The 72089-nt window shown below is 38.6% G+C and overlaps 2 protein-coding genes and 1 long non-coding RNA gene across 4 annotated transcripts; 2 read left to right on the top strand and 1 right to left on the bottom strand.

Moving 5' to 3' along the window:
- Positions 1–22301: 22301 nt before the first annotated feature.
- LOC126829679 (ammonium transporter Rh type B) lies at positions 22302–47238 on the top strand. The gene is made up of 9 exons (XM_050559763.2): positions 22302–22588; positions 29250–29430; positions 30982–31132; positions 31798–31942; positions 39570–39733; positions 40724–40861; positions 41196–41329; positions 41957–42135; positions 44438–47238. The coding sequence occupies exons 1-9, from the start codon at positions 22405–22407 to the stop codon at positions 44761–44763; spliced, it is 1602 nt and encodes a 533-aa protein (XP_050415720.1). The 5' UTR covers positions 22302–22404; the 3' UTR covers positions 44764–47238.
- Positions 47239–47362: 124 nt separating this feature from the next.
- Positions 47363–58619, bottom strand: LOC126829680 (uncharacterized). 2 transcript variants are annotated; one of them, XM_050559764.2, is made up of 6 exons: positions 58538–58614; positions 54771–55103; positions 54185–54448; positions 53518–53805; positions 53153–53281; positions 47363–53007 (listed from the first exon to the last, which is right to left on the bottom strand). In XM_050559764.2, the coding sequence occupies exons 1-6, from the start codon at positions 58599–58601 to the stop codon at positions 52529–52531; spliced, it is 1557 nt and encodes a 518-aa protein (XP_050415721.1). In that variant the 5' UTR covers positions 58602–58614; the 3' UTR covers positions 47363–52528. The 2 variants fall into 2 exon arrangements, with proteins under 2 accessions (XP_050415721.1, XP_050415722.1); XM_050559765.2 differs by lacking the exon at positions 54771–55103 and having other exon boundaries at positions 58538–58619.
- A 5157-nt stretch (positions 58620–63776) lies between these two features.
- On the top strand, positions 63777–70101 carry LOC126829690 (uncharacterized). Its single transcript, XR_007683494.1, has 3 exons — positions 63777–64127; positions 64491–64629; positions 69028–70101. It is a non-coding gene; the product is annotated as an uncharacterized LOC126829690 (long non-coding RNA).
- The last annotated feature ends 1988 nt before the right edge of the window (positions 70102–72089 follow it).

Here is a 72089-nt window from a genome sequence, read left to right as displayed (position 1 = left end):
TGAATTTGACGAAAAAAAGCAACTGGACATAAATGAAACGTGGTTTAACGTCTGTCTTACTGGGTTCATGACAGTTTGCCATGAAGTAAATTTAGCTACGCCCTACTATCATGGATTCGTTTACATGCACGCCAACGTGTACATGGGGCCCCGGTTTGCGTAACATTCGAAAGGGTAGGCACTATTCATAACCGGACCCTTCGTCTTACACTATTAATAAAAGGATACCCGTATTAAGCGGATGAGGTTGGGAAGAATCCCATTTTCTACCAATCGACTACATTAAAAACACAAATGCCATGATCTGTCTCCAGTCTTGAAATGAAATGAAATGGGGTTTAACGTCCTACTGTTCTGCTCCTATACTGGGCTGTCTTTATTTAAATATTATTGTGACGGTAGACGGAGATGACGAGTGCACTGATACCAAAACATCGTTTTAATTATCTCAAATTCTCATCTCTGAAATTTCCATAAAATCAAGTTTCGTGAAGAGAATTTCAAACCGGAAGCTTGCTTCACAACCACAAAGCTTTCTTTTAAAATCGAGCCCAGATGGACAGGAAAATTGACATTGTCAGATATATTGTAATTACCATCTAAATCTAGAAGATAATTGATTTTCACGTTATTAGGGAAAGGTGATTCATCATAAATTTTAAAAAAAAACCGGAAAGGCGGAAAGGGTTCTCAGGTAATCATACTCGCGTCTCAAACTTCCTTTGTTGAGGAAGTCTGTCTAGAAAATAGGTAAACATCCCAATATCTTGCCTGATTCGAGCCAAAAGTTGGAGTTATTTATAGAGCCACCCACTAATCTAGCGGGATTACCTGGTAAACACGGCACACATCAAAGAAACGGAAATACTATTAGTAGTTTGTAACGGGGTTGCTAAGTTTCGACTCGATCGATAGGTCACACAGGTCAAATCTAGTTTCTTTCAATATTATTACAGCTAGCGGATTAATACACAAATAACATAGTTATTATTCCAGGACTTTGTTTTGGTTATTTTTTGGGTGTATAAATCAATTTCCTGGATTCGGATACTGCTTAATAAAGGAGTAAGGTCGTCTGTCCAACCTCGTGGGTTTTCTCCGGGTCTTCCTGTTTCCTCACGCTAATAAACATCCCTACGCGCCAGCTAATTATTGTAATAAAATTGAATAATGTGTTAGTCCCGAAATGACCTAGTCTGTGTCGAGTGGACGTTAAACCCCATTTCTCTCTCTATCTGCTTAATAATTTCCCTGATTATCGCGAAAAAAATGAAATGGGATATAACGTCCAACTGTTCTGCTCCTATGCTGGGCTAATGAAGACGGGCATACGCCATACAGCGTGCTATGAGGGAAATTTTACCCGGGGAGCGTCACTATGGCCTACTCTTATATCGAATTCCAACTGCCAAGGGATCTTTGACGTGCACGCCAATGTATACACGAGACCTCGTTTTTCGTATTATCCAAATGACTAGACAGCTGTCCTTGCCAGGCCCTCCATCCTGGTAAATGAAATGAAATGGGGTTTTAACGTCCGATTGTTCTACACCGGCTGGGCTAATTAAGACAAACAAAAATCTGGTAGCTGTTGACATTTTTTCTGTGCTACATTTCCAAATATTTGTCCACGTACATATTTTTAATTTGTAAACATCGAAACGTCGCAAATCAGCTGCTACGTTTCACTAAACATTGGGTAAAGGGACGCAACTCTTCACTATTTTAATTATAAATAGATACGTATCTAATTGTATGATTGAAGCGAAACACTTTTTTTTCAACAATAATCTTTTACAATGAAAATGTATTACCTTTAAATTCATTCCCAACCCACCCCTCCCTCGTAAACAAATCTTAATAAATGTCTGATTGTAGAAACTAGAACCTTGGAAAGAAATCTGTTCTGTTTAACTGACAAAAGCTGTTATTAATGAACGCAGAAATTGATATAACTCGGCGCAACTTTAAAGAACTGGGGTACAATGGATGAAATTTAACCAGTAATTCAAGACATATCCCCCTTGGATAAGTCAACCAATCGGATTAAGGAAATTATCACCTTCACCTTGCTATTGTTCCACGTGACCTGAAATGACAAGAGAAATTGACACCCCTAGGCATTTCCTTTGACATTATCTACAGTACACGAAAGGGTGTAGATCACGGGTCGTGGTTATGAATGAAAACTCGAGACAGGCGTACGAGCAGAGAACGTGCCATCACTGAACAGTTACGTTTTCTTTCACTTGTACAGAGTTATTACGTTAAGTCACCCAGGGTTCAAATGCCCTATTTAAGATCCGATGGCGCATAATAGGCTAGATTATGTTACAACCGAGACATTTTTACGTACAAAGACATCACTGTCTGTTTTTCTAATTCTTTTGGGTTTGATCTCCCTAGAAAAAAACGTCAAGAGACAAAAAAGGAAATGAAAGAGAAAGAAATGACAATTGTTATATTGTGAAGAAGTTTAAATGTATAAATTAAATTTCTGTCTACGCCACATCGATTACAAAACGTAATTTATTATTGCTGTTCACTTGTTTTTCCCCCTTTTTGATCAATTATTTTGTTTACATTCTCTTCAGCAAAATCCCGTGTAAACAAAACGTCCCTTCTTTTTGCTCATGTTTTTCGTGTAAGGATTTGTGAAAGTGCTAATATATATGAGAGAGAGAGAGAGAGGGGGAGGGGGAGGAGGGGTAACGTTGACTCAATGACAGACCTTATGACACAGCGCGCACGTACTAACCATTCAGCCATCCAACCCCCCTTCTATAATTACTGAACAAAAATGTACTGTATATTTATTAAAATACTTAGTAAATGTAGCGTTTGATCATTTATCTTTGTGTACCTACTCGACACAAACTAGGTCATTTCGGGCCTTACATGTGGTTCAATGAAGCGGTCGTTAGCTGTGGGAGGAAACCGGAAGACCCGGTGAAAACTACGAGGCTGAATAGATCTTTAGATCATAAGGTCTGTCATTGAGTCAAGTGACGTGGTTCCGATTCTCAGCTTGTACGTAGCAATAAGTAGGTCGCCTGCTCACACTACGTGTTTTTTTTCTAGGCCCTCTGCTTATCCTCCACGTTTAAAGACTCCTACACGCAAGCAAATTATTGAAATAAAATTGAATCGTAATATAATCCCGAAATGACCCAATAGAAATACCGGGTTCCTCCCACTGCTAAAGACCCCTACGTGCAAGCGAATTTTTGAATAAAATTGAACCAATGTTAATCCCGAAATGACCTAGTTTGTGTCGATAGGGCGTTACCCCTCTCTCTCTCCCCTCTCTCCCTCCAAATTCAATATGTGGTTGAGCTAAGTGGGGTTTCTCCCGTTCCCTCCATGTCTGATATATCATATAACACACGTTTGCCTTCATTTTATGGAGGGGGAGGGACAAAGGGAGGAGGATGGGGAGGGGCTAATGGTTAAGACGATCGCGCTGTATCATAAGGTCTGTCATTGAATCAACTGGCGTGGTTTCGATTCCCCGGTTGTACGTGACAAGGAGTAGGATCGCTTTTCCAACCTCGTGGGTTTTCACCGGGACCCCCGGTTTCCTCCCACTGCTAAGGACCCCTACGCGCAAGCGAATTATTGAAAAACAATTGAACCGTGTTAGTCCCAAAATGACCTAGTTTGTGTCAAGTAGACTTTAAACCCCATCTCTCTCCCTCTCTCTCTCTCTCCCTCTCTCTCTCTCTTTACGCAAGGGTCAATACCGCCCCCCTCCCCTCTCTCTGTGGAACCTTGGTATCTCTAATAGAGAGTAGATTTGCGCCCAACATGTGGGCGTATAATGAGGAATATTTACAACACACCCATCCACCCATAAATGTTTTAATGTAAAAATAAAATTCCGCATTCATTTGATTACTGCGCAATTTCATAATTCAGGAAATGTCGAAAACGTAATGGCTTTAGTAGTTTTATGATGATTTTTCCTGGGTTTGTAAAATTTAAATGTACAAGCGACTATGTTTCAGTAAATATGTGACATTATTATATTGCTTAGTAATCATTTGCCAACATTATTGAAAATGTCACAACAGAAAACTTCTTAAAATAACCGAATAACCGTCTACCAATTTCCGTGGTGTGATGCAAGAAAACAAACGTCCAAATGTCGAACGCATTAAGATCTTAACTGCTGCCCTCCATTTGAGAATATTGTTTAAATGTTGTGGAATTATTGTCGCACGACTGAAAATGATAAGGTGAAGGACCTCACACATTGAAGGGATTAGACGTGTTCAAAACGAACTAAGAAAAATGACCACCCACAGTCATTCAAGCTATCTATTAATGCCAGTTTAAAGTCAAATCACACGACATCTACAACGATACCAGCTGATCACGGCTAAATCTATTTCTTAAGGCCGGCTCCATTTTTGTCAAGGTCGTTGAGATGTAAATAAGCTTAGGGCACGCGATTGTTGGTGAGATTGTAGGTTTGGGTTAGGGTAAGGATTGGGGCTTGGTCCGGTATTAGGGTTAGGTTTGGGATTAGCCATGTTTACATCTCGTGACCGATGACGAAAAATTGAGCTGATCTTATCATTTAGCACTAACCAGCTGATCACCCGGCCGACATTAGTGGGGTACTAGATTGTTAGTCCGGAACGTCCCGAATTGACAGAATCGCAATCAAGTGATGCGGAATTCAGTCTTGTCACAGTTCCGCCAGTACCGACAGCTGAGGTGGTGTGAGTAGAAACGTGACGTAATTTAAGTATCAAATATGTTTCAACTGTCATGATTGGTTGAGATATTTTTTTATGTCACTCGATCGATTAACACTATTTTTGGAATTGAGATAATTTAATTCCGGAACGTTCAATCGTGTATCCCCTCGGTGTACATGTGGATATATAGTTTAATGCCGTTAAGAAACATTTTCAACTTTTATTTATGTTTTTGTTAAAACAGATATATATCGCTGTCATTCTAATAATAGATATAAACAGCTTAACCACGTAGTCGTGTTATTACGGTCCGCGGCCAATTGAAATGGAATGGGGTTTAACGTCCTACTGTTCTGCTTCGAACTGGGCTATAATTAAGAAGGGCACACGCCTTACAGTGTCATATGAGGGAAATTTTGCCCGGGTGGCGGCACTATGACCTACTCTTATATCGAATTCCAACTGGACCTCGGTTTTTCGTCTCATCCGAACGACTAGACGGTTGTCCTTGTCAGGCCGTCCGTCCTGCACCACTGACAAGGGGAAACCAGGTCGGAAATCCGGATGAACTTTCTCGGTCAATACAGAGATCGAACAACCGACCTCCAGGCTAGTGAGCCAGCGTCTTACCCACTTAGCTACCGTGTCTCCCTGGTCAATCGAGGCCAGGAGTAAAGAAAATTTACACACTGACCAGTATGTAGTCAAGGACATTTACACACTGACCAGTACGTAGTCAAGGACATTTACACACCTACCAGTAATAAAGGACATTCAAACACCGACCAATAGAAAAGGATAATAAAACACTTACCGATTGAGGTCATAGAACAGTTTTAAAGAATATACAGGTGACAATTCTAAGGAATACAATTACTGCTTATTACTGAGCGACGTTTCGACTGGGCTTCTCTAGTCATTATCAAGCAATGATAAAGTATGAAAATATAACAAGACACTATATACATGTACACAACAATACACATGGATATGCACCCTCCTTCATATAACCGACAATTGACTTCCTTTTAATCGGTCGTAGGCAGGTTGGGTGGTCGAAGGGTTTAAAGTAGGGGTGTTTGATCATAAGTTCGGTCATTAAGTCAACAGGCGTGGTTTCGATTCCCCGCGTGTGTGTGAAAAGTAGTAGGGTCGCCTGTCTAGCCTCGTGGATTTTGTCTGGGTCCTCCGGTTTCCTCCCACAGTTAAAAACCACTTCGGGCAAGCGAATTATTGAAATAAAATTGAACCATGTGTTAGTCCCGAAATGACCTAGTGTGTGTCGAGTAGACGCTAAACCCAATATTTCACTTTGTTTGCCTCTGTCTCTCTCTAACAACATCGTGCACTATTAATTATTGCATGTACGTGAAAATGAATAGGGTCGCCTGTCTAGCCTCGTGGGTTTTCTCTGGGTCCTCCTATTTCCTCCAACAACTAAAAACCTCTTCGCGCAATCCAGTTATTGAAACAAAACTGAACAATATTATGTTATTCACTAAATGACCCATCGTGTGTCGAGTAGACGTTAAACCCAATACTTCTCTCTGTTTGCCTCTCACTAACAATATCTTTAATTAGTGAGTAGGGTTGAAAGAATATAGGGTAAATGTTGACCTCACGACTTTTTATCCCATCTTCTCTTTCAACGTAAAAGACAACCACTGTAAAAAAAAATGTATTTATTGATTCAGTTTAACTTGATCGATAAATCATGTCCTGATAAATTATCGATTATCGATTCTTCTAGGTGTATAATTGTGAGGAATTATGTAATCGATTTGATCCACATCTTATGAACGAAAATATGTAATTAAATTAATTGGTTTTCACTTCGAGAACGCAAATTGATTTGACCTACATATAGATCCACGGTAAACAGTCAACAATACATAGCTATGATCATCATGTGAGAGAGAGAGAGAGAGAGAGGGAGAGGAGGGTTTAACCTCCACTCGACACAAAACTAGGTCATTTCGGGACTAACATATGGTTCAATTTTTTTATTTCAATAATTCGCTTGCGCGTAGGGATCTTTAGCAGTGGGAGGATTGTGAAATAAAATGAAATGGGGTTTAACGTCCTACTGTTCTGCTCCTACTGGGCTAATAAAGACGCCATACAGTGTGCTATTAGGGTATTTTGGTCAGACAGCGGCGCTACGGTCTACACCAATATCGAATTCTAAATACCAAGGGATCTTGTACACTAGACGTCATTGTTTTGTCCCATCCGATCGACTACAGGTTTTCACATACCAAGCTGCATTACTGACAAGAGGAAAACACGCCGGATAATACTTATGAACCTTTTCGGCCCAGGTTAGCGAACCAACGGATTACTCAATGAGTCACCGCTCTGTATCATGCACGTGGGGGGGGGGGGGGGCATGCTCACGCGATCTGAAACAATTATTATTTTTAAAAGAAGTTTACATTGCTGACTGATTTCTGTCTTTAGCCCCAAAACGCAAAACAAAAATCTACAAGATAAACCCGCAGACAGGACAGAATATAGACATTGCAAATAAAGAGAGAGAGAGAAATGGGGTTTAACGTCCACTCGACACAAACTACGTCATTTCGGGACTAACATATGGTTTAATTTTATTTCAATAATTCGCTAGCGCGTAGGGGTCTTTAGCAGTGGGAGGAAACCGGAGGACCCGGAGAAAACCCACGAGGTTGGACAGGCGACCCTAATGCTTGTCACGTACAACCGGGGATTAGAAACCACGCCAGTCGACTCAATGACAGACTTTATGATACAGCGCGCGCACGCTAACCATTCAGCCATCCACCCCCCCCCCACCATCCCCCATAAACAAATAAGGGATGCAGAACAGATTATGTATACTTATTGTTTCTCGAATACCTGTCACCTGATTCGTGCAATCCGCTTGATTATTGCTACATATACAATCAATATTTCCATTGTTATCATAATTTGATGTTTGCAACAATCTGATTCAAATACAGATCTATATTTCGTTTCGTTTTTTTTATCAGATTGATGTTTTAGACAAACCTCGTTAATTACAATTATTAAAGAGAAAATTCTATCTGTTTCAATTTAATATTAAAAATAATCATCAAAATATGTTCTATTTTGAACCCGAATGGAAATACAGCTATAAATTTGATTCGATTTAGCGGAGCTGACGATGAAATTGTTTCTTAATCTTGTGTTCAGGTGCTCCTATCCTATCCGAATTACTAAAAGAAAAGAACTGAAGATGGTGAGGTGGGCGGTGACTGGCGACTTGTCATCACATTGTCTATACACGTGACATCGGTTTTTCGTCCCACCCGAACGAGTAGACATCTGTTCTTGCCTGACCCTCGGTCTTGCACCACTGAAACAAGGGGGAAACAACGTCGAAAAATGTCGATTAACTTTCTCGGCCAATCCAAGGATCGAACACGCGACCTCCAGGCTAGTGGGCCAGTAGCGTCTTACCCACTTAGCCAACGTGGCTCCCCCAAATAGAAATCAGTATATTTCGCGAATTAAAGAGACGTTAGCATCCTTACCAAACAAAATAAACCATCACATTCAAAATAATATTAGAATCATTGTCACTTTAAATTCTCGTATCACACTACATCCATCTCCTCAAATGGCACATGATGGCGCTCATTAAACGATTAACTTATTTACGTGTCGCTCGCTAACTCATTAAATTTACCCTCTATCACTTCCGGTCGTCCAGCCATGAACCGGAAACAGGGACAATCTTATTGTCATTTTGTAGGTAGAGGGGGGATATATAAATATCAATCTGCCGTGGTAAATGTGATATTAATCGGTAGTTGATCTAATTCTTTCGCTGCGTATACGTTGAAGTTAAATTATATTCAGATTGATCAATTGGAAATTAGTTTTTACGGCGCTGTTGTTCTCGTTAAGTTGTCTCCCATGTCAGGTTTTGTCCGATTTCAGATAATGTTGTAAAATGGCGTCTCTTGTCGAGAGGAAACGTGTTTAAATGATGGATTTGCAACTTCTATATCAAAATTAGAATCACATTAAGCGGTGATGGATTTTGGAGAAGAACGCTACGTCGCTATCTCTTTAAGTTTTGTATGGTGCGTTTGAAGTACGCAAATTATGATATAAAAAAACTAGAATTACCTTGGGTTGTAAGTTTTAAATGCTTTATTTTAACATGGTTAGAACATACTCCCGATTTTTGTTTTTATAGTATGCCTTATTCCAAATAGTACATCAGAGTGATCGCATTGGGTTCAGCCATCCAACCCCCCTGATTGTGCAGTGTGTAGGGCTGGAAATAACTTAAAGTAGCTAAATATCTAACTCGATATTATCCAAAGTCTTTCATATTGAACACACGATTTATTTGTTAATTTAAATCAACATTGATATTGGGATCTTACCGGGAAAAGATGGGCTTCTGATATCCAATATTTAAGACAAAATAAACATTTTACGATTGGTACACGAATCGTGTCAGATAATGCGATTCAGCGCCATTTGTAAAACAAGGGACTCGAAGAACGAGGCTAGACATCTTCCACAAGTCATGTCAAACGGCGATACCATATTCTTATCTAGAGAGCATGCGCAATAAATACTATCAGTGTAGACTGGTGTAACCAGGCGCTAGATTGCCATTCGATTGAGACTTCTGGCGTATTTCTCCGAACATAACTGATTTGAAATTAGAGAAAAAACGGAAACGATTGAATGTAAATCAGTTTATATACATTCATATTACATTATTATATGCGTTGCTACCCATTTGTGTCAACTTCTAGGTCCCAAATATTAGCGATTTAGCTTCTTTAAGTGATGTTGTATGGAGATTTAAATCTTTATGATAAAAGAATAAATTGTTTGACTTCTTGGGAAATACGTGTGTTTATCTCAGGACCAAATTTTTTTGATTGGGTTGAGATTTATTGTAATTAATTAAAGTCGGAGGAATGCGGCTCGTAAAACAAAGGAATGATCAATTTAGGGCCAATTGCAAATCTGCAATGGCTTTGAGATAATTATTGAAACGATTCAAGGGAGGCAACACTATTTAGTAAAATACAGGTTACGGATACAGACCACCATTAAATTTCAACTTGTAGTTCTCCCACTCTTCCTTTTGTATGACAAAATTCTTAAACCCAACCCTGTACCTAGCCCTAACGCTTACCATAACCCTAACCTACAATCTCGTCAACAATCACGTGCCCTAGTCATATTTACATCCCAGCGACCTTGACAAAAATTGAGCTGGCCTTAACAAATAGATTTAGTCAAGTGGTAGGACCTATATGACATGAACGGTCATATTTAATTTTGTTTTGTTACCTCTCAACTGCTCAGAAATCCGTGGCGAAGAAAATTTAAAGCAATTACAACAACAAAATAATCGGAATAATAAAAGAAATACACCGAAATCACCTCGAGCAATCTATAACACCAACAAAATACGACTCGTCGTTACCCATTCACACATACGTACAAAACGAAAGAGCGCAGAGGATAGAAGGGAGGTAAACCATGTTAGCAATTCGTCTGGCATCAGACCACTGTTAATTTGCTAAAATACATTCACAGTATATGCTTGCATAAATCGTGTCCATAAAATATTATGGAACATAGAACATTATCATAATCACATCGCCAAAATCTGACTGAGGGACATCCTGTTTCTGAATTTGATTCACATGAATCGAAATGAAATGAAATGGGCTTTATAGTCTACTGTTCTGCTCCGCGATGGGCTAATACAGACGAGTATACTCCATGGTGTATTCCCGCGAAGGCGCAGTTACAGAGCGTAACCAAAATTAATCCTTCCCACGAAGGCGCAGATATCGACTTGTCGGCTTTCGTTTGAAGAGAGGCATATGTTGCTATTAGGACCCAATTAACGGTGTTAAAAATTTTATGAATTTATGTTCACTCTGAATTTTATTCACCAATTGGCAACTTATGATTAAAATCATCAAAGTATCCAAGTATTCAATATGAATTTTATTTGGAGACGAACACAGAATGTAGGTCTACAAGTGCAATATAGAGAAGATGAAAAAATACAGAAGGTGGTACGGAGGTTTGCAGTTCTACCGTTGGTACCAGTAGAAAGGGTAGGTGTATTATATTATGTCTTGCTGTATTGGCCTTCGACTTTTCTTATTGGAGTAGCCGTGGAACGTTTTGACCACTGTGGTCATCACATTCGTATTTGTTATAAAATTTATTTACCAAGCATATTTTACTTGCAGGTTGAAGATGCTTACCTTCACATTATAGCAGAAATGCCAGCCAATCCGACTACATAACAAATCAATGGTTCGAGGGTGAATTTGCAACTCATCAGTGGGAGCACTACGACACAGAGGAGCACAGAACCAACAACACTCTGGAAGGATGGCACGCAAGAATCAAGAAGCAAGTTGGAAAAACCCATCCGAATGTTTTTGAAATGATCACATTTTTACAACAAGAACAAAATATTAATGAGATTAGAATCGTTCAGTATGCTGGGGGGCAGGAACCACCAAGTAAGAGATATAAATATTCCCAAATCCAAAACCGGCTCCAGGAATTAAATGGAAGACACGAGGAAGTGGAATTGACTTTAGTGTCTTATTTGGCGAAATTAAATTAATTTTTGTTATAGTGTAGTTATGTTTTTATTTCCTATGCCAAAAATGATGCTAAAATGTTGGTTAATCAGTTAAATTGGGGATTATGAAAGTGTGAATTCTTATCATAACACCATTGTTACGTTTTTAATCCATTTTAATCCCTAGGAGCTGGATTCCCACGAAGTCGTCGAAAACGACCTCGTTTAATCCGTTACGGTCAATAACTGCGCCTTCGTGGGAATAAACCTACTCCATACAATGTGCTATGGGGGAATTTTGCCCTGACAGTGGTTCTAAGGCTTATTCTTATATAGAATTCCAACTGCCAAGGAATCTTTAACGTGTACGCCAATGTATACACGGGACCCCGGTTTTTCGTCCCATCTGAACGACCTGCACCACTGACAAGGAGAAGCCACGCCGGAAAATCCTGATGAACTTTCTCGGCCAACGCAGGGATCGAACCCACTACCTCCAGGTTAGCGAGCCAACATTTTCCTCACTGAGCCACCGTGGCTCCCAAGTAGTTCATACAATAAAGTAATGTGACAGACAACAAGAAAACACCATGCTAGAGAACCGCGCGGCTGATAGCAATAGACGATAGAAAATTCAAAGAAAAATACAGACACGCGGGCATTGTAAACAATAAAGAATATCGTATCGTGAGATTAGTATACGCTACACCAAACTCCTGACTTAATCGCTTCTAGACAAATAATAATAAAAAAAAACCAGTTGCTGTTTATTATTCTACAGCTCTTAAGCAATAAGTATTATCATTTAGTAATTAGGTTTAGGTTTAGTATTAGCATAAAATAATCATAGATTCATTTGTTTATACATGTATAAGATACCTTCTAGCTGTTAGTGGCATATGGTAGTGTTGTTTCAACACAGAGATCTTTAAAACCCCTTTCAGGGTAGGCCTGACAAGGACAGCTGTCTAGTCCTTCGGATGAGACGAAAAACCAAGGTCCCGTGTATACATTGGAATGCACGTAAAAAATCCCTTGGCAGTTGGAATTCGATATAAGAGTAAGCGATAGTGCCGCTGCCCGGACAAAATTTCCCTCATAGCCCGTCTTCATTAGCCCAGTATAGGAGCAGAACAGTAGGACGTTAAACCCCATTTCATTTCATTTCCTTCTAGGGTATGTTATTTTATATAGGTATTATCTAATAATTAGAGATATTCTAGAAATTATTACTGTAAAGATATGAGCATAGAATTAAATATATAGTATAATAATATAATACAGTTAAAGTGTATTATATGTATTATAAATTAAATGTTATTGATATTAATTCTATGTATGTATATCCTTTACAGCCTCGTCCTTGATTGAATTAGACTCTGTTACAGAGGTACTCCATCAACCTCACCAAGCGGTCATTTTACTTTCTGATATCCCACACCAAACTCCTGACTGAAAATATAGATCAGTTGCTGTTATTCAGGTACACCATCAACTTTACCTCGGTTAGTCATTTAGACCTCACCATGCGGCCATTTTACTTTCTGATATCCCACACCAAACTCCTGACTGAAAATATAGATCAGTTGCTGTTATTCAGGTACACCATCAACTTCACCTCGGTTAGTCATTTAGACCTCACCATGCGGCCATTTTATTAGACCAAGTCGTACTGTATCTGATTTAAATCAGGTTTTACTTTATTTGGTCTCTGAAACCCAGAAAATTCCGCGTTTTAGTCAAAGACATTTGCGAGAAGTTATTCATAAAAATACACAATATTAAGGATTGGATTGGTTCGACTCTACATAGATTTAAATAAAATAGTTTTATAGCTCGTTTCAATTTACTGAGGTGAGGGAGTGAAATAGGGTTTATAGAGATGAATAATTATGATAATTATTTAATTAAATTTATTTTCTTACTGAAGTTGTGTAAAAGTCCAACAAAAGCAACACCATACCTCAATAAATTTGGGGGTTGAATGGCCGCATGGTTAGCGCGTGCGCGCTGTATCATAAAGTCTGTCATTGAGTCAACTGGCCTGTGTTTTCTCCGGGTCCTTTTAAAGCATTCCAAACAAGTTATTAGTGATGTCACATGCTAAGTAATTGCATAGCTGAAAACGTCATTTACGAGTATCTAAGGGAGATAACTAGAGTTGACCACCTCACTCCTTAATTGGAAGCAGACCGCTACATATTTTGCGCTTTATGTTTTTGTTAATTCTTACATATCTGCTTTAACTGTTCCTGAGCCGAACGCCCTCTATCACAGACCGGCCAATATCTCGCAATGTCGTGTTGCAAATTTTGTATAAGGTTGAACATGGACATTTGAAATTAAACAAATTGGACGTTGCATACTAGTAAAAAATGCCACCATCCGCCATACATATCATCGTAACCCAATTATTAACGCTGTTATCTTTCCTCATCTAAATCATGCACATGCCAATTAAAACCCTTTTTTTAATTCTAGACCATTGCCATGCAAAATTTTTAGAGGGGAGGACAATCAAAAACTGGAATTGTATTCGTATGTAGCTCAAATCGTATGGCTTCAATTATAAAATGTGTTCGGAATTACCTTCCGAGATTGTAGGGACCTCATTATAGTTAAGTAGAATTCCTACATTTAACCGCACAAAATCTATCAATATTTCTAAGCATATAAAAGGCAAAACAAATGGACATTGTACCCAAATACCGCATACAATGGAAAAACGACTTTGTTTGAAGCAGGACAAAATGCACAGTGTATACTTTCTTTTGGACATTAGTGTAGTTTCGGGGTTACTATTTTGGCCTTGGTGGTTGTTGATCTTTAGTTAAACATTAAGCAAGAGGTAAATCTGCCTATTGCAGATCTTTCTTTAGGCTTGAAATGCTATCTAAACTATTAATGATTATTATCATTATCAACTCTCGATGTCATCGGATATCTCCGATATTAAGTAGATTAGAACTGTTCAGCCATATTTTGATTTAATCTAAAAATGGCGAAGCGAGGCTAAGCCTCGAACAACTAGTGCGGTGGTTGCAATTAATGCAGACATCTGGTCAAAACTTCAAAAGCTAATATCTTTGCTCGCAATGGCGCAATTTGAATGACATTTTCAATAAATTTATTTTGTATTATCTTTTTTCGAACTATTATAGGAAGAATTGTCAGCTCTTTATCTAAATCTTACATAGTGTAACACACGTTATTGTGACTACTACAGCTGTTATTTTAATATTTCCTGGATATCCAAGACTTCTGGCCGTATCTGCTTTTTTTAGAATTAGCGCTGAAGTCCAGATATGAAAGAATTGATAAAAATTAATTTATATTTGTTGTGCCTGTGTTGAAAATCTTAAGCATAACCGATTCTGATTACTTGCGAAGAGGGAGAGGGCTGTGTGGTCAAATGTTGACATACTTATAAACTGAGAGAGAGAGAGAGAGAGAGAGAGAGAGAGGGAGAGAGAGATTAACGTCCACTCAACACAAACCAGGTCATTTCGGGACTAACACTAGCTTCAATATTATTTCAATAGTTCGCGTGTGCGTAGGGGTCTTTGAGCAGTGGGAGGAAACCGGGGGGCCCTTAGAAGATCCATGAGGTTGGAAAGGCGATCTTACTCCTTTTCACGTTTAACCGGGGAACAAAACCACGCCAGATGACTCAATGACAGACCCTATGATACAACGCAGACACGCTAACCATTCGACCATCCAACCCTTCTATTGTGAGCGTGCCTTTAAAGTCTGACCTTTTCAACTGAATAATCAGTGATCTTTTAAATGTCACTATTTCCTATATCCACTTCATCCTCGATAGTAAATCACAACGTTACATTTGTCATACATATCTAATAACATTAACCCAATTGACTTTTACTCAAACTTTATTATAATTGTTTTTACTGTATCCATGCAAAACTGGACAAAAATGAAATGGGGTTTAACGTCCTACTGTTCTGCTCCTAAACTGAGCTAATGAAGATGGGAAAACGCCATACAGTGTGCTATGAGGGACATTTTGCCCCGGCAGTGGCACTATCGCCTACTCTTATATCGAATTCAAACTGCCAAGGGATGATTTACGTGCACGTCAATGTATACACGGGACCTCGGTTTTTCGTCCCATCCGAACGACTAGACAGCTGTCCTTGTCAGGCCCTCCGTCCTGCATCACTGACAAGGGGAAACCACGTGGGAAAATCCCGATTAACTTTCTCGGCCAATGCAGGGATCGACCACGTGACCTCCAGGCTAGCTGGCCAGCGCCTTACCCACTTAGTCACCGTGGCTCTCTCCATACAAAACATAAAAACGTTGTTAGTTTTATAAATCTATAAGATAAAAATAAGACGAAATGGGGTTTAACGTCCTACTTTTCTGAACCAACTGGGCTAATGAAGATGGGCATACGCCATAAAGTCTACTGTCGAATTTCAACTGTCAATGGAATGTGATAGCTTTTGGATGTGGGAAATTTTTGTTGAACTTTGACATATAAACAATGGTACTGATCTTTTCATAAATCCATAGCAAAAGTTTCAAATCTTAGGGAGTCACGGCGATTCTGATAATTATATTGCTGGCTCATTTTACAGGTGATCTTGGATGTTTGCGGAGAACGTTCCATTTTTTCCCAGCCCGATTTACACTTGTCAGTAGTGCAATTTGTCGTCGTTTTGGAAATCATGTACCTACCTACCTACCTCTTTCAACAATTAAATGTATCCAATACCACCTCGTATGGGTAGACAAGAACCTGGGGTTGCATATAACGGAACCCTGGACAGTACGTGGAATTCGAAGGAGAGTGGTTAGACATTACCCCCATAGCACATTTCACGGCATAATCCTGCTATTAGTAGATCAGTTGGTGCATAATAGTAGGACTTTCATTTATATTTGATTTGGAACTATCAGCCATTTATCTATGAGTATTGACGATTATTACAAGGAATGAAGCAGGAATCAAACCACCAGCGCGGCAGGAAGCAGGAGCTAAGCCACAAATTATTACTCCCAGAAGGAAGGAAGCAGGAGGTTAAACCAGCAGCTACTACTCCCACAAGGACGAGAGCAGGAGGTTAAACCACCAGTTACTATTCCCACAAGGACGAGAGCGGGAGGTTAAACCACCAGTTACTATTCCCACAAGGAAGGAAGCAGGAGGTTAAACCACCAGTTACTATTCCCACAAGGACGAGAGCAGGAGGTTAAGCCACCAGTTACTATTCCCACAAGGACGAGAGCAGGAGGTTAAACAACCAGTTACTATTCCCACAAGGAAGGAAGCAGGAGGTTAAACCACCAGCTACTATTCCCACAAGGACGACAGCAGGAGGTTAAACCACCAGTTACTATTCCCACAAGGAAGGAAGCAGGAGTTAAATCACCCGCTACTTCTACAAGGAAGGAAGTAGGAGCTAAACCACCAGCTACCATTCCCACAAGGAAGGAAGCAGGAGGGAAAACCACCGGCTACTATTCCCACAAGGACGACAGCAGGAGGTTAAACCACCAGTAACTATTCCCACAAGGAAGGAAGCAGGAGTTAAATCACCCGCTACTTCTACAAGGAAGGAAGTAGGAGCTAAACCACCAGCTACTATTCCCACAAGGAAGGAAGCAGGAGGGTAAACCACCGGCTATTACTCCTAAAAGAAAGGAAGCAGGGGGTTAAAGAACCAGCTACTATTTCTACAAGGAACGAAGCAGGAGCTAAACCACCAGCTACTATTCCTACAAGGAAGGGAATAGGAGCTAAACCACCAGCTACTATTCCCACAAGGAAGGAAGCAGGAGGGTAAACCACCAGCTACTACCCCTACAAGGAAGAAAGCAGGAGGTTAAACCACCAGCCGCTACTCCTACATGGCGGAAAGCAGGGGTTAAGCCACCAGCTACTATTCCCACAAGGAATGGAGCAGGAGCTAAACCACCAGCTACTATTCCTACAAGGAAGGGAATAGGAGCTAAACCACCAGCTACTATTCCCACAAGGAAGGAAGCAGGAGGGTAAACCACCAGCTATTACTCCTACAAGGAAGAAAGCAAGAGGTCAAACCACCAGCCGCTACTCCTACATGGAGGAAAGCATGGGTTAAACCACCAGCTACTATTCCCACAAGGAAGGAAGCAGGAGCTAAACCACCAGCTACTATTCCTACAAGGAAGGGAATGGGAGCTAAACCACCAGCTACTATTCCCACAAGGAAGGAAGCAGGAGGGTAAACCACCAGCTATTACTCCTACAAGGAAGAAAGCAGGAGGTTAAACCACCAGCCGCTACTCCTACATGGAGGAAAGCAGGGGTTAAACCACCATCTACTATTCCCACAAGGAAGGAAGCAGGAGGGTAAACCACCTGCTATTACTCCTACAAGGAAGGAAGCAGGAGGTTAAACCACCAGCCGCTACTCCTACATGGAGGAAAGCCGGGGTTAAGCCACCAGCTACTATTCCCACAAGGAAGGAAGCAGGGGATTAAATCACCAGCCGCTACTTCTACAAGGAAGGAAGCAGGAGGTTTAACCACCAGCCGCTACTTCTACAAGGAAGGAAGCAGGAGGTTAAACCACCAGCCGCTACTTCTACAAGGAAGGAAGCAGGGGGTTAAACCACAAGCTACTATTCCCACAAGGAAGGAAGCAGGGGGTTAAATCACCAGCCGCTACTTCTACAAGGAAGGAAGCAGGGGGTTAAACCACAAGCTACTATTCCCACAAGGAAAAGGCAGCGTGATTTCTTATCAACATTTAATAGTGAGTACTATATAACCGCTGTATTATCTTTCTGTGCCAATGGTGCAGAAAAGTAGAAACACGTGTCCTTTCATTGCTATGCCAAAAACAAATTATCTAAACGAGCACGGAGATCCAAGTTGACGACCGGGTAGGTGATGCAACCAGCTGACCTGAAAATGGCATGTTTATATTGAACCCAGTAAAGGCCACTGTTAAGTGTTCACGATATCGAGGACGTGTCTTTGTATTTCAAATTTGGCTGGTGGTCTTCGGTTTAGCGACACACACAAACTAAATAGACCTTCATTTTCAGCGCTTCAGACGTGGAAGCCGAGAACCGGTACCGGGCTTGAAAACTTTCGACCAACGAGTTAGCAAAGAAAGTTCCTCTGGATTTTCGAGTACAGCTCCCCCTTGTTACTGGTGAAGGACGGGGTTTAGCATGGTAACAACGTGCGGTCTTTCGGATGATACGAGTTAACAAAAAAATTCCACGGGATTTTCGACTCCCCCTTGTTAGTGATGAAGTTTAGCATGATAACAACGTCTAGTCGATCGGATGGTACGAGTTAGACAAGAAAGTTCCACTGGATTTTTGACTCCGGCTCCCCCTTGTTAATGGTTAAGGAAGGGATTTAGCATGGTAACAACGCCTAATCGTTCGGATGGCCCGACAAACCGATACCAACCTGTGTACCTGTGCATGTAAAAGACACCTTGGCATTTGGAATTCGTTCGAAGGGTTGGCCTTAGCGTAACTCTCCGGAAAAAAATCACCCTCATTGTACATTGTATTGCGTATACTTACCTTCATTTGCCGGACGTTAAACCCAATTTCATTTTATAACACGTGGTATTGTGCTGAACCAGCTAGTGTCAGATTTTAAATATGATAATTAAAAACATAAAGAATTCAAAATAAGTCTCTGTATTTTATTTTATTATTTGTATATTTATATCCCTTTATACGTTTTACCAAGTTTCAATAGTATAAAAGAGGGGTTGGATGGCCGAATGTTTAGCACGTGCGTGCTGTATCATAAGGCCTGTCATTGAGTCAACTGGCGGGGTTTCGATTCCCCTGTTGGACGTGACAAGGAGTAGGGTCGCCTGTCCAGCCCCGTGGGTTTCTCCGGGTACTCCGGTTTCCTCCCACTGCAAGCGAATTATTGAAATAAAATAAAACCATACGTTAGTCCCGAAATGACCTAGTTTGTGTCGAGTGGACGTTAAACCCTCTCTCTCTCTCTCTCTCTCTCTCTCTCTCTCTCTCTCTCTTTCTCTCTCAATAGTATATAATATCCCACATATACTTTTATTGTTTTCTTTCCCCGCTTCAACGCCACCGGGATTTCAACAGTTTATTGGTCACAGGCTACCAACGTTTATAACACGTTTTAAAAATCCTTATTGATCCGTATCGTGGTCTTATATCAGATAATATATTTAACTACATGTATTATATATAATGGACCTGAATTTATACACCAAATAACACCATTGTCTATTATACCTATTGATCTCTCTCTCTCTCTCTCTCTCTCTCTCTCGTTCAATCATCATAATAATAATTGTTCATATTTGGTCATTTATTTAGAAGTAGCTTAACCCCATGTATGCTCGGGATGTGAACAATATTCCATGACAGGAAAACATTATCGAGAGAGAGAGAGAGAGAGAGAGAGAGGGAGAGGGGGATCCATTCGACACAAACTAGGTCACTTTGGGACTAACATATGGTTCAATTTTATTTCGATATTTCGCTTGTGCGTAGGATGGGTGGAGGGGGAGATTTTGTCGATTAATCCACATTAATCTGAACTATGGAAAGAGAGAGAAATAGGGTTTAACGTCCACTCGACACAGTCTAGGTCATTTCGGAACTAACATATGGTTCAATTTCTTCTCGATATTTCGCCTGTGTGTAGAAGGGTTGCGGGGAAGGTGGTGGAGGCGTTGAAACTCACGACGTTGGACAAGCAATCTTATTCCATGGCACGCGGGGAATCGAAACTACGTCACTTGACTGAATGATAGAATTTACGATCTAACGGCCCACACAATCCCATGTAGCTCCCGCTTTATCTGACCCCTATATTCAATTCAAGAGGAGAGAACTGTATTTCCGGTTCGATAAGAATATTTTCCACCATTCGGTTCAGCGAATTGTAGTTATTTGACCCTATTTACAGTCAGGCTTGTTAAACTTATAACCGGTCCGGGTCGGCTGTCAGATACAATTCAGTGTCCGATCCGTTCTTTACACGATAATCTGTGGAATTCTTCACAGACAACGTAATTTGAGCTGGTTTAAAGGACTATAAGAACTAAATCTACCCGCCACGGGTCTTTGTTTTAGCTTCAAATGTTATACACACTATTATTTAGACATGTATTCACAAGAAAGGCCCATCATCATCTCTCTCGATCGTCGGATGGCCGAGATTCCAATAGATTAGAGATTTAAAGATTTAAATGAATCTTGTCAAACCTTCCAACACTAATGACTTGGCTCAGAATAAAGTACTTTGAATTAAATTTTCAATATATGAATGTTTCATTATCTATTGTTAAATTATTTTAGTGAGAGTTGTCAGATCTTTATCTAAATTAAACAAAATGTAGCTTTATAAAGGTCAAATAAAGTTGACAATACTACGCGTACGCAAACCACAGAACAACTGAAAGATCTAGGCCACAATATCTCGGTACGCTCGGCAAAACTCAGCAGATTCCAGTACCCAACATCTAGCCTCGGCTGTATGACGAAGTCCGCCATTGGAACTAACACACAACACTTACCGTCATACAGCCGAGGCTAGATGTAGAGTAACGGAATTTGCCGAGGTTTGCCGATTGTAGAACGAGGTCGGACAGCCGACCCTACCCCTTGTCACGTACAAACGGGAATCGAAACCACGCCAGTTGACTCAATGACAGACCATATGATTTAATGTGCAAGCCAAATAGCTGGCAACATACGTTCGTGGGGTTAACCCAGCTAGGTGTGAAATGTTCAATATTTGTCATTTAAGTAGCGTTAATGGGTTAATTACATTCAATTACGAATCAGTTATTAACTAATTAATCGTTTTATTCATTGAGGTAGATACATCACCGATGTCATTAGTTCATGCATATCCAGTCTTGCATACATGTATTGCATCCATCCGTGAATTCTAAATGAATTGCTCAATTTTAATTGCATAAGCAAATACTGCTTAAATCACAATAGTACACGATCATTGAGTGCATACATTTTATTTGAAGTCTCAATTGCATTGTCTTTGATAAACTGAACAACCTAACCTGTCCTCTTGTAATTATGTGCACCAGTAAATCACAGAAGTTGACACGATAACTAATTAAGACAATTTATTATGTCTGTCGTATATATTTCTATAAACGGTTTTGTTTGTGAATAATATAACCGAAGCTTGTATCATTGTGCTTCATATCCAGGAATTGTGCTTTTAATGTTATTTATCTGTTGGTACCATCTGGAGGGCCTGATAAGGACAGCTGTCTAGTCGTTCGGATGGGACGAAAAACCGCGGTCCCGTGTACATATTGGCGTGGACGTTAAAGATTCCTTGACAGATGGAATTCGATATAAGAGTAGGCCGTACTGCCGCTGTCCGGGCAAAATTTCCCTCATAGCTTCATTAGCCCAGTTCGGAGCAGAACAGTAGGACGTTAAACCCCATTTCATTTCATTCATTTGTTTTTTTTTATGTTTATTCTTTATCATTATGCTGTTTCTATGTTTAAAAATTCTCCTCGAATTGTTCTCTTAGGTTGTTTAATAGAAATGAATTAGAAAGCTTCTGCTTTAGCTTGACGAGACAATAAAGACAGCTATGTAAGTCTACCGTACATATTTTCTTAGCTTGATGGTATACAAGTTTTTGACAAGTCGATCCGTAGTAACAGGTCAAAACAAAAATGCAAACCACGCATCGTAATATTAATTGTGTCTGTCGTATAAACTTTTCTAAATGAATTAGAAAGCTTCGCCTTAAGCTTGCCGATATACAAGGTTTTTTTTCTAAATGAATTAGGAAGCTTCTTCTTAAGGTTGCCGATATACAAGTTTGTAACACGTAAACCCGTAGTAACAGTTAACAACAATCGGGGAAATCTACACGGGCGTATATTATATATAAGTATATATATATATATACGTATATCTGTTATACACATTAGAAGGTTAAAGTGATTCTGGCAGCTGTTACGCTCCCACTGAGGTCAAGGCCGCAAAAACTTACTTTTTTTAGTTTGGACGACGACGGTCTAAATACATGGTTTACATTGATCTGTTAGGAATCTAATCGTTAACGACCTAAAAAAAGACAGCAACATGGCTTCTATTGCAAAGTTAAAGTTTCCTGTAGTGGTTTTAATACTACAGGCTATATTTATCGTTTTGTTTGCGTTGACAGTGGAGTATGATAGCAGTGCGGATTCTAAATATGGATCTACAACTTTACGGAACATCTCTAAAATTATACCAGGAGACAATATGGTTACTAAATACTATCCAAGTAAGAATATATTTTTTGTTTGTTATTACTTTTTATGCGTTCGAATTTACAACTCCAAAACAAGCACGTTTTAAGTTTTCGTTATAACTTTGTAATGAGTTCGTAGGTTTATACGCTCGTAACACGAAACTCAAAGTCAGTCAGATTTGTCATGAGGACGTAGGTTTAAAACGCAAAACTCAATGTCAGTCAGATTTGTCATGTGTTCGTGGGTTTATAACGAGAAACTCAAAGTCAATCAGATTTGATCAGATTCATACTGCTTTGTCACATCTTCACAGACCTGGATCCATTCACTTGTTTTGATTTTGTTGTTTATTATTTGCAATGTCTGTGTAGTTTGTCTTGTCCGCATGTTTGTCTTACCGGTTTTTGCGTGCACTTTATTAGCGTCCTACAAACACATTTAACATTATGCTTTAAAGATACATTAGTTAAGAGTTTTTTTTGAAGAGATGGCCATTCTTAACAGACCGTAGTTAAAAACTAGATAATATAAAAGGGATATACTGAAAATGTCAGTCCAATTGCTCCACTCTGAACCGAATTACAAGCGATTGAAATTTAGGCGTAGACTCGATCATCGTAACTATAGTCGGTACGATAAAAAAAACCCAACATAGTCTCGGTTATCCATTTTTGGATGTAATAATGAATGAGCGCTGAGTAGCAGAACGGATTCAAATCCAATGAAAATCCGACACATAAGATGCTATCGAGAGTTGATTAAAGTCTTGCCATGTTAATTAATGTCTAATTAATAATTTAGATAACATTTAGGGCCTAAAGAAAGACCTTCACTAGGCAGAATTAGCTCTTGTATAATGTATGTTTGATTCATGTTTTGTGTATGTTTAATTCACGTCTTATCAAGATTAATTTCATTAAATCTGCTGTAAATAATTGCTTTAAGGCCGGATGAGTTACTTAGTACCACCCCAATGCCATCCCAATCTACCGTCTATATATCAATCAATACCAACAAATACCAACAAATACCGCCCAATACTCCTAATATCTACCTAACCAATACCATCCCGATACCATCACATACTACCCAATACCGCCCATCACGACCTAATACCACCCCGATACCATCACATACTACGTAATACGGCCCATCACGACCTAATACACACTTTACAGGACCTATCAAACAAATTATAAATAATATCGCTTAGGATAATATTATGTGTTGCCATTAACAATAGATTCATATACCAGATTTGTTTATGATGTTAAAATAACGAGTATTTTTTTCATATTTTAGTGATGGATTTACCGATATCAATGTGCTACACACATTTAATAACTCCCCGTTCAGATGATTTATACTCGCGTTTTAACAATAATAAATTAAGATTTGTAACACTTAGCGCTGCGTTTTTGTATAATGTACATAGTACACTTGATCGTGTTTGGGATCCACGGCAGCTCAATGAGTAAGACGTTGACTTTGCTAACCTGGAAATCCGCTGGTTCGATCTCGGTATTGGCCGAGAAAGTTTGCCGGGGTAACTCCGACAGCGGCGTTTCTGCTTACTATTTATCAAATTGATCAAAGGTACATGTCAACTGGTGGACCTCGAGTTTACCAACCCACCCGAGCGACTAGATACCTTTACCTCACCAATCGGACCAAAACAGATGGTGGGCCCTAAACACGTACGTTCAAAATTTGATATATGAAAGGAAAAATAATAACAAGCAGCTGTACGAATATACCGATATTAAATCGATATACAATATATTCACATAGTTTATAATTAAATGCCCAGGGCATAAATACATGTTCAAATTTTAAATAAAATCAAATCAAATCAAATCAAAACACAGGATGACACGACTAGCGAATATTTTACATCTAGACATAACCTAGATGAGTTATAACTAGAGTACACATACAACCAATAACTACTTTATACACACGTAAATCAGTTGATTTATAACAGTGATATATTAGTTTAAATAATATTTTATTCAGTTGAAAGGGGTTGTATAGAAAACAGTAAACAATATAAAAATATACACTAGCTTTTAAAGATAAGATCAAACATAATAAATTGTAAAACCGAACGGTGATATATAACTCTGAATTATAACTGTTTGAAAGTTTTAAAATGATTCTTTTCAGATTTTATATAAAATTTTAAGAGATATTTCGGCCATTTTGAGATAGAAAGCGGAAATGCCACTGCCACTGGCTGGGCAACATTTCCCTCATAGCACACAACAATATGTCCGCTTTTATTATCTCGATTGGTGCAGAACAGAAAAAAGGGCGCTAAACCTATTTCGTTTTATTTCTGTTTTTTTTTATATATATATATAACAATGGGTCAACAGTTGAATTATTTGGACTGAAAAGTGTTCCATGTATCAGACTCACCATGCGCAGCTCTAGTTCGTTCACTCGTTCGTTCCTAATTTTTACGTTCACTTTCACCTAAGGTGTCTCTTATACCCCGAATGGCCGAATGGTTAGCACGTGCGCGCGCTGTATCATACGGTCTGTCATTGAGTCGACTGGCGTGGTTTCGATTCCCCGGTTGTACGTGACAAGGAGTAGGGTCGCCTGTCCAACCTCGTGGGTTTTCGGTTTCTCCCACTGCTAAAGACCCCTACGCGCAAGCGAATTATTGACATAAAATTGAACCATTTGTTAGTCCCGAAATGAGTGGACGTTAACCCCCCCTCTCTCTCTCTCTTTCTCTCTCTCTCTTATACTCCCACCAGATCCCCGCAGTAAGGACGCCACCTTGTTATAAAAACGTTGAATGGGCAACTCAAATATCAGAAAAAAACATCCTTTCCCCGGTCGAGAATTGTTATACTTAGCTGCTCTATTTCTGTCTGTTAAATTTTAATGAAACTGTCGGTCTCAGATATCTGAAACGTTTCATTCTGCTTCAACGGTCCATATAAACAAGTATTAGTTTCTATTATATGGAAAGTATGAAGTAATGTTAATAAGAAGAATGGAGTAAGTACTTAAATCACAGGTAAAATTACAGGTAAAAGAAACCTCTTATTAAAGACAACATTCCTAGGTAATATACCTGTCCGCTGTAATACACCTTTACAATATTTGTGAATAGATGTCTTTCGGTTGATGTAATTCTCCACCAGGACCTAGTTAATTAATGGGACGAGTCGTCAACACTCGCACGGGGACATATTTTCAAATATTTAACGACCTACTACATTTTACCCGAGGCCATTTCTAACTTTATGTTTATTATTTGTGTTCAGGTCGGCCATGATGGCTATTTAAAATAGATTTAGATCCTTTAAAGATAATATATGTTAATTTTCTGCCAGGTGAGTTATGAGAACCATGTCAAGGTTTTTACAATAGGAAAGCGCGGTGGCTCAGTGAAATAGACGTTGGCTCACTAACGTTACTCCCTGTGAGCTGGGCAGGATGGAGGGTTTTGCAACGACAGTGTCTATATAGTCGTTCGGAAAGGGACGAAAAACTAAGGTCCCGTGTACACAATGACATGCACGTAAAGGAATCTGTGACAGTTCCAGCCGTTACTAGCCCAGTCGATGCAGAAAAGTAGGACGTTAAAACCCCCGATTTTATGACATGCATTTGATATATTGCCTGCCTAAATTGAAAGATTGGCGTCTAGTGTCAAGTGTTCAAGGTCGGAAGTTAATTCCCGTAAGGGGGGTTGGATGGCCGAATGGTTAGCACGTGCGCTCTGTATCATAAGGTCTGTCATTGAGTCAAATGGCGTGGTTTCTATTCCCCGGTTGTACGTGGCAAGGAATAGGGTCGCCTGTCCAGTCTCGTGGGTTTTCCCCGGGTCCTCCGGTTTCCTCCCACTGCTAAAGACCGCTACGCGTAATCATGTCAAAGGTTAACCAATCAGATCCCTTGCTTGGAAAACAACATTAAGATTTGAAATGAATACACTACGTTTTCAGTAAAACATTATGACACAAAAAAATGTCGTCTATTGCCAAGGGTCAGGGCTATCTTTGAGAGAATGTCAATACGCAAGCTACAACTACATTTAGTTAACACCAAAGACGTTCACTGCGCAAGCATGGATGCAGAGCGGGGGCGCAGGGGGTTTCCCGCCCTTCCTTTTTATTGAAAATTTGTGTTTACTATAATTGGAACCTTCTCTGGAGATTTACACTTGAGCTGCATAAACTCGCCGCGGTGGCTCAGTGGGTGAGGCATTGACTCGCCATCCCAACTGTTGGCCGAGAAGGTTCATCGGTTTCCGACGTGGTCTGCCCTTATCAGGGCGGAGGGACAGTCGTCCGGACGGGCCGAAAACTCGTACAGTTTTGGGAGCACGTATAAGAAATAAGAATAGGCTGTAGCGCCGCTGTCAGGGCAAAATGTTCCTCTTAACACACTGTATGGTATATGACCGTCTTCTTTAGCCCAGATAGAGCAAAAAACATAACACGCTAAACCTATTTTTAATTAAAATTTCATTTCAGAGTCGCTTACCTGTACTGTTCGTTCTCTGTTTCGTATTAAATTCGACAGTTCCTGAATAGACACGGGGGTTGGATGGCCGAAAGGTTAGCACATGCACGCTGTATCATAAGACCTGTCATTGAGTTAACTGGCGTGGTTTTGATTCCCCGGTTGTACGTGACAAGGGGTAGAGTCGCCATTCCAACCCCGTGGGTTTCCCTGGGTCCCCCGGTTTCCTCCCACTGCGCAGGAAGTCCAAAGACCCCTACGCGCAAGCGAATTACTGAAATAAAATTGAAACATATCTTTGTCCCGAAATGCCTATAACCGGAAGCGGTAGGACAAATCACCCAGGCCAATGCTACTCCCCGGTCCGAGCTACCCCTATACATCAAATTTCAGCCTTGGTACAGCCCTTGTATAACCACCAGACCTGAACAGACATACCAACTGACACACGACAGTCACAAATATTAATATAGATGGAGAATATTATCTGTTATTGTTGAAAGGAGATTCATACATCAGCTTTGGTAATAATGTTTAAAGTAGCTAAGTCTCGACATTGAAAACACGAATTATTTGTCAATTTACATCAACATTGATGTTGTGATCTTACCGGGAAAAGATGGGCCTCTGATATCCAAAATTTAAGACAAAATAAACATTTTTCCATTTGTACACGAATCGTGTACTATAATGCGTTTCATCGTCATTTGTAACAAGGGACTCGAAGAACGAGGCTGAACATATTCCACGAGTCATGTCAAACAGGCACGTCAAATTCTGATCTGGAGAGCATGCGCAAAAAATACTATCGGTGTAGACTTGAATAACCGGCGTATTTCGCCGAACATAACTGATTTGAAATTAGAGTAGTAAAAACGGAAACGATTGGATGTAAATCAGTTTATACACATTCATATTACATTAATATATGCGTTGTGACCCATTTGTGTCAATTTCTAGCTCCCAAATATTAGCGATTTAGCTTCTTTAAACACCGAGTATTTTTTTCATATTTTAGTGTATGGTTTATTTATATCCATATGTTACATTAATTCAATAACTTCCTTTCCACGTCTTAGGCATAATAAATTAGGATTTGTAACACTTGGTTATGTTTGAATAATATATCATATATATATAATATATACTAGCAGGATACCCGGCTTTGCTCGGGGGTCATAACTCCGAAACCGGCAGTGGTAGACTAACGCCACCTGGCCTATGTTACTCCCCGGTCCGAGCTACCTCTATACCCTAAATGTCAGACTCGGGGCAGATGTAGCCGCCAACCCCGAACAGACAGACTTCGCACGGGGGTCATAACTCCGAAACCGGAAGTGGTAGACTAACGCCACCTGGCCTATGTTACTCCCCGGTCCAAGCTACCCCTATACCCCAAATTTCAGACACGGGGCAGACCTAGTGTAGCCGCCAACCCCGAACAGACCGGCTTCGCTCGGGGGTCATAACTCCGAAACCGGAAATGGTAGACTAACGCCACCTGGCCTATGTTACTTCCCGGTCCGAGCTACCCCTATACCCCAAATTTCAGACTCGGGGCAGACCTAGTGTAGCCGCCAACCCCGAACAGACAGACAGGCAGACAGACAGACAAACGACAGTCACAAATATATATATATATATATAGATAGATAGATAGATAGATAGATATCTAACCGTCAATCATTTGTGTTATAGTAGGTCGGGTGCCGTCGTGCACATTATATCATAAGGTATGTACGTAGCAAACAGGGAGCCACGATGACTCAGTGTGTAAGACGCTGGCTCGCTAGCTTGGAGGTAGCGGGTTCGCTCCCGGACGGAGGACCTGACAAGAAAAACCGAGATCCCGTGTACACATTAGCGTGCACGTAAAATATCCCTGGCAGTTGGAATTCTATCTAAGAGTAGCGCCGCTCTCCAGGCAAAATTTCTCTCATAGCACACAGTATGGCAGTTTGAATTCGATGTAAGAGAATGCCATAGTGCCACTGCCCGGGAAAAATGTCTCACATAGCACACTGTATGACATAAGCCCGTGTTCATTAGCCCATTCGGAGCAGAACAGTAGGACGTTAAACCCCATTTCATTTCATTTATTTATAAAGCAATTGATAAATAAAGGACTAGTTTAAAGTATATCAGTCATAATATCTTACCCAATATTCTATAACCTATTCATAATATATCTCTTATGTTTTTCAGTGTTTCAAGATGTTCATGTTATGATCTTTGTTGGTTTCGGGTTTCTCATGACCTTTCTTAAGCGATATGGTTTCAGTGCCGTTGGTATTAATATGTTGATAGCAGCTATCGTCCTGCAGTGGGCTACCCTAGTTCAAGGTTATCTACATGCACATGGCAAGGTTCACATCAGTCTTACAAGGTATATATCACGTGTGGGTATGACCCCCCATGCTTGTCACAAATGCTAAAATCTCATATATTATATGCAATGAGATGAAATGTGTTTTTTTGTATCAACCGGGCTAAGGTATATATGACGTAAATGCTTGAACCCCATAGTTGTCACACATGCTAAAATCTCATATTTGCAATGAAATGAAATGAATGAAATAAAATGGGGTTTAACGTCCTACTGTTCTGCTCCAAGTGTATTAATGAAGATCAACTGCCATACAGTGTACTATTAGGGAAATTTTGCCCGGGCAGCGGCACTGTGGCCCACTCTTATATCGAATTCCAACTGCCAAGACATCTTTTAAGTGCACGCCAATGTATACACGGGGCCTCGGTTTTTTTCCCATCCGAACGACTGGACATCTATCCTTGTCAGGCCCTCCGTCCTGCATCACTGATAAGGGGAAACCACGTCGGAAAATCCCGATGACCGGAAAGAAACGTGACTACAATTGGATACCTTATCCCAGTCACAGAGTTAAACTGAGATACATATCCCTTAACAAAAATAAACAATGGATCAATCGAAAAATGGAAAACAAACATGTTTTGTACAGAATATTAAAACACAGGTACAAATATAACGGCAGATCTCAATGCTCCGACAGTATTAAACATGCATTATTTAATTATTCAAGAGCTAAATCTGCCTATTGCAGAACTTTCTTATGGTCTGAAAGGTTCTATAAATTGTTATTGAGATATTTATTCACATGACAAACCCATAATCAACTCTCTAGAACATCGGATGACGGGGATTTAAACTGATTGAAATACAATCGTCATTTAATAATGTTATTTAATGGATAATCGAGACTTTGTTTATTATCGTAAACACGATAACAATGAAAATCGAGACTACGTTATTCTTCCAGTCATAAATTGGCTCAGAATAAAGTAATTTGACTGATATTTTCAATATATTTCTTTTGCATTATCAATTTTCAAACTAATGTAGCGAGACCTGTCATTTCCTTATTTAAAGAGGAGTGAATGCCGGAATGGTTAGCGCGTGCGTGCTGAATCATAAGATATGTCATTGAGTTAACTGGCGTGGGTTCGATTTCCCGGTTGTATGTGACAAGGAGAAGGGTTGCCTGTCCAGTCTCGTGAGTTTTCTCCGGGTCCTCCGGTTTCCTCCCACTGTTAAAGACCCCTCGGCGCAAGCGAATTATTGAAATAAAATTGAAACATATGTTAGTCCTAAAATGACCTAATTTGTGTCGAGTGGACAGTTTGTACGATTAAGTATATATTTATTACCTCCTTTTCTCTAAACATATAAATTATATTTATTTTTTTTTCGATTCCCCAGTTTTACGTGATAAGGAGTAGGGTCGCCTGTCCAACCTCGTGGGTCTTTTTCCGGGTCCTCCGCTTTCCTCGCACTACTAAAGACCAAAGACCCCCTCCCTCCCCCTCTCTCTCTCTCCTTATTTAAATATTACATAATACATCTTTATAACATTCTGTACAATGGATGTTCATAAAACAATTTATTCTGTCTATTTTACAGTATGATCACGGCAGATTTCGGTGCTGCAACAGTATTAATAACATTTGGTGCTGTATTGGGTAAAGTCAGTCCTATTCAGATGGTGTTTGTGGCTATGCTAGAAGTTGTTTTTTCCTCAACTAACGAATGGATAGGTCTTACATATTTTAAGGTTAGTGTTTGACTGGTTTCGGGCGGTGGACATGGTGGTCATGTGGCATTAAAGCGTGCGCATGAATTCATAAGGTCTGTCATTGAGTCTATTGATGTCGTTATTTTACGGCACGACACAAAATACACGACATAATATGATTAACCTCGTTATTTGACTATCTATAAACCCTGGGCGGTATCTAGAAATGTAAATTATTTGGCCTAACGCCACGCTGCCTTCGCTGATATATATCTAAACACATCTTTGAATGATCATACAAATTACAGATGTCCTCTCGCTCTTCTTAGATATGTTAGTTATGTTAACGACTCTAATCAAAAGTGGCATGAGATGTTCTAGAAAGCATATTTGATATTTGTACAATGCCGCGTATACGAAACCTGTCATTGCTCATAGTTAAGTTGGGGTGGGTGGGGGATGTATTTCAACAAATGTCGAATATACATTAATTATCTAATCAAAAACGATTTGAGATGTTCTAGTTTTTACAGGTAAGGCGTACGAAATAGTCACTACTTGTAGCTAAATGAAGTTGTGGGCGGGGCGGGGCGGGGCGGGGTGGGGGTGGGGGGCTTGGTCAGTCTATAAATAACCTAGACAGAGTCAACAGTTCTCTATGATATCTGAAACCACTTAAAAGATATAAATATTGTTTATTGTAGGTTTCTGATGTTGGAGGATCTATTTTTCTTCACGCTTTTGGAGCATTTTTTGGATTAGCCATGGCTAGAGTGTTATACAATGAAGATGTCGAGCACTCAACAAAAGAAGGATCTGTTTATCATTCCGATATATTCTCTATGGTTGGTACGTAGAACTATAATATACCAGAGATAATAGAAAACCCACTTCTCTGCCAATTCCTAATTCTAGTTCTAAATATAGCTAGCAGTCTTCATTATTATAGAAGCTTGTACGTAACAAGGACAGGGGTTGTCGTTTGGGTCTCTCTCTCTCTCTCTCTCTCTCTCTCTCTCTCTCCCCCCCCCCATTGTCCTGGGTGAGACACGATTGTACAGGGTGACGCGATCCTGGGCCGCATGTTTAGTCCACGAAAATAGAGAAAAGATATTTAAAGATAGATTATGGGAAATTAGATAAAGAGCTGGGAGTTCTCACTATAATAGTGGAAAACTAGATAATGTAAAGGGAATTTCCTGGAAATTTCAGTCAAAGTGATCCACTATGAACCGAGATTTTAGCGATTGAATTTTCGGCATAGCTTCTATCATCATTACTAAAGTTGGAAGGATAAAAAAAATAGTTTTAATTATCTAATTCATGATTTAATTATGAATGGAAGTCGAACAGCAAATCGGAACCTAATCCAATAAACATCGCAGCCTAGCGATGCCATCGAGAGTTGATTATGGTCTGGATAAGTTAATTAATGTCTAATTAATAATTTAGATAACATTTCAGGCCTAAAGAAAAAACTGCAATAGGCAGATTTAGCTCTTGCATAATGTATGTTTAATTTTGTGCTTGAAGGAATGCAGGGTGGATAGCTTTCATTTGGTGACTACATTAATGACGATGTCTCTCCACGCCAACCTTGTGTTTCATAGTCTTACATGGATATTCTAGTAACAGTGAGACAAGAGATACAAATAAACCTATTCCAAGGATCCAAAAAGATCCCTTAATATTGTTCATAGAAAAACCTTGAACTTTGTCTTTCTCTCTTGTACTGGTACACAATGGCGTTTCTTTAAGCTTGTTTTGGTAACTCGCAATCATCCCTGCGTCAAATCGCCTGAACATATATCGGCTTAGGTCATCCTTGAGTGGAGAATTTAGAGGCACGGCAAAGGATATGTATTGCGACATTAAAATATGGTCAACAACGGACAACAGACAGTCGTTTCTAGAAATGATGTTGTCTAAAGCACCTACATGGATTAAAGCGAAGTTACCATCTAACACTCTATCCAGAAGATAATCCAAATTGTCGGACAGTACGGAAGGATTGATTTCGTTCTGTTCTACAATCCCTGTCCATATTTTCTTATTCACACCGATTGAAGCCTTCTCAAAAATATCCTGAATACCGGAATCTTTCATCAGGCCATAATTCCAGTTTTCCTTTTCAGCTAGTTCCTCTAATGACCTAAAGGGTATTTTTGTTTTTCTGACCAGAAGAGAAGAAGTCAAATTAGCCGTATAAACAGCGGCAATAGTTACACAAAACATCCACCACGATGCATACAAGATTCGTCCTTTACGTGTTTTAGGTTGGATGTGACTTCCCTCAAGAAATAGGCATCCTAATAGATAAAAAGCTATCTGCCAAGACTTCGGGTATTCACCATTTTGCTCCAAGGCCATGTCGAGGGATATCTCAGACGCTATTAATAGACATGATAACATTGCGTAAAATACGAATATTGCGATGTAAACGTTAGTATTTAATGGTTTCAACAAAGCTGCCCAATTATCTTCTTCTCCAATGTTTCTATAGATGATTACCATAGATGTGGTATCAAGTGCAGGAAGGATAAAATCCATAACCTGACTCCGGTCTTCAGTAACCATGTACCCTGCATACGCAACATCAATCTCACGGCGCTGTGCCTGACCAATCAAACCGGTCCATGTGTCATTTCCAGCTACCCTCACACCCCAAATACCATCGTTTTGTTCCTGTATTTCGTAGGAAAAATTTAAATCCGCCGCCATGTCCTCTAGCAGATCAAACATCCATCCACCAAATACTGATGTGCCGTTGATAACTCTCTTTTGCAATAGATTGTATGGTAAAGCTCTAATACAATTTTCATCCCATTGAAATGAAAACGTACATTTGGAAAAACATCTTCAGCTTTTGATAGTTTCGGAATAGAAGTCCAGCTGCCTCCGTTAACTTTTTTGACAAGAGCATTTAACTCAAAGCATCCATCGCTATACTGGTGGATGACTGTCACGTGGCATAATTCCGTTAAAATGTCTACAAGTGCCCTTGTCACAACCGGATACGTTAGTAGCAGCCATTTTGATTTTACCCTGAAGTCGGTTGTCCTGTTTGAATTAAAATCAAAGTTATTAACAGTTTTCATCACACGAGAAACAATTTGTGGATTATCCGTTGTAACATACACAATTTGAATTTTAGGAAAATGTTCGTTGTGTATTTCATTTAAATAACCATTCAGATAAGAAAATTGCATCTTGTAAACTGTTCTCTTGACGTCATGGTCATCCAACATGGTCAACAGATCATTTATAAACACATAATTTAGTCGACCACCACCACCACCACCACCATCTTCATCATCATCATACACAACTATTATTTCCTTCCATTTTAGAATCTCCAGAATGTTTTTTATAGATACATTCGTATGATTTGTCCCAAGTCTTTTAAAATTGCAAGAGCTGATACCTAAACTGCTAAAAATCAAGAACAGTAACACGGTACACGTTGTCATGTCTTAGGACGAAACGTGTACACATAGAGATCGGAGGTTATTCCTTCATCGGTCTGTGCGACCAGTTGCAGTATATCATTATGTCAGCAGTCATAAAGAGTATATATATTTACATTATTGATGCAAATATCCTGGTACGGCGGAGTGGAGCGAGGCGGGGGGGGGGGGGGGGGGCTGCCTACAAAATCCATACATATTTAGCGTTAGCCCTGTTTACATTTCGTGACCTTGACGAATTCTGCAGGTATCCATAATAGATCCAACCTGGGTATTATATGCTTTTAAGGGAGCCGCCATTTTGTCGGGCAGCTTCGGTACGACTTTCACCATAATTATGGTGAAACTTTGATATATAATTGAACCGTTTTTGCAATCACATAAATACTGTAAATTCAACAGGATCCACGAGCTAAAATGTGATTGTTCGTACAATCAGGGTCCATAATCCAGGAAGTGACGGCCCTATATGCGCCAATATCGCAAGGAACCGAGATCTTTCGGTTATAAACATACATTGTAAGTTTCATCACAATCAGATTAAAATTGTGAGCTCTAAAGTGTCCACAACCTTGGTACTATAATGCATATATTTGGCAAGTTCAGCATCACATGATTAAACCATCATAGATTGTGTTTTCATGATGAAATCGCTCAGAAAGCGTCTCCTACGATCTAGAATCTCGCCTGAAGCCCTAGGATGGTAGCTCCCCCCACTCCCCAATCAAGAGTTGCTTCCGCCGGCCCTGGAAACGTGATGTATAAAGCATATTTAAGCACGCTGAAGGGAATCAGCCATTGTTTGATATACACTTAAAAGTGACTCTAATGTTTATCTGACATTTCCAGATATTTGACAAATATCAGAATAGTGTTTAATTAATGGCCCAAGCGTTTATATTACACGTAAAATGGAATGAAGTGTCGATAAACATTTCTAGCTGGTATTTTATAAATCCGATAATTTCAAATTAAAGGACAATATTGGTGTCACCCATTATTAGCAGGACGTTAAACCCCATTTCATTTCATTTCATTTGTCAGCCATTATCACATATGTGATAGAACCGGTTAAGCACTTTCCAAATATAATTTTAACACAGACATCATTTGCTACGATAGAAGCGTAACGACGATTTGAAGAAGCGAAAGTGACGAAAGCAAAAGGAAAACACGAATTATCCTTCTATATAACTGACTGAAGTGACGAGTGATAACATATACACGGGCGACTTTCTGCTCACTAGCAATCCCGTTAAAGACGAAACGTTGTAATATGAGACTGTGTATCTGTTATCACTAGTTAATTCAGTCATTAACTTCCGATTCTTGAAATCCTCATTACACATCTACCGTAGCCATGATCTGTGTGTTAAAATTATAATTTGAATGTGTACAGTCTTAAGACCAACTAGAAATCAGCCAGATTTCTTCAAGTTTGGGAATGTGACCTCAAAGATTTGTTGAAGAGAATCCTGTCATCATCCTCTCAAAGACAATAAATTGTAGCCCAATTATTATCTATTCAGATGGTGTATTGTATAAGTGTCATATTACACTGCTCTATATTTAGAATGTAAAACTAAAGCTAGATGGGTTTGGAATCAGATTCTATGAAATTTGAATAAGAGAATAAGAAAAACTAATCAAATTAAACACAGAAATAAACAAATTTAATAACAATTTAATAAAATAAAAAAAAAATGATTCAAATATTACATAATGTAATAATAAGCTTATTAATTTGATGTAATATCTACAGCAGCTTGTCTAAGCCAGGGTATAAAATATCTTACATTATTTTACTCATATACTTTGATATTGACCAATTTGATGTTAACCAATTAAATGATTTTGGAACTTTTTCTTGTGGAGATAAATATTCATAAGTAAAACAAGGGTTGTTGAGCACATTACGATTGCCAATTATATATTGATTTCTATAGAAAGGGGTCAATATCGAAATATTAATGACCTATTGATCCATCGTACAATACTATTTACGAACTTATCAATTATCAGTAAAAGAAAATTTGATCCAAAATTATCTATTTTGGTGCAAAAATATGAACATTTACTGATTATTTACATACAGGGAAAAGGTCACCCCAAAACAATCTACATGTATTTGTTATTTAAAGGTGCTAAATCGCTTATATTTAGGACCTAAAAATTGACACAAATGGTTCGCAACACAAATAATAATGTAATATGAATGTACATAAACTGATTTAGTATTTATTGCGCATGCTCTCCAGATAGGAATATGACGTAACCGTTTGAGTTACTTGTGGAATATATCTAGCCCCGTCCTTCGAGTCCCTTGTTATAAATGGCACTTAAAGGCATTCGTGAACCAATGGTAAAATGTTTATTTTGCCTTACAATTTTATGGAAGCCTATAACTACCATTCATAATTTCTACTTTTCGCCCCTTCAAAACACGAAAGTCGAAAAGTGTTGATATATAAGCAGGATCTAATTTAGATAAGAAAGATATGATATCATATCCCTAGCCATAAATAAATATTTCCGTGTAAATTTCCACATCAAGAACTCGTAGTATTATTCTTACAATTTCTCGTACAATAGGGGCCACAAGGCAAGAAGTTAGGCCCGATATAAGCGAACATCAAACCGAGATCTTTGATACATAAACATATAATATTAAGTTTTTTTCAAAACCGGATACAAATCGTTAGAGGGACCACAGCCTTCGATCCGATTATCACGAAATTCAAACCCAGGGTGTAACGGTGTATATTTAAACGGTTTTTAAAATCGGGTATAAACTGTAATTTTTGGTACACCCAGGGTCCATAATCTAGGAGGTTACGGACCGATATGTGCGAATATGGAAAGAAACAAAAATCCGTGGAATATAGACATATATTTTAAGTTTGATCAAAATCTGATAAAATTTTTTTGACTTCTACAGTGTCCACAACCTTGGTATTATATACTTTTACACTATTTGCGAACGAGGAGCGGGCAGTTTCGATCCGATTTTCATGAAATTCGAACTCAACCAAAATTAGGGTGGAATGGTGATATGTTAGAACAGCTTTTAATATTGGATAAAATGCCAATATCGAAAGGAACCGTGTGTCCACAAATAAATTGTGGGCTGACAGAGGCAACTCAATACACGTCCACTTGAAAATATGGGCGTACAAAAATAGCTCAGCATGATAAAACTTGGTTTTTGGAAGACTAAACAACTGATATCAAAGACTTTATATAAAATGAGATTTTTATTTTAGAAATTAAAATGTTAAGTTATTTGTTACTCCCACTGGCCGGTTCATAGTTGTCAACGCTTATGTAATTTATATTAGGGCAATGCTACTCAAGACGGGCCTGTTGTTTAGATCAGCATACCAAGCAATTAAAATCAGTGAACCGGACCAAACCCAAACATCCAAAATTTAGCACTTTTTCCTAGATAGTCCTAGCACTGTGTAAACCAGTTCTATCACATATGTGATACTGGCTGACACCAATATTGTCCTTTAATGGTTGAGTCTGATTGTCTTGTATTAATGTATATAAACAAACTGGTCCATAGTTATCATTGTCTATGGTTACAACAGGCCAATTGCCTACACATGAACATAAACAGTTCATATGGGCGGCTTATCTGACGGTCTCATTTCACTCGCAAAGAGATACACTGTCAATAGTGAAAATGGACGTAATCAACCGTCCAATCACGATTTGGGGCAATCTAACCCACTCCTCTTGCAGTGCCATGGCCAATTCTTGCAGTGTTGTCGGTTGAAATTGACATGCTCTATAGGGAATAAAGGTCAGGACTCATGGCTGGCCAAGGCATATGGACACGAGCGCGGTGGGCACGGACATTATCATCTTGAAAGATGAAACGTCGACATGCACGTTGAGCAAAGGTCAGAACTATCGGTGCCAGGATGTGCTCATGGCAGTACACATCAGTGACCCTTCCCTGAACAATATGCAAGCCAGTCTTGGTGATTCCTCCCCACACCATAACAGACCCACGCCCGAATCTGTTATGCTGTCTGACGTTCACGTTAGCATGACGCTCATTTACACGCCCCCAAACGCGAGCACGCCTATTGGTGAAATCCAGAGTAAATCTTGACTCATCTGAGAACATTACACGCGCCCATCTCGACGAGTACCCCAATTTCTACGCTGCCTAAACCATTGACGCCTGTTTGTCATGTGCTGGCGAGTTAATGGAGGCACAACACGCGGTCGTCGCGCATGCAAATGGACTGCATGTAGCCGATTTCTGGGGTGTAACTCGAATTCCTGTAACTTGGTACAAGTTTACAGACAGCTGATTGGCAGTTTGTCCTCGATTTCGTAGGACCTGTGTACGAATGTATCGATCTTGGGCTTGTGTAGTGGCTCTAGAACGACCTGAACGAGGTCTATCATCAGCATTGTGTGTTTGTTGATACCAGTTCCACAGTCTGCTGATCACAGACTGTGACACATTAAGCATGTTGGCTACTGCTCGTTGTGTAGAACCCATTTGAAGCATGTCAATAGCACGTAGACGTTCATCATGTTGAAGACGTCTCATTGTAAACTAAGCGTAACACACTAAAGCAAAGATACGCTAAACAGTAAATCGTATGCAAGAACCGATAGGAAACCAATCATTAATCCTTCCTTGAAGTGTCAAATTTGACAATGAACCCCTCCCACGTGTATGGCGCTATTGCGTGTCGCACGTCAGCTCAGTGGTTCTGTTCGGGCGATAAGTTCTTCATCTGTAAACATACTCTCAAAGCATGTCAAGTGTCCATGACTATTTATCATATCACAACCTGCATAGGTATTTGCATTTCAATATCCCCTACTTTTTTTGAAGAGTATATATAAACAAACTGGTCCACGCCTATTTTATTTATACAACTAGTGTTATTGCCTGAGGCAGTATTTTAATAGTCTTTAAATTAACTTCTGACATGACTTTCTTATCTTATTCACTTATTAAATATACTTTTTACTTTAAGGTACAATATTTCTATGGTTGTTTTGGCCAAGTTTTAATAGTGCTTTGGCAGTAGGTGATGCTCAACAACGAGCTGTTTTAAATACATACATGGCTCTAGCATCGTGCTGTGTTGTCACTTTCGCCATTTCATCCCTTGTCGATAAAAATAGAAAATTTGACATGGTAAGTTCTGTTTCATCTAACAACATAACTTATTAAATACTAATATTATGTTACTTATGTTAATATGTTACTTATGTTAATATGTTACTTATGTTAATCTTACTTTCAGTTTAATAGGTTAACGTTACATAGGCTTATATGTTACTTAGGTTTATTAGGTTAATATGTTACTTAGGCTTATATGTTACTTGGGTTACAATGTTACTTAGGTGAATATGTTACTTGGGTTACTATGTTACTTAGGTTAATATGTTACATAGGTTTATATGTTACATAGGTTAATATTTTACTTAGGTTAATGAGTTAATGAGTGAGGTTAATGAGTTACTTAGGTTAATAGTTTACCTAGGTTAATAGTTTACCTAGGTTAATGAGTTACTTAGGTTAATGAGTTACTTAGGTTAATAGTTTACCTAGGTTAATAGTTTACCTAGGTTAATGAGTTACTTAGGTTAATATGTTACTTAGGCTAATGAGTTACTTAGGTTAACATGTTACTTAGGTTAATATGTTACTTAGGTTGGTGAGTTGCTAAGGTAAATATGTTACTTAGGTTAATATATTGCTTAGTTAAATATGTTACTTATGTTAATATGTTACTTATGTTAATATGTTACTTAGGTTAAAATATTACTATTAGGTTAATATGTTACTTAGGTTAATTTGTTACTTAGGATAATATGTTGCTTAGTTAAATATGTTACTTATGTTAATATGTTACCAAGGTTAATATGTTACTTAGGTTAATATGTTACTTAGGTTAAAATATTACTATTAGGTTAATATGTTACTTAGGTTGAATGGCTGAATGGCATCAGTTGGTATTAACTTGTCCAGTATAGACACGAGAACGATTTCAAGGTTCACATATAGAATGGGTTGTTATTACGGTCTATCATTAAAAATATTTTTATGTTAAGTAACACCAATAATAGGAGTTCCTTTGGGAATTTGTGTTCCGCCTACTAAAGCTATCATATTTATGTTTAGGTCCACATACAGAATGCTACACTAGCAGGAGGTGTCGCTGTGGGTACCAGTGCTGATATGATGATACAGCCAGCGGGTGCTTTAGCAGTTGGCGCTGTAGCGGCTATATTATCTACGTGTGGTTATAAATACGTTACGGTAAGGCCGTCTATTATCTACGCGTCAAGGTAAGGCATCTGTTATCTACGTGTGGTTAGAAATACGATACGGTAAGGCATCTATTATCTACGTATGGTTATAGATACGTTACGGTAAGTCATCTATTGGCGGGGATCAAAGAGATGAACGATTTTTAGATGGAATTAAATTGGCGATACCCAGTTAACACATGTTTTCGCCGGGTCCTCGGGTTTCACTGCCAAGGACTCCTTGGCGAATTCTTGAAGTAACATTGAACGATATGCTAGTCCCGAAATGACATAGTCTGGGTCGAGTTGACGTTAAATCCCATTTCTTTCTCTTTTTTTTTCAGCCATTTCTCAGCAGCAAATTAAAGCTGCACGATACATGCGGTGTGAATAATCTACATGGGATGCCAGCTGTAATGGCGGCTGTTGTTGGTTCTATAGCTTCAGCATTAGCTACCAAAGACGTTTATGGCTATGGGTATGTAATTGAGTAATTTTACTGTTGGCACGATTAATACTATTAACACTTTAATTACGTTGGTTTCGATTCCCCGGTTGTACGTGGCAAGGCGTAGGGTCGCCTGTCCAACTTTGTGGGTTTTCGCCGGGTCCTCCGGTAAAAAAAAAACCCGCACGCATGCGACTTATTGAAATAAAGTTACCTCCCTTTTCTAAAGATTTAGAAAACGTATAAATTAAATTCCTTATAGAAAACCATGTTGTAATTTTATAATTTCGCCATCGCGATAGATGCATTATATAAGAGCTAAATCTACCTGATGCAAATGCAGATCTGTCGTTTGCCCTCAAATGATAAATAAATAATCAGACATCTACTCACATGCACAGACCATAATCAACGCTCTAGCCCATCGAGTGCTTTTGATTTTCAACGAATTTAAACATTATTGCTAGTTATCGCAACTACGGTAACACTGAAAATCGAGACTACACTGTTCGTCTAACGGCAATAACACCTTTCTGAATTAAGTAATTTGGCTGCAATTTTCACCATTTTCCCTTTTCATTATCTAAATCTTACATAGTGCCTCTTAAATGATGCACCGGCAAGTTTAGCTCTGTTTGATTTTGTACTTTTATATAGTCTATATCAGAAGTTTCCAGCTATGACACCTAAAGAAGGAACCCCAGAGTTAGCAATGATACAGGGTTATGTGGACGTGGAAGCTGGTGATGGTAGAACTGCTGGGGAACAAGCTGGTTACCAGATGTTAGCTTTAGTTGTTACATTAGCCATAGCTATTGTTACTGGTATCGTAACAGGTAAGCATACTCTCTATTGTTACTGGCATTATAACAGGTAACCATGTTCACTATTGTTACGTTTCCTCCCACTGCTAAAGACCCCTACGCGCAAGCGAATTATTGAAATAAAATTAAACCATATGTTAGTCCCGATATGACCTAGTTTGTGTCAGTGGACGTTAAACCCAATTTTTTCTCTCTCTCTCTCTCTCTCTCTCTCTCTCTCTCTCTCTCTCTCTCACTATTGTTACTGGCATCATAACAAGTAAGCAAAGAACACATTAAGATCATTAAAACTGGTGTTGGCCTATTATGTCAAAAATGGCCGCCAACAGCTCCAAATGACCGCAAGTCCATAACTATTGACTCAAATTTGATGATCTTGATGTCTATCCCCAGGTCGTGTTCTTTGCCCCCCAAAACCTAGAAAATAGACCCCGAGATCATCAAATTTGAGTTGATAGTTATGATCATTAAGACGTTTCGCCATCTTGAAAAAAAACCCACTTTTCCGTGGGTTCTAGTTTGGTAAACTTTAAGTATGTCATAAAGTACAATAAACCCTGCCAGAATCAGTTGAGAAACCTTTTGTAACAAATTTTTGGGGGTTAAACTATATTTTGACCTGACTAAAATGAGATAAAGTATGTTGCTGGAAGCCCCTTACTTAACATTTCGTTAACTTGACGTTATATTGTGCAGTCTGTTCACAAAACTTAATTAAAATTAATTTCAAAATTTAAAATTCAGCCAATGAACAAACATTCTCTCGGATTAACTTTAATTATTCCGTTAACTAACAAAAATCAATGTGAAATAAATGTAGGGGATTTTAAGACTCGCTTGTGGTTTATTACCAAGTTAAAGGAGCTAAAACGGTAATACTTGGGACCTAGAAATTGACCCAAATGGGTCGCAACGCATATAATAATGTAATCTGATTGTATATAAACTGATTTACATTCAGTTGTTTCCGTTTTGACTCTAATTTCAAACCAGTTACGTCCAGCGAAATACGGCACGAGTCTCAACCGAATGGCAATTTCTAGCGTCTGGTTATTCCAGTATATTGCGTATGCTTTCCAGATAAGATATGGCATGACACATGAGATGTGAAATATGTCTAGCCTCGTTCTTTTTGGTCACTTGTTACAAATGACGCTGAAACTCACCATGGTACACGATTCGTGTACCAATGGTAGGGTGCCCCGTGGCCGAATCTTTTCCCTTCTAAAAGTTGTACTTGACACGTTGAATGTGCACGCTTCAGTGATGTAACTCTAATTGATTTCAGACGAGTCTCGGGCTCTCTTTGTGTCTATAAATAGCCACAGCACGTGAAATTCTCAACACTTGTAATAACTATTACAGACGTAAAGAATCTATTGTTGACGATTCTGAATAGCAGTAATATTTAGCTTTTTGGTTATTACTGCAGCTTTAGAAATTACGCTCGTTTTATTTTTTAAATTGCTTTATTATTAACTAGACCGTTAGGAGTGGCATCTTTTGGTTTAGTACAAATAATGTCTCTGAATAACGCGGGTTGGGCAGGAAAATGATACTAGCAGTAGTTTCGTTTTACTTTTACAAGGTTCTTAAAACAATTGTTGTGTCGCTCACCGGGCGTTATTTGTAAATTCAATTTCTTGTTCTAGCTTTCTGTCATGTTTCGTAAAAAAGTAGTCTTGATTATCCCGGCCTGTCAATCAGACGAAGAATGGTCGGTTGACTGGTTAATTGAGACTAATTTCAAAACAAGGGCACGTAACCTATTTTTTGCTCAAAAGTGTCTGGATGTCATGGACGACACTCCGAACCATTTTTCAGTATATTATTTATAGATGGTTAAATGGTCATATCTTATTAAGTACAACATGACCGTTTATTTAGTGACTATAATTGTGTGAAACTGATTTAAAGCTTAGTATATATACAAGTAGGGTGGTGTAATTGTCAAGATTTTTGGAGATATTTATTTATGGTGGGGAAGCCTACCAATGGTAAAATGTTTATTTTGTCTAAAATATTGGATATCAGAAGCCTACCTTTTCCCGGTAAGATCACAACATCAATGTTGATTTGAATTGACAAATAATTCGCGTTTTCAACGTGTAAGACTTTGGGTGATATTGAGTTAGAGACTTAGCTACTTTAAATGACGCCCAACAGAAGTCTTTATTATCTTGTCGATTGATGTTGATTGTTTGGAGAATGCTAATTTGAACTAACGATGATGGGCCCGCCTTTGCTTCACATGAATTATCGATGTTTTATTTTGTTTTAAAAATGTTAACCCTAAATTTATTTAAATTTACAGGTGTAATAATTAAGTTCGTCCCCAATCTCTCTAGACCACAAAGGAGCCAGCTGTTTGAGGATGAAATGTTTTGGAGTGTACCAGAAGATCACAGAATCAAACCTAATATTCCCATTATAATTACTCCCGATGACGACAGTACTCGCGGATCCCAGCCCAACTTACACCAGCACACTAAGGCTCCCTTGTTGATTCAAGAAGCTGTAGAGATTGCGCTGGAGAGTCGAAAATCTTCAAGTTCGTCTTCGTCAGATAATGAAAAGGACAAGCATAAGGAGGATACAAATGGCAAAACAAAAAAAATAAACGATGTCGAATCTGTTTAACTATTATCTCATGTCTAGGAACGACATTGTTTCAAATCGAAATCTTCCATTTCTAGGGTACTGGATTTTAAATAAAGGCCTACATTTTGGTAATGTTAAGGTGAAATACAAGAACTAGATTTAAAGTTTTAAACTGACTTCGTCAATGGTCATGGCACAGTTCATGTACCAGTATTGTTTGTTCGTTTGAAAGTCTATTTTAGATAAAACTGCGATTTGATCGTTCAGATCAACGGGCTATAGAATGAGCCGTTCTTTCTACCACAACTTGCTACTGTGCGATAACTTTAGGGAGGCAAAGTATTTCATTATATGTTTAAATGAAGTTGGCATTAGAATTATGTTTTATGTATTTTTTTTTCTATTTTGTTGGAATAAAAAAAATCTTGTTTGAGTGAGAATAATAGATAATGATATGTCACAATGAATCGAATACCTCGTAATCCATTTGATTATGTTCAATCAAAGTCGTCGCAAAAAGTGGTACTAATCCTGTCGGCATGTTTGTGTAACGTTTGTGGATTATCCCCCTTTGTTACACTTGTTATCATTCAGAACACTTCTGGATATCAGTATTATTCCTAGCATGTATCATGGTGCCTTTGTAGTTGTATTAAACCGCGAGTCCCAATAGAACTTGTCTAATGACATGCAATTATCAACTCAAACTATATCTTACATGGAATTCGCTAGGATCTAAAGGCGGTGTATGTAACGATATTAAAACGGAATTCTCAATAGAACTTGTCTAATGACATTCAATTGTCAACTCAAACTGTATCTTACCCAGGTTGAAATTCGGTAGGATCTAAAGGCGGTGTATGTAACGATATTAAAACGGTCAAAATTATCCTGCATGGCAGCTGGTAGGTACTAGGTTCATTATAAATTGGTATTAGTGTGAATGAGATGTTTCCCCCAGTATAGATGCCTTAATGGTTGTTCCATTCTTGTAACCCAGTCATTTTCACGTTGGTAGCTAGTAGCTTCACTAACGTACATTAGGTACGACAATAATAAGATGATTTATACTTGTTTGAATCAACAAAATGTGATAAAACTACACTGAACATGTCTTGTGCGTCCAACCCCAATATTTATAAGCAAATAAAAGGCAAGACAAATGGACATTGTACCAAAATACCGCATACAATGGAAAAACGACTTTGTTTGAAGCAGGACGAAATACACAGTGTATACTTTCTTTTGGACATTAGTATAGTTTCAATCTATATTGAAGCTTGTGTCACAAATGATTAAATGCGCTATCGTGAGACCTTTGGTACTTGCGTATGTTCCCTTTAGGAAGTCCACTTAGTAGTTTGTCACTTTCATTGCCCATCAACATCAATGGTACTACATTTTATTTTAGCCTATGTACAAGAACGTAACAAGCTTAAACAATATAGGTGTTAAATGCCAATAAATTATGCCCTTTATATAAACCCATTTTAGAAGTAATTTTGGGGCCACTTTTCTGTTAGAGCCCCTGTCGACAACCCTGACAGCACCCCTGTTAATCCGAATCTGTGCTAGGTATTCATTAATGTGGTTTTATAATCTCTTCAAATTATATACAGTACCATTATTTGAGCCGTTTTAATAAATTTACGGCAATAGTAGCTTGAAATCCATACCAAAATATTATAATCTTGTGATTATTTCATTCATTCATGCATTTAATTTTCTATATTTGTTACTCGAATCAGAATGCCTGTGACACACACAACGTTCAAGGACGCATAATGTAGGAGCTAAATCTGTCTATTGCAGGTCTTTATTTTTTCTTCAAATGTTATACAAACTATTATTTAAACCAGTGGTTCTCAATCCCTTTTTGCCAACGGCACACCTTGGAACACGTGGAAAAATAGCGACACACCAGGCTAAATGTATATAAAAAATATTTGAATTTTGCAAAATAAAAACATGGCATACAACCGTCAGACTAGTCATCGACCTATAGAAGGACTCAAATTAAATAAAGAAAACCACAGCTATTAACTTACTCTATTGCATTCTTTCGAATTTCATCAGTTAAATAGCTGACTTCTTTAGTGAGAAATATTCTAAGTGTGCCGTTCAAAATTTCGCTGCACACAGGTGTGACGCGGCACACTGCATGGTTGAGAATCACTGATTTAGACATTTATTCACATGACAAGCCTATAATAAACTATCTAGACGATAGGATGGCAAATTCAGACTGATTCAAAACTTCAAACAGTGATAACTACGTCTACAATAAAGTAATTTGAATGAAATTTTCAATATATTCATTCAGCAATATCTATTTTTGAACAGCTCTTTATCTCAATCTCACATAATGCATCGCTTGAATAAAAATTTGTGTGAATGGATTACAAGCCATTATGACAGTAAGGTAATGTGTTATAAACATTTTGAATGTACATGTGCTTGCCTATTTTTTATATTTACAATCCAAGGATTATCATTTATTTGTTTCGACATTAATATTGTTTATTATATAAATAATTAATGCATGGGTTTCAAATTATGATAAATAAATAATAAATATTTTTACTTATTTTTATGTTGATAAGATTTTCAGCCATTTTGTTCGAACGACTTTGGGTGGGGTGGGGTGGGGTGGGAGATGGCGATGGCCCAATGGTTAGCACGTGCGCGCTGTATCATACGGTCTGTCATTGAGTCAACTGGTGTGGTTTCGATTCCCCGGTTGTACACCTGCCCAAACTCGTGGGTTTTCTCCGGGTCTTCCAGTTTCCTTCCGGTCATCCGGTTTCCTCCCACTGCTAAAAGACCCCTACGCGCAAGCGAATTATTGAAATAAAATTGAACCAGGTGTTAGTCCCGAAATGATCTAGTTTGTGTCGAGTGGACGTTAAACCCCATCTCTCTCTCGAACATGTTTGATTCTCGTGTTTTTCAGCTAAACTAATGGAATAATTATACCTTGCCCAAGTCATTCTTCTGATGATGGCGAGCAGTCCTGATTACGGACAATTATTCCCTTTCCACAACCATTGCCAGGGCATGGCAGTATTCCTTATATTCTTGGCCTGATCGTTCCACCCTGGAATAACCGCCTTCGAATTACACTTATTTTGTGTGGAATACATTTCTCGCTAGCATCAATAGTGAATCGGACAAAAGTATCAAAATAGGCCTCAACTTCTGTTTTATGTTCTGTACATGTAGAATCTTGACAGTATAAAGCGAAATGAAATTGGGTTCTGCTCCGAACTGGGCTAAGGAAGACGGGCATACGACATACAGTGTGCTATGAGGGAAATGTTGCCCGGACAACGGCACTACAGCCTACTCTTATATCGAATTCCAAGTGTCCCATCCGAACGACTAGACAGCTGTCCTTGTCAGGCCCTCCGTCCTGCATCACTGACAAATGGGAACCACGCCGGAAAATCTGGATGAACTTTCTCGGCCAATGCAGGGATCGAACACCAGACCTCAAGGCTAGCGAGCCAGCCTCATACCCACTTAGCCACCGTGACCCCCCGACAGTATATAGCATTGTATAGTAGGTGTTGTTCTTAGTGTTTAACGTCCGCTTCCACCGAAGGTGATAACGCAGACAAGTTGTCTTTTTTTTATTTTCATTTCCTGTGGGAGGAAACCCGAGTACCCGGAGTAAATCCACGAGGTTGAGAAGGCGTCCCTATCTCCAAGCCACATACGCTCACACCAGACAAGCCAGAGGTGACCGGCCAGCTAGAGGTCGAAGCGTGACACTCATTCAGTAATCAGATCATATGATCCATAGATACAAAATATTTCTATATACATATTACATATTAGCCGAAACTATTTACAGAATTCCAAACTTGTATAATCATGATATTTTATTAAACAATGATAATAATATATAGTGCCTGTAACATAATAAACTAATAAAATTTCATAAATTCAAACGTCTGAGAGAAAGTGATTTTTGGAGATATGTTGATAAAGACGGACGGGTGTTAAAGTCATAATCAACACATAACTGGCTAAATTTAAAACGATTAGGATATTGACAAATATATTGTTTCGGTAAAAAGGTTGCTCTTAAATCTTTGTAATATTTAAATTCTAGTATAACATGGAATAAATCTTCATAATGGACATTCTGGCGAAATGTTTTGATTTCTTCTGAACAATTTGCTAGCCAATGGAAACAAATTTAATCGCAGTCTTGTGATATTTCTTTTGACATTTTGATTAATACTCATTGACAAATACAATTCCCGACAAAGATTAAGTTAAGCATATAATAACATTAATATATTTTTAGCATCTTCATTGGTGAATATACCCCTGACATCTCCTTGATTCATATAATGTGTGAGTTAGTTGTATTTTACGTCCGTTTCCACCGAGGTGATATCGCAGACAATAACATGTTATGTATACATGGTGCAATAATTTAATTACAATGTGATTAATGAAAAAGGGATTAAAGGATTATTACATATTTATATACATATGTACAGAAGACAGTTAAAGACGGGACGAAACGTTTTATGACAAGTGCAAAATGAGAAATGAAATGAAATGAAATGGGGTTTAACGTTCTACTCCTATGCTGGGCTAATGAAGACGGGCATACGCCATACAGTGTGCTATGAGGGAATTTTGCCCGGGCAGCGGCACTATCGCCTACTCTTATATCGAATTCCAACTGCCAAGGGATCTTTTACGTGCATTCCAATGTATACACGGGACCTCGGGTTTTCGTCTCATCCGAAGAACTAGACAGCTGTCCTTGTCAGGCCCTCCGTCCTGCATCACTGACAAGGGGGAACCACGCCGGAAAATCTGGATGAACTTACTCGGCCAATGCAGGAATCGAACACGCGACCTCCAGGCTAGCGAGCCAGCGTCAAGTGCAAAATGAGATAAGTGCAAGTGGGGACATACATACAAACCAATATGGGACAAAACAGGGATGAACGTGGACAAACATTTAGACATCGTATATACATATAAATATATAAGTCGTTTCTCTCGATCAGGTCGATTTGTCCGGTTGACTGGCAGGGCGGTGCACATCTTCCTTGGAGTTTGTTGTTGAGTGTGGAACCTGGACCATCCTTCCTTCCATTTCATCTTCTAGTCCGGTATGGTGGTAGGTTTCATCCTTGGCGAACACCGGATGTACAATAAAAATAGGAAGTCATGTAAGAACTTAACTTTACAGGTCATGGTTTTGAGGGCTGTGAACATTTTACCTTTAATGCTCTTATCAAGCAGAAGATTCAACGACTTTGTCCGATTTAATAAATCGAAAGCACAGAAAAAATCTACATACAAAAAGTATAAACGCCCACATGCTTTGGACAAATATTTTGGGATTAGGCCCTGCAGGGTAAAAATCTGATCAACGGTCGAGTAACTTCGTCTGTAACCGGCTTCTGACCATTCCTGCAAACGACTATTGCGTATAGAGCTGTAATTTTTACCCAAGCAGTCCAATAACGAGATTCCTCTGTAATTCGCGCTCACATTTGGGACCCTTCTTATGCAATGGGGAGATGCGGACTTTCGACCAGCTTTCTGTATAACAACCGTTGTCGAAAACTTAATTAAATATCAAAGTGAGAATAGGCATAACAATGATAAGGCATGATTTATAAAAGTCAACAGGGATACCGTCGTGCCCAGTTGACGTCCCTGGCTTCATGTTTTGTGATAGGGCAGCTAAGGAAACCGTCATCGCTGTCACCCTATTGGTGATCTGGCAAGGCATTTGCTGAATCAGACCAAACATCATTGTTTGGAATAAGGACATTTTTAAGAGTCCTAATACCGGTCATGATGAAGTCAAAATACCTCTAAGGCCAAAGTTAAATGTAAAACGTCAAAACTAATGTGTCAAATGATAATTTAGATAACATTTCAGGCCTAAAGAAAGACCTGCAATTGGCAGATTTAGCTCTTGCATCATATATGTTTAATTATCTAAGAAATTGATAAGTTTCCCTACTGTATAACAGATATGTTTTAACATGGACATCCCATTTTCAGTTAGTTTGAAAATTTAGCCCAATGTGTTTATGTTTCCATGTTTCTTTTATTCGATGGTGTCCAAATGCCAACGTGGTTTATTTAAATTTGTTTAGTTGAAAAGCAATCTGATTAAAACATAGATCCTATTTCGTTTCTTATTTACAGTTCTAAATTTCGTTTTACTTGTCTTTACTACACTAGTATCCGGAAGAGTTGTTATTATTGACGTGTTTTGAATGGTGTGAGGTATTAGCCAATGCCACGGTCTGTTACAGCGAGCTTTAGACGGAACTGTGGGTAATCCACTAGTAACATCAATGCTGAGATTGGTTAATCAAATGTCTGATGTCATAGTACCAAAGGCCGCTCGTATGACCTCTGACGCGACCTATCGCTACAACCGGTCAGATCTTCATGTAGTATAGGTCATTGAAAGTATAAAAAAAACGAAACGAAATATAGATCTGTATTTTTTTTACCAGATTGGTTGAAAATGTTATTGTTTCAGTTTATAGATGGTTGAAAGTTCTAAGCCATGTCTTTGACCAGTTTATAATAGCAATCAAATCATTATTTTGGATAGCCGCGTCCGCCTTGGAATCCATTACTAGTAAATAAAGGGGCTTGTCATCAGCCAGTAGTATGATATTCGACGTGATATCATTTCAAACATCATTCATATATGAAATAAATAAAAGATGCCCGAGAATCGAACCATGTTGTACACCAGCAGGGACAATTCTCGGATCCCAGAAGGCACCACTAACAGTCACTACTTTGTTTTCGATTGTTTAAGTGCGATCTTTATAAGGGAATTAGGATTGAGATTAAGTAAGAGGCAAATTATTATTGTCATCATTAATGTTCGATTGGTTAATAAAGAAGTCATAAAGGGCGCATGGTTATTTTCTTGCAAAGGTTGAGGTTAGTTTTTGACAGCAGATATTGTTTACCACATATGAATTAACTAAGTTCCTGGTACCGAAATTAGCTTCATTATTAATTATGTCCCGTTAGTTATGATTGGTTAACAGTAAGGTCAATACAAATACATTACAGCTTAACAAAATCAACCGGGATTAACCAAACCAGTAAATAGTGTCACTCGGCAAACCTCGGCAGATTCCGTTACTCTACATCTAGCCTAGGCTGTATGACGGAAAGTGATATGTACCTACGCCTATACAATTGCGATGCGTCACCGGTTTACTTATTAGGAAAACCTGCCGCTTTTAAAAATAAGTTATCAAAATTACGTCGTCCGAAGCGTGTGTAGAATTTTCAGTGCAAAGTTGTCCTTGTTTGAAGAAAATCGGATAAACTTGAAAGAAAAACAGCTTCAGACTTTGAAACATCAGTATGATAAAACATTCTTCAAAGGCGTCGTAATGGGCAACGCCGTTGGTAATCCGGGAACTTGAAAGTAGTTCTAATGGTGGACTTCGTCATCAATCGAGGCTAGATGTAGGGTACTGGAATCTGCTGAGGTTTGCCGAGTGTAAAATAGTGTATCACGACAATCGAGACTACATTACGTCATGACGCGCGAAACTGGTTTTTCTCAATCAGCCAGTACTTAGCAGAATATCGCAAACATTTTTTTTTGTTGTGATCGACGAGGCTATCTAAAATAGCCACAAACATAACGTAACCATTGGGTAATCGCCAAATAAAACCAATGAAGTAATAGTGCTAAAAGAAACAAAAACACAAATGTTCTCATTAAATTGGCAATCGTAACTGGTAGCCACCGGAATACAAACTTGTTAGTTGATCACATCTTACGGTTTTCGTAGATGTTAAGTTGTTGATAAGTGTGTTGGGGCTGGTCTTTGTTTCGTCTATCAAGTCCTTCATATGGTGTTGATGACTTATTGAGTTGTTGATACGTGTCTGGGCGTGTTTCCGTTCTTCGTGCATCCAGTCCTTCATATGTCGATAACGATGGTGTATTGACGTATTGAGGAGGGTTGGTAATATCGCTGTGGTCCAAGTTTGTTGTATTATAGTAGACTGATGTGGAATCTACAAGTACTGTAGCAGCATTAGTTGTAGAGGGATTATTAATTTCATCATAAAACGGTTGATTGGTTGCACATTGGGTAGCCCCAAGTCTACCGTTTGTATGATCACGTACTGTAGCAGCATTAGTTCCTGTTGTAGAGGGATTATTAATTTCATCATAAAACGGTTGATCGGTTGCACATTGGGTAGCTCCAAGTCTACCGTTTGTGTTATCATTATCTGTCGATGCTGTAAAAATAATTTCAAAAACTTAGCTTTCTACGGTATATTACCACAACAATAACAACTACTATACCAGTAACAGCCAATACACCAATAATACTACCAACTTTTTAAACATACTGGTATTACTTCACAATTAGTGTTAACTTACCCTTTCTATGGTATATTACTCCAACAATAACAACTACTATACCAATAACAGCCAATACACCAATAACACTACCAACTATAGTAGGTAAGTTATTACTTTCTACTGAATCATTTACTGGCTTTGGTGGTTCTATACAAAACAAAAGGTGCATGATCGAATAAACCACATGTAACGATTTGTGTTAAAAAGAATATGACACATCAGTACTAACAATGGATAGGTTAATTTCTTCTAATGAAATTTAAAACTGAAGACGTTTTATAAGATGAGTTAGAACACGACACCTCTAGAATCGAGTTTTAATTTTAAAATTAAGTTGCCAAAAATATATTAGAACATTAAAATTGATATTTAATTGTCTTTACCTTCTTCAGTAACTGTGATAGTGAAGATTTTAACACCAATAATACCATTGTCTACAGATACTATATAATCACCAAATAGAGTAGAATTTAGAGTTATCTCTACTGTTGATTTATAGTTTATAGTTGATAGTTGTTGTGTTCTAGCTGTACTTATTATCTGTCTGGTAGGTATATGGTACCAGGTGAAGGTTGGTCGAGGGTAGGCGATTATATCAACTTGTAGATTGATTGTTGTATTTATTCTATTAGTAATATTTCTCAAAGTTACCGTGTTTTCTCTTGGGGAACCTGGAATACAGACATACGATTATATCAACTTCTAGATTTATTGTTGTATTTATTCTATTAGTGATGTTTCTCTTGATTAATATATTTTCTCTTGGAGAACCTATAATTAAGACAAACGATTATGGCGTCATTATTCATTCTGATTTAACAATAATTGAAATTAAAGAGAAAGGTGGAACACAAAGCCAATTCTGGCCATGTAAACTTTTTCAATGGACGGTGTTCTAACCGGAGGACGTGGTACTGCTGGTCCAGATGATTGTGCCATGTTATGTGACAACACGCTTGTCGCAATACAATGGATACGGTGTAAGAGCAGGTGGGCGGGGAATTACATTTTTATGTTTTTGCATCATATAAATATTTTGGCTGTACTTACATCTTACATAGAGTGGAATAGTTTTAGATACAGGTTGACTATTATTATTACTAGCTGTACAGGTATAGTTATCTGAATGTTGACAACTAGCTTTAGGTATGGTATATTGACTACCAGAATAGAGTTGTTCCCCTTGTTGTGATCTAGACCAGGATATTAATAAAGATGGAAGACTGTCAACAGAACAGGTTAAGGTTACAGTAGAATCTTCATCTAGCATGTTGTTGGTAGCATCTGATGTTAGATTTGTTATGGTTGGTGGACCTGAAATTAATTTAATTTGCTGAATTATGCCTGTAAAAAGTGTACAGAGATGAAAAAATGCATTTCATTAGAAGAATTTGTTCAAAGAGTTTTACCAACTATACTAATATTTGGTATTTTAAACAATTTAGCATGTGTTAATATATACAAGTGTGGGATAGAAACCATACCTCTTGACTCAATGGCAGACCTTATGATCTAAGACGCATGCTTTACCCCCCCCCCCTCACACACACACACACATAAGATAACCCCTGATTCCATTTCGCACTGCTTACAAATGTTTAAGTCACAAATGTATTTATAATGAATAATTACGTACTGCCTGTTTTTACCACAAACGTACTGGTATAATCTGGAAACCGGTCTGTATCATATCCAATGTGTCTACAACTCCACTGAACGCCATTATCTTTAGTCTGGTCAACAGATTTAATGATCAGCTGATGTTGTTTACAATTTAATTCATATCTTGAACGTTGACTAATATTAAATATTTTACAGTTTAATTCTTCCGGGGAAGAATCAGTTCGGGCTACCAGTTCATTATTTCTATACCAGTTATATTTTGTTTCATAATTACGCTCAGTAGTGTCGATATGACATGTTAAAACATATTTCTCGCCTTCATATGCAAAATCAAACCCAGTTAGTTCTGAAATTAGAAAAAAAGGAAAACATTCACAGTTTATGTAGAGAGAATATGAGGAATCATTGTTTCTGAAAACGAGAAAACATGAAAAGTGGGCGTATAAAAATATACATAGTTTTTGACGTTTTGTTTAGTTCGGGAGATATTATTTCTTGAAACGTCCACCGACTAATTACAGTACTTGTGGTTATTTTAAAATTAGTAATTGTTGGTTACTATGGGAACACGATTTATCTTGGGTTGTGGTCGGCAATTTTAATTTTAAACACATCAGGAAATATATTCAAGATATCTTTACTAAACGTTTTACAACCTACCAGAGAAAGCATGTCTATTACTGAATAGATAATTATCGGGGAATATGTCGGAAACGTTACCAAGCTTTGTGAATTCAACAGGTGACGGATGGCATACATATTGGTTGCCATGGAAACACGTCAAAATTTTAACACAATAATTATCTGAAAAATGAGTGTCGGGTCAATGAGTGTTTAAGCATATAATATGCTTATTGCAGAGATGGGATTGCAGAGAGAGAGAGAGAGAGAGAGAGAGAGGTGAGGTTTAACACCCATTCTACACAAACTAGGTGATTTCGGGACTAACATATGGTTCAATTTTATTTCGATAATTCGCTTGCGCGGGGTCTTTAGCAATGGGAGAAAACCCAAGAGGTTGGTGCAGAGATAGGGTTCAACGTCCACTCGACACAAACTAGATCATTTCGGGACTAACACACAATTTTATATCATTAATTCGTTCGTAGTGGGAAACTCTATTACTTATGGTCGAAACCTTACGATCTAAAGTGCACGCCCTAGTCCACTTGTCCCCTTCCTCCGCAAATATGTAGAAATCCTATGTTAAAATCGTTTATTGTCTTGATATACTTGAGGTTAAAAATTTGCTCGGACAGCGGCACTACGGCCTACTCTTATATCGAATTTCAACTGTCAAGGGATCTTTTACGTGTACGTCAATGTGTACACGGGACCTCGGTGTTTCGTCCCATCCCAACGACTAGACAGCTATCCGTCTTCTTCTTCTTCTTCCCTTAAAGACTCGGGTTCCAATTGGAACGTAATCGAATCTGGATGAGATGCGCAGGAACGATCGATAAAAAGTAGTCGGTGCGGATAAAAGCTGGCTGTCGTTTAAAACTGGAAGTCACCCAGCTAGCGCTTGAATTGGGTCAAGGTGACTGCTGCTGTTAAGTGGTGTGGCAGTTGGTTCCATAGGCCCTCCTTCCTGCATCACTAGCTGCGTTCACACTAGGGGTTTAATCTGAATTGAATCTAGAATAAAGTCTTATTCCGGACTTTAGAGTCACACTCAATTTGATAAAAACCGAACTGAATCTGAATTAACGAATCCGTATATTTTTCCGAATTCAAACCGGAACAATCATTCCGAATCGGATTATTCGCAGTCAAGATTTAACGCTTGATTCAGATCAACAGTTTTATCAGAAACGATAACTTTGTGCGGATGTTGGGGTGTAGTCTAAATAGCTGTAGCCCTTCGTCACTGAAACAAATTCTACGGTAACATAACCAGCTAACGATAGGTTGTCAGCCAACGAAACATACGTCCTCAGCAGTCCTCCGAGCAGTCAACGGGGGTTGTGGCATACTTAACCTTTAGTCAGTAATGCAAACATTTACAACACACTAAAGCCTAGTCGCTCGGATGGGACGAAAGACAGAGTTCCCGTGTACACATTGACGTGGACGTAAAAAATCCCTTGATAGTTGGAATTCGATGAAAGCGTAGGCCGTAGGCCGTAGCGTCGCTGTCCTGGGAAAATGGTATATACCCGTCTTTATAAGCCCAGTCGGACCAGAACAGTAGGAAGTTTAACCCCATTTCATAACATTTCAATTATGAAATGTATCTTTGCTAGTACAGAGCCAAGAGTGAAGTGCATACGTGTTAATGTATAGCAAACGCTACCAAAAGAATAATCATCCTCATTCGCATTTGATTTTGGTGCCAACGAAATCGTGCCCGGCGCTGCATGGCAAGGTGTCGAAGATGTAAGACCCGCTGATGTAGCCTTGATTGCCTCCGCATTCAGTGTGGCGCTTTTTATTCTGAATTCAATCCGAATAAAATGTAATGTGACGCATCGCTTTTAAACTGGGAAAAACCAATCCGAATTCCAGAGGCCGGTCTCCGGAATTCGCATTCAATGCGCATGAAGTGTGAACGCAGCTACTGACAAGGGGGTTACCTCGCCGGAAAATCTGGATGAACTTCGCCACCGTGATCCCCTATATAAACAAGTGAACAGAGATCCTGTAAGATATATATAAAGAAATACGTCCAGGTAAAAAAATTCACCACTTTACTTCATTCTGACCAATCCGATTAAAATACAGATCTATATTTCGTTTCGTTTTTTTATACTTTCGATGGCCTACACTACGTAAAGACAAGTAAAACGAAATTTTGAACTATAAAAACTGAAACGAAATAGGATCTGTGATTTAATCAGATTGCACTCTGACATACATTAAATCATATAAGCTAGCTGTCTGTCCTCTATAGGCGTCTTCACTATCAATAATTAACATTTAACCATATAAACATTCGGGCCCGCAGCCAGCTCTTAAAACGTGGTGGGGCTACGGAATTTTTTTGTGGGGCTGAGGATGTGGTCGGCTAAGAACGCTCCTAAGAAATCATTATTGTTGGCGAAATATTTGGGGGCGGGGGGGGGGGGCTAAAGCTCCCCCATAGCCTCCCCAACCCCGTGGCTACGGGCCCGTATACATTCAACCTATATTAAAGCGCTGCAATACAAATATATACTGCTATTTGTGACTGCCGTTTGTCCGTCTGTCTGTTCAAGATTGGTGGTTACACTAGGACTGTCCCGTGTGTGGTAGAAAGTAACTCGGACCGGGGAGTAACATGGACCAGGTTATGCTAGCTTCTGTCTTCAACCCGTGCAGCGCCAGCTCATCCGCTAGTTTCTTATAGGAGAACGCTAGATTGGAGACGGTCCTGCAAGTTAAATAGCACATTGCGGGGTTGGGTTAGGGTTACAACCTACAGATTTCGTCAAAGTCTCGAGATGTAAACGGGGCTAGCACTAACCCTAACCCTGGACCAAGCCTAACCGTTAACCTAAACCTAACGCACAATCCACATATGACGTCATATGTGCAGGATCGTCTCCGATCTAGCATTCTCCATTCTTATAAACGTGAATTCCTCAAATGTGGGATCAATTGTTCTTGAATCAGTAGGTATACACTGTCTCGTACATGATACCCTTTATTACTAAACATTTTAATATAGCAACGGTTTGGAACAACTGAATAAAATTAACTGACCTGCCTCGAGCCAACTAATACCGAAACGCATCATTTAAATATAATGAATTTATTTCCAATTTCATTGAGCACAAAGATAGAATAAATATTACTTACCTACTTTACAAAGACAAAACTTACAAATTATCACAAATATTAGAACATATACAAGACTGGCCATGATGTATGAACTACTAAATAAATTTATAATACTCGGTATCAACAATACACATCCTTGTTCAAGTTAAATCTAAGGTTAAAGTTCATATGAAATAATAGTCGTTAGGGTTGGACGAAAAACCACGCTCCCGTGTACACATTTGTTCGGTGCCTGCGTTGACCGAGATACCGCGTACACATTTGTGTGCATGTTAAAGATCCTTTTGCAGTTATAATTCGATATACAAATATGCCGCTGTCCGGGCAAAATGTCTTCATAGAACACTGTATGATGACCTCACGCTAATCTCCTCAAGTAGAAACTCTCTTAATGGTTTATTGCGCATAGCAAGTAAATATTCTGAAGAATATAACCTCACTTTTAATCCCGACATGAGCAGAGTTATATATTTTCCATGCAAACCCTCTGAAACTGGAAATCAGGATCTTAAACCCATTCTTATAAACGGCCTCCCCATCAAACTTGTCGAATCTGAATCCCATTTAGGAAATCTGCTTCATAGTTCGTCAAAACATGAACATTTACGTCAATGTATAAATAATTTTACTGTTAAAAGTAATGTAACATTTAGAAATTGTACATTCTCCTCATCTAGAGTTAAATATTATAAATTATTCAAAACTTATACAACCCGATATCAAACAAGGAAGGTTTTATTATTACACATGTATTACCCCGTAATTAAATACTCATTTCATTGAGATGTTAGTCATACACGTTTTTCACCATTTCTTAACAATTTTGGAGGCGAAGAGGGAAGGTTCGGTTATGACAAAGTGGCTTGCCGAGGGATCAGCTTTCACCATTTCTTAACAATTTTGGAGGCGCAGAGGGAAGGTTCGGTTATGACAAAGTGGCTTGTCGAGGGATCAGCTTATTCAGTGCACTTATAAAAAATGTCAATGGTCTCCGAATGCAAGTACCAGAGCCAAAACTGTTAGAATTTTTAAATTAATATACATATTCAATAACTGGTATGATTAAAGGATGATTTATGACGAAATATATACTTGGTCAAACTTTCAGTCAATTCAAATTGGGAAATTGGATCAAAATTCCTACTAAAGAATTGATTAAAGAATTGACACTGTCCACCGAGGTTAATTTATTCTTTTATTAAGAGTGGAGCTTTCGATTTGATAGCGTTTTTCTTAATTTAATTTCTTTTTTTTGCTGTATATCAACCTTTTAGTTGGATTATAAGACGTTGGTATCGCAAAAATCTTCTTTTAAATATAAATCAGCGATGCACGTTGGCTCCATCTGATCGATACCTTAGACAAACTGATGTTTTAAAGAATCTGTTTATCATAAATTCAGTAGGATTGAAGGTGGGGTGGGGTGTGGGAGAATGGCGAGCACACGCGCGCTGTATCATACGGTCTGTCATTGCGTCAACTGGCGTGGTTTCTATTTCCCGGTTGTACAGGACAAGGCGTAGGGTCGCCTGTCCAACCTCGCGATACGCCCACATTTTGCAAGAGATGGATAGAGAACAAGCTAAAAGAAAAAAGCGATTTTTCGTACAAACAGGGGCCATAATCCATGAAGTTATAGTCTGAAATGCGCGAATATAAAGATATAGTTTAAATTTCATCTACATCGTGACTTCTCGAGGGTTCACAACCTTGGTATTTCATACTTTTACACTATTTGCGTGCAAGGAGCGGCCATTTTGTCAGGCAGTTATGGTCCAATTTTCACGAAATTCGAACTCAACCGTCATCAGGGTGTAACAGTGATACATTTAAACGGTTTTTGTTTAAATCGAATAAAAATTGTGACCTCCAGAGGGTTAATCAGGGGCCATAATGCAGGAATTTACGGTCTCATATGCGCAAATATTGACAGGAACCAAGATCTTTGGATTATAATCATACATTTCAAGTTTCATCCAAGTCGGTTAAAATTCTGATTTTTAGAGTTTGCACAACCATTTTGTCGCGCACGTTGTGTCAGATTTTTACAAAATTTGAACTAAACCTTCATTGATGTGTAACGGTGATATTAAAACGTTGTTTTAAAATCCAATACAAATTGTGACTTCTAGTGGGTCCACAAGCTACAAATGCCATTTTTCGAAAATTTGTTAAATGCACCCATTGGTCTTTTTGGCTTTCCATTGTCAGTTTAATAAGTACTTACCTAACCACGAACATCTCCACCGGTACCCCCCCCCCCCCTTTGGCATTTTTAGAGAGTCACTGTCGCTTAGTGGATATCGCTGGCCGAAAAAGATCCCTTGACAGTTGGAATTCGATATAAGAGTAGGTCGTAGTTCCCAAGGAACTCCGAATAATGTCCGTACCCCGGCCTCGTATGGTTGGTAACTTTGGAATGCGGGATGATGTCTTTCCTAGGATCTCTAGATGACGTCTGAATGGAAATTTAACCCCGCTATTCTTGCATAGAAGGTATAGATGCGTTACCAATTTTGGGTAAGTGTTTTCTATGGGCACCGTTTTACGTCAACATTATTCTATTTAATTGGACTAATCTGTGCACGAGATGACTGGAAGATAGTACCCTACTTTCAGCAATGGATAAAGACATAACTGTCGGTGAGTTAGTCTAAGAAAGTAGTAAAATAATGGAAGATACTTCATTAGCCTAGTTTTCGATACACATCATGTAGGTATAACGAATTTCTATATTAAACAGAACACCTTTCATACAACTAAAATAACCCTATAGTATTACAACATAACTCTATGGTGTAGCCATAACAAGCACGTGATTTCATTAAAGTCACGGTCATCGAGCGATTTTTGTTATTGTATATATGCTTGCTTGATTCCCCATTATTTTATAGTCACTTATTGTATGCAACGTTGATTTCCGATCATGTTTCGGGTTCGATGGATTTCGAGAAATGTTTTTTGAGAAATGTTTTGCAAGATTTGTATTTGGAAATTTGTTGTTCGACATTTGTTTTTCGTTGTATGTCTCTGGTGAAATGTAAATTATTGGCTATTTTTTTTATTTTCTAAAATAAATTTATCTTTATATTACAATTCAATTAAACAAAAATAGAATTTACAAATCTAATATGACAAATGTCTGATTTGTAAAGCAAATTTTGATTTTAAGATACAAATGTTAATTTATTTAGAGTATAAATGTCGGAATACGACAACAAATGAAGAAATAAGAATTTAAGATTATGAATTAAGAAGTAAGAGCTAATAGTCCGCAGAATTATGGCTGAACCTGGAAATTGTATACAAAGGTTTTTTTATGATTGATTTTAGTAGCCTAGGGTGGACTCTTTCAGAATCTGCCGTGTGAACCTCGGTCACCCTTGAGCGTTTTGAGAAATTCAAGATGGCGTCCAAGACACCCGCCATTTCAAATAATCCCCTATAACTTCCATAGTATTTAGTCTAGAATGATAAATGTGGTGTCTAACCGTATGTTTTGGCGGTCAACCAATACGCTGAAATCGTTTTGGGGTGATTAGATGATAGTAAAATCAAACATGCCAGACCATAAGGTCGTTTAACTCGTTAGCGGGGTGGGCGCGATTATTTCACCAAACCAAACTATATCTAGTGACAAACTATATATTTCTGGACATACGAGTATATGACCGACACGGTAACACCACATACATGCCTATCAATTGCTCCAGGGCCATATGGGCAGGTCCTGAAAAAGGAACCACAGTCTGTTTGTTGAACATTAAAAAAAAAAAAATTATACCCTCAAAACACGAACATAACTGCCACAAAACTAGGCAATATTCAGTTTAATCCTTTAGTTGTGTTACTGGCTGCAACCTCTGACAGCATACAAGCCCAAAATACTGTATAAGTCATCCCTAGTGCACCTACAAGCACGCGTACTGCATGAGCTGTCATCATTCCCACCCAAACCATGTAGTCTTACTCAACGAATGATACATTTGCAGAGAACGCAAAAAGAGCTCATCACCAAGCTATTGTGTGGCGTTCACTGGAAGATGATAATCCACCGGAACTTGATCCGGAACTGTATTGCTGAGTGAAGGATACGAAATTAAGAACATTACATCTGCCCAACTTGCTCCGGAGTCTATCATGTAGCTCATCAGATGTGGATACAAGAGTGACATCCCATGTAGTACGCTTGCTTGTGGCTGTATTAGGGGTGGCTTAGAATGTACAGTATTTCGTGCTTGTGCTGTCGCAGTCGGAAACACGACTAAAGTATTATTACCGAGTCTCCCGGGAATTTGGTTTTTTAAATATTCAAAAAAAAACACAGCTTCTGTCCCCACTTTCAGGGCCGGCCCAAGATGCCCTAGAACCCCTGATAGGCGTGTATGTATATCCAGAATATATAGTTTGTCTCTAGATATAGTTTGTTTTCGTGACACAATGGCCCTCAACGGTCGCTAACGAGTTAAAGGGCCATATTGTCAGACATTTTGGATTTTACAAATCATCTAATCACCCGACAAAATAATGAACGATTTCAGTGTATTCCTTAACCCCAGAAACATACGGTTGGACACCAAAATTAACATTCTTAAGACTAAATATTATGGAAGTAATAGGGGATTATTTGAAACGGCTGCCGTCTTGGGCGCCATCTTGAATTTCTCAAAACGATCACGAGTGACCGGGGTTCACTCGGCAGATTCTGAAAGAGGACACCCTAGGCTATGAAAATCGATCCTAAAAAAACCTTTGTATACAATTACCAGGTTCAGTCACAGTTCTGCCGCATTATCAGTCTTTATATGAAGCTCTTAAGTTTGATCTTGTTTGGATACAATTATGCATACAAAACGCTCAATGGTGACCGAGGTTCACCCGGCATATTCTGAAAGAGGACACCCTGGGCTACAATTACCAGGTTCACTCGCAATATTGGGTTTGGCGACCGGATAAAGAGCTGTTTGATCTCCCATACACTGCATGGCGTATAACCGTCTTCATTAGCCCAGTCAGAGCAGAACAGTGGGACGTTAATCCCCATTTTATTTCATTTAATTTGACTAAAATGACCTGCAATAGACTGGTGTTTTTCAGGTTACGTTGGTATAATAATATACTGGTTATTTTAGGACCCTATTCAGTATGTATCTACTGGTTATTTTAGGACCCTATTCAGTTACCTGTCATTCACGAGTAAATGTTATATTTATATCGTATTGTATAGTCAAGTCAATGGTTTGATTTTTCAAGGTCGTCAATAAAGGTGGGAAAAAATCAAATCAACTTGTCGATGAAGTGTCTATGCAGTTAAGTAAAGGAATCAATCAAGCCAACTGGTCGTGGAAGTGTCTAGTTTAGTAAAGGAATCGATCTAGATAACTGTTCGTGGAAGTGTCTACATAGTTTAGTAAAGGAATCGATCTAGCTAACTGGCCGTGGAAGTGTCTATATAGTTTAGTAAAGGAATCGATCTAGTCAACTGGCCGTGGAAGTGTCTATATAGTTAAGTAAAGGAATCGATCTAGTCAACTGGTCGTGGAAGTGTCTATATAGTTAAAAACCATGAATTCTGTTATTGTTTTAATTCTACTTGGGTGCATCACAGGTTAGTAAGGTTTCTTTTGTGTTGTTAAAACAGAAATAATTGTCTAACAACAAGGTTAAAGTCATTGCTAAAACTGATGTAGTACTATGGTCTTTGCAACCATATTCTATCTTTAATTAATTATTAAATTCTAACATTGTAGAGAAGTCATGTATCACCTACTCAAAAGATTGAGTGGTTGACACCTCTCTCCACGTAGATATGTTGTATAAATACGGACGGACGGTCCACTTGCGCAACCTAATTTTAGCGGTCAATTCGTGTATGTAAGGTTTCCTGGGACACGCGTAATGTATGGAACTTTGCTTTTCTTTCCATAATATAAGACAATTTGAAATTATACTTTATATGGTTTCTTTACAGAATGTCAAGTTGAAGTGTGCGAGGAACGATCGACTTCTGGACGTTCTTCGTGCATGTACTGCTCTGATGATTGTTGTGGTACAACGTATTATAAGTATTGTTGCAGTTCCAGCTACACTTATTACAGCAATAAAGCAGTGTAAGTATACATCCACGGTTCAGTGTATGATGCCGTCAATCTTACGGTCAGTCAACAATTGGCCTGTGTACCTGGGTTTAACGTCCACTCGACACCAACAGGGTCATTTCGGGACTATAACATGGTTTAATTTTATTTCAATAATTTTCGACCCTACTCCTTGTCACGTACAACCGGGGATTCAAAACAACGCCAGTTGACTCAATGACAGGCCTTATGATACAGCGCGCACGTGCTAACCAGTCGACCCCCCCCCCATTACTTGATAAAAGAGCATTACATATATATACCCACTCTATAAGTATAGGTATTGGGGTAGAGATGGTTCAGATCAACCATGAGGCGTTTTCCCAGAACAAAAAAAAACAACAACCCAAAACAAGAGAACATTTCAGGGCCCTTGTTTCACAAAAACTTGAATCGCCTTAAAATCGATTTAAACTAAAATTTCTCCCTAACGTAAGATAGATGAGTTTAACAAAACGATTTTAAGCAGTGTTAGATAAAACCCACTAACAAATGTCTTAAATAAAATCATTTTAAACTTAGATGCTTTTAAAATTCGACAGTCGTTTGAGTTACAAATATCATATGTTTGTGACAATAGTTTCTGTTATCCAAAATACCATAAAACTACTAAATTCAAGCGATTTAGTTTATCGATACGCATTATTTCCATTGAAGCCTGCGAGTAAATGAAATGTCAAGATCACGAAAGCAGTATGCAAGTTCAAGGCCAACCCTCCGGTACATTTCGAAACGAATAATAGGCAATAAATTCATTTATTTCATCTCTCTACGACTGTCTGACCATGTATAAACATTGCGACAACGTCTGAAACTCTCCCCATTGATATTGTAACCGTTAGTTCAACCTGAAAACAGTTTTCAGTTCCGAAGCGTATTTGCTTACACCCTAAGTGCCCACACTGGGAATGTGCTCTGTGCGGAAGAAAGCAATTTTAACTAAAATCTATTAGAATTACATTTTAAGTTACAATCGATTTTCTTGAAACGCATATTTTTTTTAGCTTAAGTTATTGGAAATATGTTACACTACAGATAACAGAAGATCAGCATAATTGATAAAACCTTTATTAAGAACATGAAATAGACATAATTCGGTAGGAGCTCTATTCCAAGTCGGACTTACTGTCAGTAAACGCCTGCTTATATAGCGTTCAACAATTAGGGAAGATGGACAAGAGTCATCACCATATATGGTATTGTTTATTTATCAAATTATGATGTCTGTAATTACACTGCATATTTCCTTGGATGTCATTGTCAGGTCATATTACGATACATTGACCACTACAACATTCTCTTTGAAGTTCTGCCTAGTGTTATACACATATCATGTGTAGCTTGTAAAGGACATATTGAATTAATTAGATGTTTAATAAGTTCGTAGGGAGTCCGTGCCTTAACCAAGTTTATACAGAGGTGAAACGTCAAATCTAGCAAAGTTCATAAAGTTCATGAAGTTCTATGCACCTAAATGATCGTTCAATTTGATGAAAAGTATAAAGATCACCTTGTCACAAATAGGACCCTGTTTTGCCTGGCTAAGGATATTGTCACATTATCTATTGGGCATGACTTGAAAACCGGAGGAGTACAAACAACTAAAGACAAAAAATAATGGGCGAAATCATTTACAATTTTTTTTTTTTTTTTTTGAAAGTTTTTAGTCGTCCATGTTATTTGGTTATCGTTACCCCCCCCCCCCCCCCCCCGAATCCGAACACGAACACTGACAGTCTGCTAAATGAGGTATTCATTTGTTTCATTGGTTTTGATTACAGCTCTGACGTGACTATATATGGTGCTTTGTTTGGTACTATAGCAGGGGTGCTGATTTTAAGCTTAATAATATGTGTTTGTTGTGTCAGTTTTAAAAAACGGTCTATTGGTAGAGTTTTAGCAACGAATCCATCGTCAAATGTAGCTACTATTTCCTATGGTGAGTGAGGGAGTGGGGCGGCAGATAAATGGGGTTTAACGTCCGCTAGACACAAACTAGGTCATTTCGGGACTTACATATGGTTTATTTTTATTTCAATAATTCGCATGCGCGTAGGGATCTTTAGCAATGGGTGGAAACCGGAAAACCCGGAAAAAAAACCCACGAGGTTGGACAGGTTACCCTATTCCTTGTCACGAAGTGCTCACTCCAGGTTTCATATTTTCAGCCAATTTTTCATTTTAATTTATTAGCCATATTTTGTTTCCGCGAAAAAAAAAAAAAAAAAATCTATTACAATTTTTCAGCAATTTTTATATGCATAAGCACATACACTATACATATGATATTACCAAATTCTTATCTGCTTTGCAGACGCCCATGTTTTGAAAGCGTTTTCAACATCTGGGTTTGTACGACTTTAGTAACGATGGTCGAGGCTAGGCCTAAAATTCAAAAGCGAATAGAGAAATTTTACTTACCTTATCATATAATGCCCCTTAAAGATTCTATGTTTTTTCGAAACTGTTCTCGGTCGAAAACTTTTGAGGTAGCCTACATGCAGACCTATTGTAGAAATGAAATGAAATGAAATGGGGTTTAACGTCCTACTGTTCATCTCCTATACTGGGCTAATGAAGACGGGCATACGCCATACAGTGTGCTATGAGGGAAATTTTGCCCGGGCAGCGGCACTATCGCCTACTCTTATATCGAATTCCAACTGCCAGGGGATCTTTTACGTGCATTCCAGTTTTTCGTCTCATCCGAAGGACTAGACAGCTGTCCTTGTCAGGCCCTCCGTCCACCTATTGTAGAAGTTGATATCGCTTTAACATTCAAGGATGTAATATTAGATGGACGAGAGCTGATCATGTCAGTATCATCTGTAGACATGGAACATTTTGGTGGTGATATACTAAAATAATCTGACATTCTTCTATCGGACGTTGACGAAGGCTGTTCAGTTTTTCGCTTACGACAACCCAAAGTATATATACGCATTTATAAACTGTAAGAACAAACCTGGCTTCATTTATTAACGGTACGGGTGTAACAGTACACCTCGTTACTATACGCAGACATCCAAACACTAATGAACCGAGGTGTGATGCTCTGTGCAATATTCTAGGATTGAGTCGCAAGTTCGTTACTACATGTATACCGGAATAACCAACAAATTCAACATACAAGTCTTAGGGTTCAATGAATTATCTTTATATCCTCATTTCAGTAATTGACAGACAATTTTAATGTAAGTTGAGTATTACATGTATGATGAATATCACGTTGAATACCCAAATATACACACATGAAACCTTTTTGACTTCACCCTTTTCCGCAACGCACAAATGTGGGTGCCATGCTTGATCCCAGGCGAAAGACCACAATTTACAGGAGTAACTAATTAAGTACACACACAAATTCGATCTAAATACTTCTAATCATAATATTGATTAACTGAATAAATATATACGTGTTTAATATTTACTCTAAATATATAAAATATGCTAATAAACATATCTATAGTTCGGATATAAAATATAATTAGGAAACTATAGAATGGAAACAACTGACGCTCCCAAATAGCTACCTCTCCAGAACACAGTACAACACCATACGATCTATACTTGACTATGCATTCATTCAATCGCAACACTACGGCAACAGATAAAGATAAAGCAGGGGTCATAATCCAATAATCCCAAACAAATCGAACGAGTATAAAAATTGTGCACAGTGTAAGCCGTTTTGAATATAAAGAAAACAACAAAAATGTCGCGCATAAGCGGCGAATCGAAACCACGCCTCCAGTTGACTCGGGGACAGAACTGATGATCAAGCGCACATGTTTAACCATACGGCAACCTCTCCCCTCTATGGTGAATGACATTTACAGAACAAAGTATTAAAGATACATTATGGGAGATTAGATAATAGTTAAAAACTGGATAGTGTAAAGGGAATTTGATGAAAATTTCAGTCAAATTGATCCACCCTGAACCGAGTAATTAGCGATAGAATTTTGGCCTAGCCTCGATCATCATTACTAAAGTCGGTACGATAAAAAACAGTCTCGATTATCCATTTTTTTTATTTAATCAGAAACAGCAGACCGGGTTCTAATCTAGTAAATATCACAGGCTAGCGATGACATCGAGAGTTGATTGATCATGGTCAACATAAGTTGATTAATGGTTAATTAATAATTTAGATAACATTTCAGGCCTAAAGAAAGACGTGCGATAGACAGATTTAGCTCTTGTATAATTCATCTTTAAATTAAAATATATTAAGAATTCAACATTTTTATTGGCTGTGATTTACAATTTTAGTACAATTTCAACCAATGAAAAGTCAGCATTACTAAAATATTTTAGTTTATGAATAAGGTAACAAAGCGTCTATGAAAATATGTATTTATGTTTCAGGCCAGCCCTCTACAATTTCCTATAATAATAACCCGGTGGGGGTAGGCCAACCACCACAGCCCTATACCTACTCAAGCCCGCCACAACCAGCAACCTTCAATCCAGCTTATCCAACACCAACTTATTATCCACCACCGTTACAGACGACGAACCCCACATTCGCAGAAACACCACTACCTTACATGCCCCAAATTCCTGGATCAGTATACCCGAATAACTCACAACCAAACGATGCGTCGCGTCCACAAAACCGCTTCAATAACCCTACTTCGTCAGGCCCACCAAACAATGGGCTTACGGGTAAGGTACTTCTCCGTCTTGGAATTATGGGCATAAAAGCAGTGTCCTCGGCCACTTCAGAAGATATTTACGACGGCCAGGAATTATCTGAAACACTGAACGGCGAATAGCGACAAAGTGCATTTCTGTTGTTTTTGTTTTTGATTTTAATAATTTTTTATGTAAGTAGCTACTACCGATATTTATATGGGGGTCACTTTAGAATGTAGACAAATTATAAATAGTTTCATAAGACTTACAAGCTAGCTTTAGTAATGTTATTGTAATCATCATAGCTAGCCGGAGCACGAGCACGAGCACTGGTATAACGTCACGACTCGTCTATAGAGAGAGAAATGGAGTATAACGACCACTCAACACAAACTAGGTCATTTCGGGACTAACATATGGTTTAATTTTGATTTCAATAATTCACTTGCGCGTAGGGGTCTTAGGCAGTGGGAGGAAACCGGGGGACCCGGAGAAAACCCACGACGTTGGACAGGTGACCCTACTCCTTGTCACGTACAACCGTGGAATCGAAACCCCGCCAGTTGACTCAATGACAGATCGTATGATACTGCGCACGCGTGCTAACCATTCGCCCCCCCCCCCCCCCTCATCTATAGATGAATGCCTTGCGCTTAATCGAACCTACATACGTCACAGTATTAATTATATTCAAAGTAGAAATATAAACCCCGGTGAAAAAATGAAAAAAACCTATATATATTGTAAGGATGTTTCCAAATTTTCAATTAACTTTTTGGGTTATTGTATATGTTATAATATATTATGTAAAAATTGCTATTGGTGTTAGTTTATGTAGTAAATATAATAGAGATTGGGTTTAAAGTCCACTCGACACAAACTAGGTCTTTTCGCTAACAAATGGTTCAATTTTATTTCAATAATTCGCTTGCGCGTAGGGTTCTTGAGCAGTCTGAGGAAACCGGAGGACCCGGTCACGTACAACCAGGGATTCGAAACCACGCCAATTGACGCAATGGCAGACCTTATGATCCAGCGCGCACGTGCTAACCACCCAATCCCCCAGTAAATATGTTACAAAGATAAACTACACACATGAGACTGTTATATGTTATTATATAATTATGTTAGACAGGTTAAACTTGAATAAGTATATCATAATTTGTTTGCAGAGGATACATGTAAAGATACATCTGTAACAGCATTAACAACTAAAGCTCAATGTGGTTAATTTAAAATTATTATCGCTAAATGTTAGAGGTATGCGGCAAAAATTTAAGCGCGTCAAACTATTTATCTGGCTAAAAGAGCAGAATAATGATATCGTTTTCTTACAAGAAACACACATTACTAAACCTGAATAAAATCTCTGGGGAGGCCACATAGTCTTCTCACACGGTAAAAGCAACTCGGCGGGCTCAGAAATCATATTTCGAAGATACATGTGATGTAAATATTGTTAGTTAGATAATGGACGAAAAAGTTTATTATACAATAATATAAATAATGCCATTTAGATTCTTATAAATACGTATAACCCGAATACCCTTTCTGGACAATATAAATATTTGTCCTGTTTATATGAATTAATGTTAAAACTAGAAAATGATTTAAAATACCTACAGCCCGAATATTAATGCTGAACAATATCAATATTTGAATCGTTTATATGCATTAATGTTAACACTAGAAAATGATTTAAAATTTGATGCTTTTATCTTATGAGGCGATTTTAACGGCCGTCGATGTTGATCGGACAGGAGGCAATTATAAAAATCAAGAACAACTTTAAGGACAATATTAACAAAATCATACACAGTTTTGGACTGATAGGTATATTTAGAATAAAAAAAAACCTTGTTTAAAAAAATTCACCTGGAGGCAGCCTAAATCCCTTATTCAAAGTAGGATTGACTATTGGCTATTCACAGATAATATTCAAAACTATGTTGAAGATTGTTCAATAAAAGCTAACACAATCAGTAACTACCTACTCAGCAATGATACTAATATTAAACATTTTCGCAAATGTACGAGGGAAAGGCAAGACAAGAATTATTGTCAATATTATTATACTATTAAAACAAAGTAGGGGATATTTGATTTTGGGGGCATAATACTAAAATATGCAAATGACTACGAAAAAAGTCACTATAGAACCTAACAGAAGAAACATTTCCAGTTACATGTGACACCCAAACGCACCAATAGCTACCGCATGGAATGCAGGTGATGCTTGGGATCATCATGGGGGTCCAACCCAAGATTTGCACGACTCTGACTTTGAATGTTACAGTCATTGTGGCATTGAATTCCAGGGTGGAAACATCAGTTTAATTGTTTTAGTGACCAGAAAACAAATTTTGATATGCGTCGGCTTACCCAAAATGAAAGGTTACGTGCCCTTGGCATGCTACAGATCGGCACAACACAGGCGGTTGTGGCGCGGACGATGAATGTTTCTCAGTCTGTCATAAGCAGGCTATGGTCCAGATACCGTGATACACAATCTGTACAGGACAGACCACGCTCAGGTCGACCAAGGGCGACAACTCAAGCCCAGGATCGATTTATCCGCACCTTGGCCTTGAGAAATCGTGTCATCACAGCAAATCAGATCAGCGCTCGTCTTCAAACAGACACTGGTGTGAGAGTGAGTGGCCAGACGATTCGGAATCGACTGCATAGGGGTCACCTTCGCGCCCGACGTCCTCGCGTGATCCCTTGTTTGAGAGATCATCACATTCAGGCAAGACGTCGTTGGTGTAGGGATCGTCAACACTGGGATAATC

The sequence above is a fragment of the Patella vulgata genome, chromosome 8 (genome assembly GCF_932274485.2).
Source record: "Patella vulgata chromosome 8, xgPatVulg1.2, whole genome shotgun sequence".
In the NCBI taxonomy this organism is placed as follows: Eukaryota; Metazoa; Mollusca; class Gastropoda; family Patellidae; genus Patella; species Patella vulgata.
This window is presented reverse-complemented; position numbering and strand designations above follow the sequence as displayed.

Bases quoted from the DNA above. Each gene is read 5' to 3' on its own strand.
- LOC126829679 (XM_050559763.2), top strand. From the start codon at position 22,405: ATGGCTTCTATTGCAAAGTTAAAGTTTCCTGTAGTGGTTTTAATACTA. The intron at 22,589-29,249 runs GTAAGAATATAT...TATGTTTTTCAG, and splicing joins GGTTACTAAATACTATCCAA to TGTTTCAAGATGTTCATGTT. The intron at 41,330-41,956 runs GTATGTAATTGA...ACTTTTATATAG, and splicing joins AAAGACGTTTATGGCTATGG to TCTATATCAGAAGTTTCCAG.
- LOC126829680 (XM_050559764.2), bottom strand. From the start codon at position 58,601: ATGGCCAGTCTTGTATATGTTCTAATATTTGTGATAATTTGTAAGTTT. The intron at 54,449-54,770 runs GTACGTAATTAT...AATTAATTTCAG, and splicing joins GTTTGTGGTAAAAACAGGCA to GTCCACCAACCATAACAAAT. The intron at 53,008-53,152 runs GTAAGTTAACAC...TTATTTTTACAG, and splicing joins AGTAATATACCATAGAAAGG to CATCGACAGATAATGATAAC.